The 72,089-nt window shown below is 43.5% G+C and overlaps 1 protein-coding gene across 1 annotated transcript; it reads left to right on the top strand.

The window, feature by feature from the left end:
* Positions 1-18,590: 18,590 nt before the first annotated feature.
* Positions 18,591-63,744, top strand: LOC123578564. The gene is made up of 8 exons (XM_045441493.1): positions 18,591-19,095; positions 24,209-24,454; positions 28,368-28,601; positions 39,293-39,363; positions 55,352-55,416; positions 56,384-56,484; positions 60,659-60,666; positions 61,079-63,744. Exons 1-8 carry the CDS (start codon positions 18,904-18,906, stop codon positions 61,809-61,811), a joined length of 1,650 nt encoding a protein of 549 aa, XP_045297449.1. The 5' UTR covers positions 18,591-18,903; the 3' UTR covers positions 61,812-63,744.
* Positions 63,745-72,089: the final 8,345 nt, after the last annotated feature.

Raw genomic sequence — 72,089 nt, 5'->3', positions numbered from 1 at the left:
CCTGCTGGTATTTTAATGAAATCTTGAGTTAGAGAACCTTCCCACCCTTTTCACCCCCTCACCCCAGAGGACTATGGAATATGGACATAGTCACGGGCCCTACCTGCCTAATATGGTGAAGACTCAGGTGCCCAGAATGGCAATATCAGGTGAACACCCCCTCTCGCTGAATACTCCTTTTTTTTTCCAGTTTATTTATTTTGAGGGAGAGAGAGAGAGAGAGAGAGAGAGAGAGAACATGCATGCACGAGCAGGCATGGGGCAGAAAGAGAGGTAGAGAGAGAATCCAAAGCAGGCTCCATGCTGTCAGCACAGAGCCCGACTCCGGGCTCAATCTCATGAACCATAAGATCATGACCTGAGCTGAAAACAAGTCAGAGGCTGAACCGACTGAGCCACCCAGGTGCCGCTTGCTGCAAACTCTTTCAACAAGACGTATTTCTATCCGGGAGTGTGACGCACTCTTGAGACCACCCTAAATGTAGCAAAGGTTTCCTCCTGCACCCCTTTCCTTGCGTTCCTTCCTAACCTCTTTAGAAAAAGAAAACAGATGGGGCGCCTGGGTGGCACAGTCGGTTAAGCGTCCGACTTCAGCCAGGTCACGATCTCGCGGTCCGTGAGTTCGAGCCCCGCGTCGGGCTCTGGGCGGATGGCTCAGAGCCTGGAGCCTGTTTCCGATTCTGTGTCTCCCTCTCTCTCTGCCCCTCCCCCGTTCATGCTCTGTCTCTCTCTGTCCCAAAAATAAATAAACGTTGAAAAAAAAATTTTTTTTAAGAAAAAGAAAAAGAAAACAGATGACGAAGGTATGCCCGGAAGGACCCAAAGGAAGAGAGAGGGTAGGCTACAATTCAGAAGAAAACAACACTAAGATTCCTCTGGGCGTCTCTGACTATGGGCTGGAGAGGGGCTTTGGGAAGGACGCAAGAAGGCTGCTGGGGAGACAAGGATCCCCAGATACAGATAAATGGGTGCATGACCTGACTGGCAGGGGGCAGAGGAAGGCTCTTTTCTCTTACCCCCACCGCCATCAGCGGGGGCTTTGTCTTTGGGAAAGGAGAGGAGTAAGAGTGGGGTTCAGGTGAAAGGGGTGTGAGTAGCTGAGCTGAGGCAGAACCTGATGGAAGGGAAGTAAAGGAAAACACACAATAAAAGGGAAAAGATAAAGAATTCACTCCCAGCTTGATGTGGTGGGTGTGTACACAAGTCAGTAAGAGCCAGGTGTGTGTGTGTGTGTGTGTGTGTGCGTGTACATACACCAAGGAATAGACTTTTAGTGTAATGGTTTCAGTGGAAACAGAGCACCTCCATTTCGCCTTCTTGTTTGCTTTCTAAGAAGACATTTCACAAAAAATTAAATTAAAAAAAAAAGAAAACATTTAAAAATTTTAAAAAGATGTAAAGGCTGTGTAAAATCTGGTGTTAGATGTGGTTACAAAAAGAGGCTTTGCCACTAATTAGCTGCATGACCTCAGTTAACTTGGTTAATTTACTTAACCTCTCTATTAATAGAAGTTTATTAATAGTAAATCACAGTAACACCCATGTAATAGAACTGCTCTGAGAAAGAAACAAGATAATGTATGTAAGGCAATTGATCGTGTATTGAGACCTGTTTTTTGGCAGCTCCTGTTGACATCTTTAATGTTTATTTATTTTTGAGAGAGACAGAGAGTGAGTAGGGGAGGGGCAGAGAGAGGGGGAGACACAGAATCTTTTTCAAAAAATTTTTTTAATGTTTATTTATTTATTTATTTTTGAGAGAGAGAGACAGAGTGTGAGAGGGGGAGGGGCAGAGAGAGAGAGGGAGACACAGAATCTGAAGCAGGCTCCAAGGCTCCGAGCTGTCAGTACAGAGCCTGATGCGGGGCCTGAACTCACAAGCTGTGAGATCACGACCTGAGCTGAAGTCAGACGCTTAACCAACTGAGCCACCCAGGCTCCCCTCCTGTTCACATCTTTCATACCTTGATGCATTTAAAGCTACCATTAATTATGGTGTTGATACCAAGATTTATACTTACCCCCTTTATTCTGTTTCCTTAGGATTTTTTTTAATGTTTATTTATTTTTGAGACAGAGAGAGACAGAGCATGAGCAGGGGAGGGACATAGAGAGAGGGAGACACAGAATCCGAAGCAGGCTCCAGGCTCTGAGCTATCAGCACAGAGCTAGACGCAGGGCTCGAACCCACGAACTGCGAGATGGTGACCGGAGCCAAAGTCGGACGCTCAACCGACTGAGCCCCTGTTTCCTTAGGAATTTTAATCATCTTCAGAGTTGACATGAATACCATGGATGTATTCTGTATGAATCGAGTGCATAAAGTCTGTAGTCCAAATTGAAATTAGTTACATTTCCTGTTTGAAGAACAACTTGGTTATGCTACATAAATGTTTGAGTAGATTTGCATGCCACACGGAAACATACATAAATGGGTCATATAATGTAATTATTTTTTATGGTCACCACAAATGTAGCCACCACTTGTCAGCATACAACACTGTTAGAATACCATTGACTGTATTCCCTATGCTACACAATGTAATTATTTTCAGAGAAATTTGTCAGGGGCGCCTGGGTTGCTCAGTTGGTTAAGCGTCCCATTCTCAGTTTTGGCTCAGGTCATGATCTCATAGTTCTGTGAGTTCAAGCCTCGCTTCCGGCTTTGCGCTGACAGTGTGGAGTCCGCTTGGGATTCTGTCTCCCTCTCTTTCTGCCTCTCTCCTGCTCTCTCTCTCTCTCTCTCTCAAAATAAATAAACATTAAAAAAGAAAAGAAAAGAAATGTTCCAAAAGGTGCAAGAAAATAAGTTTCATTATTTTATAATCTCCTTTCCTTTTCCCCTTCTTCCAAAAAAAAAAAAAAAAAGTAATACCTACCTAAATTGTTCACATCCCATTCCAATGATATTTGGTTATTTCTTAAAATAATCTCCTTCCTTAAACCTAAAAGTTTTTCCTGCCAGCATAGTCATTAAGAACATGATATGGGCAATAACAAAGAAGCAAAGGCAGACCCCAAGAGAATCTTTTGTACCCTAGAGCTCTGGCTCTTTCGGCCACAACCTTGAGGGTGGAGAGGACCACACTTACGTTTGGCACATGAGTTAAATCTGGCAAGGCCACTTCAAGGTTGCTCCTCATTCATATTCTTTGGTTTGCCTTCCATACCCAAATTGAATTCTCCAGTCCGCCTTCCCCAAAGGTTTACAATTCTCTTTGCTCTTTGTAGTTCTGTGTCGTTTTGTGGCAGGACCACACATGGTGACGGAAATTCCTCAGAAAGAGTTTCCTGGTTTGGTTTCCATAACCCAGCTCATCTACCTACTGTAGTATTTATTCTTGCATTTAGACCCTGGAAACATGTTTTTTGTTTTTTGTTTTTTGTTTTTTTTTTTTTTAGAAATAAGTATAAAGTATCATTATGGGTGGCTTGGGGGAGACACGGTACTGAATAGTACCATAGAGAGACAGCAGTACATTGTCTAGCCCAGAGCTGTATAAAAACAATATATTGTCTTATATTGTTGCATAATAAGAAAGCTCATGGGAGATTACTATCCGGACCCTAGGCTTTTCTCTTGTATCTTCGCCTTTGACACACTATCTTGCTTCTGCTGTTGTTTTCTCCCTTGTCCTATTTCTGAAGTGAATATTGGAACAAAATATATGCACATGCATGGTAGAGCCTAATTCAGAAACTGCATCCTATTCTATTTTAAGAGCCATTTGAGGAGTGCTTGGCTGGCTCAGTTGGTGGAGGGTGCGACTCTTGATCTTGGGGCTGTGAGTTTGAGCCCCAAGTTGGGTATAGAGATTATTTGTAAAATAAAATCTTTAGGGGCGCCTGGGTGGTTCAGTCAGTTAAGTGTCCAACTTTGGCTCATGTCATGATCTCACCACCCTGAGTTTGAGCCCCGCATCGGGCTCTGTGCTGACAGCTCAGAGCCCGGAGCCTGCTTTGGATTTTGTGTCTCCCTCTCTCTTTGCCCCTCTCCTGCTTGCTCTTTGTCTCTCTCTCAAATAAATAAATAAATAAATAAACATTAAAAAATAAAATCTCAAAAAAAAAACCAAAAACCTCACTATGGCCTAGCATTAGGGAAGCTCAGTAAATTCACCCACTGTCAAGATTAACATCATCACATGTAACCAGTGAGTGAGGAATGAGGATTGAGTTAATTTTCATCACAGATAATATAACTTCAAAATAAAACTTTACCCTATTCTCCATCTAGATTAAGAAAATATATAAAATATGAAACATGAACTCAACATTATGTGTAACATTTGTGAAACTACTGCTGGGTATTTTTCTTCTTCTTGCTTAGTCAACTGTCAGGTGAAGAATTTCTGTATTGGACACATAGCCATTGTTTGCCATCTGGGCATGACCAAAAAGCGAATTGTTTTGTTTCGTTTCGTTTTGTTTTATCTCTGTAGAAAGGTCAGTGTGCAATTTGTTTAATCATATTTACTTTCTGAACGTGATTATGTGACATACGTTACGTAACCCTTCTGTGCCTTTTCATGATGGGGATCAGACTCTACATCACACAAGTCACAGAAATTGAATAAGCTATCCAGTGTAAAGCTAAAAGTAACAAAAGTATGAGTCATGAGTTATCAGCTTTCTTTTTAACTCATGAGAGTCATACTCTAAAGTGAAATGAATATCCACTGCCCAGTACATGTTATCACATGGCCTAATGAGCAATATTCTCAGAGGGGTGGCCTGTTATCGTTTCTCGTTAAGACCTTTGGAGACAAGTTCAAGAGCTCACATATAATCAGCATGAACATCAAAATGGCCAATAACATGTTATTTTATTCATCTGTGTGTGTATTTTTTTAAGAATGCTTCACATCCAGCCCAACATGGGGCTTGAGCTCACAACCCTGGGCTCAAGACCTGAGCTGAGATTAAGAGTCGGGTGTTTAACCAGCTGAGCCACCCCGGTGCTCTCTGTTCATTCGTTTTCAATCATAAGCTACAGCCAACCCAAATGATTACTAAAGTATATTTCATACATATTTCCTAAAAAGTCCCACTGAATAAATGACAAAAGTTCAGATTCCAGGGTATGAGGCCAATCGCCCACGGAATGCAGTGGTGAGATGACTAATCTTTGGGGCAGATCTTTGGGGTACCAGGAAGTAGAATTAATTGTTCCTGAAAGCACCAGATAACAAAGCTGAGAGTGGCATTCACATCTTGAAATGTTTTCCTCAAAGCACCACATGAAACTCTAAACCCTTCCAGTGACTGATGAAACCTGAAATCTCTGAAAACCAAACCCAGAGATTAATTCTTGGGCTGCCTCATTATGATGTTAGTGGAAACTAGAAAACCAATTATCAGGATGCGCTTAGGACCTGGAGAATCCAGAACCCCCAAAATCTTCTGAAATATTCAGCCCTGCTTGCTTTTGCTGGGGAAGCTCATTTTGGTTGCTAGAGAAACCTTCCGACATCCTGCTGGAAGTCTCACTGTGGCCTGGCTGGTGGCCAGAATGCAAACTCAAATGTAGTGGAATATAGAACCAGAGTAGGGAAAACGAGAATGACGTTACAAAGAATGGCAGGAATTTGCTAACTCACGTCATCAAAAGTTTGGAGAATATTAGTGGAAATGGCTTTTGAAGGTGATCAGTTGAGGAGGTAATGTTTTCCGATACCATATATATATATATATATATATATATATATATATATATATATATATTTGTTTTAATTTTTTAATGTTTATTTCTTTTTGAGAGAGAGAGTGTGAGCGGGGGAGGGACAGAGAGAGAGGGAGACACAGAATCCGAAGCAGGCTCCAGGCTCTGAGCTGTCAGCATAGAACCCCATGTGCGGCTTGAACTCACGAACCGTGAGATCATGACCTGAGCTGCAGTCGGATGCTTAACCGACTGAGCCACCCAGGTGCCCCTCCGCTCCTCCCCCATAGTTTATATTTTGATGTAGGTGTTACCCTTCTTTGAACTGGCTCAGGAAATCAAATGTGACTCTGAAAATGTGCTGGCTGGACCAGCAGCTTCCAGCCTGCAACAAATGAATGTGTTAAACTCCATCAAAGGCAACATATTCCTTTACACGCGGCTGTGGAATGAATTCAGAGATTTCAGAGGACCTCCATGTTGGATTCGATATGAAAGCATCCCTCCAAAGTATCCTGTTACCACTGAAGACTTGAAGATTTTCGCCTCTGCCGTGATGGATCGGGGAGATCCATCGTGATGGTCGGAGAGAAGAGTGTCAGCCCCATTAAAGCATGTTTTAGTGGCTATCCTTAGTCAGCTGGGAAGGCTGGTAGGAAAAGCTGAGTGAAAATGAGCTCCCTAAGCTCAGTGAGGTCAGGAGGATCCCTAAAGACGGTGCCCTACAGAAAACGGTTCTGCTCATTGTAATAGCCACCACATGGCTCAGTCGGTTGAGCTTACGACTCGATGTCGGTTCAGGTCATGATCTCATGGTTCGTGGGTTTGAGGCTTACATCGGGTTCTGTGCTGCGAGCGCAGAGCCTGCTTCAGATTCTCTCTCTCTCTCTCTCTCTCTCTCTCTCTCTCTGTGCCCCTGCTCTGCTTGTGTGCGTGCTCTCTCAAAATAATTAAATTGGAAACAAAATTTACAAAAAAAAAAAAAAGTAAAAGAAAAAAAATAATAGCCACCAGTTTGTTGATCACACCTAAAGTAGTGTGTAATATGCACAGATTTCTGGTGTGGTTAATTCATGGGGTCCACAGGGGACCTGAGTCTGTTCCTACCCCTAGAATGTTTTGAGTAAGATGTTGGATAGCCTTAACAAGGTTCCTTTCCATGATCATATTCCTGGGACCTTGGCCATTAACCTTGGAAAAACATACACTTGGAGAAATCATTTTAGTTTTGAGGATTATTAAATGCTAGCAAGCTAACATTAATTCTGGGGACTCCAGACATCACTATGATTCATCACTCAGAGCAGGGGGTTATGGGACCAGGTAATATAGGATTTTGATTCAAGGGTGCCTCACTCTAAGCCCATTTGGGTCCAAGATACATTCCACAGTCATTTTCTCAGGTCCCGATTATAAGGTTGGTGAAGCAGTAACAGTTGATAACATTCCCAGGCTGGCTCATCCTCAGAGTAAGGAGTATTGGTGACATGGCAAGAAGCATCAGGTGGAAGTTATCAGAGCTCCTTTTCAATGTCGAAACACTAAATCAAAGCAATACCGCGGAAAACAGGGAAACCACGTATCATTCCTAGAGTTGTGCATAAATAGACATGACAACAATAGGATGAGACTATTGCTCAGGGACAGACCAGCATTCTTTTTTCTGTTTAATGTATTTTATATGGCAGTATAATCCAGAATAATTTGTAGTTTATAGGCTCATAGAGGGTGACCTTATCAAAAGATATTCTGACAAGGCTCTTCTCATTTAATACTGTGTTGTCTGCCTCATTCAGCAAGGCCTTGGCCAATGCTGCTTTCCAAGTGCCAACGTTAAGCTAAATGACATTGTTTTATTTTTAGTTCTTTATATAGAACTAATTATATAATATGATATAAAGGACATTGCATGTTGTAAGCCTCGCCAGTTAAGCACGATGCAAATGAACAAAGATTCTCTCCAATTGCTTCCTGCCCTAACCACCCATCTGGAACAGTTCCTTTGCATTTGTCAATGTAACTTTGTTTCCAACCATGATATTCCCCTGAATGAAAAAGATGCTCATATCTGATGAATGATAACCCAGTGAATATAGTTGTTTGAAAATGTCATGCTCTAGAATCCTAGTACTTTCCAGGAGTTAAAACAAGATTGCCATAAGTAACAATACAAAAGGAAAGAACTGGGCTCTGAATGGTGGGTGCTGTACATCCAAACACTTACCATTCTTATTCTCCATCCATCCATCCATCCATCCATCCATCCTTTAACACCTGTTACATACCTAATAACTGCAGCAAAGACAAGACAGTTCTCTGTATCGTGATGTGCTTTTTTAAAGAAGGAAATTATAATAACAATGAGGATGCTTGACTTCTTGGTATTTCAAACCAGTATTTCCCTACTCTGTGGGTCAGGAGCCAACCTGGAAATGTTATCAGTTGTTGCTCTAGCAACCCTATAATCAGGCACCTAGCACAGTGTCTAGAAAACAGAGGTTCTCATGCACAGGACGCCACCTTGCAGATTTCTCAGAAATGTTTGCTGTCTGCTCTCTACTGCCAGGCTGCTTTTAGCATCATCAGGATGTCTCTGAATACCTGAGTAAGTTGGCTTCAGTGAGGGGAGCATTTCCTCAACTTCAGGAAAAGTCAATCAATCAAATCTCTCTCTTTCTCAGTCAATCTCCCTCCCTCTCTCCCTCCCTCTCCCCTCCCCTTCCATGTTTGTCCCACAATATCTTCTTTATATTTTGTTTATTTATTCTGAAAGAGAGAGAGAGCAGGGGAGGGGCAGAGACAGAGAGACTCCCAAGCAGGCTCTGCACTATCAGAGCAGAGACCGACGCAGGGCTCGAACCCACGAACCGGGAGATGGTAACCTGAGCTAAAATCAAGAGTCAGACGCTCAACCGACTGAGCCGCCCAGACACCCTTGTCCCATAGTATCTTCTATATTCTACTCAGTCATTACTGACCAGTATCTTTTCACCTCCTACCGTATTGACTCATATCCTCTCCCATCCTAAACCCCTCCTAACGGGTGCTAGTGAGCCATCAGAGGACATACTATTTTATTTCTGATCGTCACCTTTTTTTCTGGGATACTGTAACGGTCTTTCAGTTGGTGATATTTTCATCTCCCTAATCCAGTCTTCATATGGCAACCAGATGTTCTTTTACAATACAACCCTCATGGCATTCTCTCATGCTTAAAACTTTTTCAACCATTCTGTGCTGCTCTGGGAAAAGGTCCAAATCTATTTTAAAAAAATTTTTAATATTTATTTTTGAGCGAGAGACAGAGACGCAGCACGAGTGGGGGAGGGGCAGAGAGAGAGGGAGACCCAGAATCTGAAGCAGGGTCCAGGCTCTGAGCTGTCAGCACAGGGCCCGAGGCGGGCTCGAACCCACCAACCGCCAGATCAGGACCTGAGCTGAAGCCAGCTGCTTAACCGACTGAGCCACCCAGGTGCTGCTGTCCAAACCTATTAACATGACTTTCCAGAAGCTTTGTGATCCATTCACTAAGCACTTTTCATCCTAATCTCCATTTTGTTATCCTGGTCCTTTACCAAAGTTTAGCTTAAATATTTCAGCTGTGCTGCTGCTGAAAATCCCCCATGAAAAAGGAACGATTTGGGTGGTTTGTGCCCGGGCAGAAATAATAGAAAGCCAGCAGCACCCCCTAGTGGCCAGGATGGTGTTGGTGGGACCGAATAAAAAGAGAAAGGGAAGACCCGAAACCGAAAGCCTAGTGTGTTCACAGCGCCACCTGCCCACTTAACAGGTAGGGCCTCTTCCCCGCTGCTTCCTGCATTTTGGAGAAGGCAAAATCGACGTTCTCAGGGAAGGTGGTGTGTTTGTTACCGTCTCCAACTTCATTTTTTAAAAACACGGTGACATTTTTCATGTGTACGTAAAATAATGGGGCGTCTGGGGGCTCAGTCGCTTCACTGTCCAACTTCGGCTCAGGTCATGATCAGTACATGATCAGTCAGTACATGAATTCGAGCCCGGCTTCGAGCTCTTTGCTGACAGCTCCGAGCCCGGAGCCTGCTTCGGATTCTGTGTCTCCCTCTCTCTCTTCCTCTCTCCAACACACACACACACTCTCTCTCTCTCTCTCTCTCTCTCTCAAAAATAAATAAAACACAGAGAGAGACAGAGACAGAGCATGTGCAGGGGAGGGACAGAGAGAGACGGAAACAGAGAATCTGAAGTGGGCTCCAGGCTCTGAGCTGTCAACACAGAGCCTGGCTGGGGGCTCGAACTCGTGAACCGTGAGATCATGACCTGAGCCAAAGTCGGATGCTTAACCAACTGAGCCACCCAGGCTCCCCAAAACATAAATAAATAAATAAATAAATAAATAAATAAATAAATAAATAAATAAATAAATATTGCACCTTAATATTATGCTCAAAACCTCAAATAGTAAGTCCACCATGTGTAGAAATTTATTTGGAGAGGGGAAAACAGTGCCTTCTGAACAGTGACAGTGGGGTGGAGTGGATCCCTGGCTTCCACAGAGTTCGTGTTTCCATTTCCACTGGTGAGTGGCTTCTGAATATCTGTCCTTTCCTTGAGACACACATGTGATTGCATGAACTTGCATGATTGGTCAACGTCAGGGTTGTTTCCCTGTGGTTTTGTCCTTTGCTCACTATCAAGTAGGCAGTCACACCCAGCAACTTTCTGAAGAGGTCACATCAATTTTTGAACTTCAAATTTAGCACCACTTTGGAAAAAGGATATGCCGCCATGAGTCCTGACAGACTCGGATACTCCCAAGGGTCTGAATATGTGTCCTTTGTGCATACCTGCGGCTATCTCTTCAAATAGATTAGGAACTGTGAAGAATAACGAGTCAGTGTGCCCATTTGACTTTTTCTTAAATAACAGAGATAGCAGATAAGCCTTTACCAGGGAGCCCTCTGTTGGGGCTGGGCAAAAAATGCGGGTATCCCTCACCTCCCGAATTCTCACTATCTGAAGACTGCGAACCGTTTTACTCCAAATTCACTCTAAATCAAAACTCACCTAACAGATCTGTAGGGATCTGTCACCCGAAATATGTATGTTAGCTTACACATCTGGAGGAGAGGATGCACAGTGGTCTGCAGACCCGGCTCAGAACCTTCCGGATATACGGTGTTTATGTTACGTTTATGTGGGCTATACATTATAGACATCATCTTCACATTATTCAGTGCTATAATCTGAATGTTTCTGTCTCCCCCTTTCAAAAAAAAATTCTTACCTTGGGGCGCCTGGGTGGCTCAGTCGGTTAAGCGTCAGACTTTGGCTCAGGTCATGATCTTATGGTTTGCGAGTTTGAGCCCCACGTCGGGCTCTGTGCTGACAGCTCAGAGCCTGGAGCCTGCTTGAGATTCTCTCTCTCTCTCTCTCTCTCTCTCTCTCTCTCTGCCCCCCCCACTCATGCTCTCTCTTTCTCTCAAAAATAAATAAATGTAAAAAAAAATTTTTTAAAACTCTTATGTTGAAATCCTAACCTCCAAAAGAGATGGTATTAGGAAATTGAAAATCTAACCTCCAAAAGTGATGGTATTAATGGAAATTGAAATCCTAACCTCTAAAAGTGGTGGTATTAGGAAGTCGGGGCTTTGGGAAATGATTAGATCATGAGGGGTGGAGTCAGCATGAATGACATTAGTACTCTCATAAAACAGACCCCACAGAGCTCCCTCCATTGCCCCTTCCACCTTGTTGAGGACAAAGTGAGAAATCATGGGCTATAAACAGGAAAAGGGCCTCCACCAGAAGGCAACTGTGCTGTATACTTGATCTTGGACTTCCCACCCTCCAGAACTGTGAGAAATAAATTTCTTGTATTTTGTGGTAGCAACCCAACGACTAAGACATTAAATAAGAAATGTCTTCTAGGAAACTGATCCTGCCATTTAGTTGGGGGAAGGGATCATCTCAAAGCAAAAAGTCACAGATGGGGGCACCTGGGCGGCTCAGTCGGTTAAACGTCTGACTTCGACTCAAGTCATGGTCTTACAGCTACTGGGTTCGAGCCCCATGTCGGGCTCTGTGCTGACAGCTCAGAGCCTGGAACCTGCTTCAGATTCTGTGTCTCCCTCTCTCTCTGCCTCTCCCCCACTCATGTTCTGTCTCTTTCTCTCTCAAAAATAAATAAACATTAAAAAAATTTTTTTAAAAAGTCACAGATGTTGCTAAGGTTATAGTCCTATGAATTCAAACATAAATGTAAATATAGACATGGCTATAATTACATAGGGAAAATGTTGAAGAACCTAAAGAGAAACCTGTTCACAGTGACGCTCACTGTTGCTCAGAAGAAGAGGAAGAAGAGTACATCTGAATACTCAATGCCAAGTGTTTAAAAGGTATTTTCGGTCATGCACAGGAAGTGATCGTTGGTATAAACAACAGCGATTATGACATGAGCAGAAGTATCACATTCAAAACTGCATTTCCAGGTGCCATTTTATTACTGGGCGCTATAGAGCAGCAAGGTAAGGGAATGCTCTTCGTTTTGAGGAGCTGTTACTTTATTTTTTTTTAATTTTTTTTTTAAAATTTTTTTTTCAACGTTTATTTATTTTTGGGACAGAGAGAGACAGAGCATGAACGGGGGAGGGGCAGAGAGAGAGGGAGACACAGAATCGGAAACAGGCTCCAGGCTCTGAGCCATCAGCCCAGAGCCCGACGCGGAGCTCAAACTCACGGACCACGAGATCGTGACCTGGCTGAAGTCGGACGCTTAACCGACTGCGCCACCCAGGCGCCCCGTTATTTTTTTTTTTTTAATTTTTAATGTTTATTTATTATTGAGAGACAGAGTGCAAGCATGGGAGGGGCAGAGAGAGAGAGGGAGACACAGAATCCAAGGCAGGCTCTGAGAGAGAGAGAGAAAGAGAGAGACAGGGAGACACAGAATCCAAGGCAGGCTCCAGGCTCTGAGCCGTCAGCATGGAGCCCAACACTGGGCTGGAACTCATGAACATGAGATTATAACCTGAGCCGAAGTCGGACACTGAGCCCCCTGGGGAGCTGTTTCATTGGCTGTTTTGGGTTTTGTCCTCTTGTTTCAAGTGGGGCTTCTCAGTCACTGACTGAGCCTTGATTGCCAAGTTGAGAAGAATGTCTATCCATTCCTTGATTTTAGACCTGGACAAATCTCCGGCAGGTCCTGCGTCAACTGACATTTCACTAGTTCATTCTTCCTCAAACCCCACCAGTTGCCAAACATCTACCAAGCCCACAGTCCTCCTCCCCTCCCACCCCACTCATCCTGGGGGCAATTAGAAAGTAACCATTTTTTAACTGCCTCTCTTTACCAAATTTTAGTTTCCTAAGTGTTATTATGTATCCTCAGCAGGGTATGGCCTTTATTTACCCTGCACAGCGTGTTCATTGCAGTGGAAAAAGAAACCATAATTCATATCTCATGGTGTATAGTCGGTCTCCTTGAGGCTGTGCAGAAACATACTGTTGGTGAGCTCAGGAAGTTGTCAAATAACTGAATGATAAGTATTTTAAATGCTTAAATCATGCACTAAAAAAATTGTTACAGGAGTCAAAGAGCAACGTTCATGACATTTGGGAAAATTGGCTGGATTTTTTGTAGGGATATAGAAAGCATGATTATTTTTCCCATTTAAAATACTAGCATGTAGACTACCTCTAAAAATACTAACAAAGAGTCTGTCTAACTCTAGCGCCTAAATTGTTACCCGTCGTGTTTTCGGGAATAGCTTAGACTTAGATAAAGAGGCATTGCAGCGAAGATGTTGACATTTCTGGTCCCCACCGCCTTGTGTCAGGGGCTGCCCAAACCATCTTGAGCTCTGCATGGGCAAATGCTTCGTTTCAGAGCTTCCCTGATCCGCATGTGATGCTGACACCATGCGGTCACAGCAGTGTCTCCCCACCCCCATTCCTGAGCCCCTCAGTATGAAACTGCTTTGATTCTATATTTACACTAATTTTAATCTGATTACTTAATCTGAATCTCCTACTGTAACATAAGGAAGTGAAAAGGCGACCCCATATCAATAAGGACTCATAAGGGGGTCCTGGGTGGCTCAGTCAACTAAGTTTCTACCTCTTGATCTCAGCTCAGGTCTTGATCTCAGGGTCTTGAGTTCAAGTTCTGCATTGGGGTCTGTGCTGGGCATGAATCCTGATTAAAAAAAAAAAAGACTCATAAGAAATATAACTTTAAACAAAATAGTGGTCTTTGGGTTTTTTTTTTTCAATATTTATTTCTTCATTTTGAGAGAGGGGAGAGAGAGAGAGAGAGAGAGAGAGAGAGAGAATGAGTGTGTGTGTGTGTGTGTGTGTGTGTGTGTGTGTGTGCTGAAGAGGAGCAGAGAGAGAAGGAGACAGAGAATCCCAAGTAAGCTCTTAGCTGTCAGCACAGAACTTGATGTGGGGCTTGATCCCACAAATTGTGAGATCATGACCTGAGCTGAAACCAAGTCTGAGGCTTAACCAACTGAGCCACCCAGACACCATACCCCCCAAAATAGTAGTCTTTTGAAGGAGAATTACAGAGTTTCTACTGCATTCTGAGCAGTTTCAAGTGTGCTATTTGGATCTTATATATTTCAATCCTCTCAGCCACCTTCAAAACAGGTATTATTATTTCCCTCTTATAGCTGAAGAAACTGGGCTTCAGAAAGGTTAAGTAACTTGTCCCACATTACACCATACTTCCTCCATTAGGAAGGGATTTAAGACTACCAAGGCTCAAAGACGGTTCGGGTCAAAATTTCCATTGCTGTGTTCACTACAAGCTGAGCAGATCACAGTTTATTTTTTCCTTGTTATATTTTGTAGTCTCTAGGAAGAGTGTGTACCTGACATAGAGATCATACCAATTGTGTATTTTATAAAGATATTTCACATATGCCTTCACTGATTCTTATAATAATTTTGAGAAATGAGGGGAAAACTCAAAATCTGGAACAAAATTAAATGGATATTTTCTAGATTATGAACACTCCAAGGGCAAGAATCTGGTTTTATTCATTTTCTGCTTTTATTTAGAGGGGTAGATTGATTGGCAAAAATAAACACAATTCTTCCCCATATACCCACTTCCCACTTTTGCTATTAATCTTTTCTTCTTTGATTGTGAAATATAATATACAGAAAAGTATATAAAATATATAAGTTTAACAAGGAATTATAAAATGCAAATACTAAAATAAAATGAAAATACAGGTCAGGGCTGCCTGGGTGACTCAGGTTAAGAGGCTGACTTTTTTATTTTTTTTAACGTTTATTTATTTTTGAGACAGAGAGAGACAGAGCATGAACGGGGGAGGGTCAGAGAGAGGGAGACACAGAATCGGAAACAGGCTCCAGGCTCTGAGCTGTCAGCACAGAGCCCGATGCAGGGCTCGAACTCACGGACCGCGAAATCATGACCTGAGTCGAAGTCGGCCGCTTAACCAACTGAGCCACCCAGGTGCCCCAGCGTCCGACTTTTGATTTCGGCTCAGATCATGATCTCAAGGTTGGTGAGATCAAGCCCGGAGTTGTGCTCTGAGCTGACAGCACAGAGTCTGCCTGGGATTCTCTGTCTCCCTCTCTCTCTGCCTCTCCCTTGCTCACTCTCTTTCTCTCAAAATAAATAAATAAACATTAGAAAAAGCCACCCCCTACATCAAGGAAAAGAGTATTGCCAGCACAGAGGAAGCCCCCCACCTTCCCCATCTAATGTTGCTTCCCACTTACCACCCCCTGACTATCCTGACATTTGAGATAATCATTCCCTTGATACCTTGGATAGCTTCACCATATATCAGGGAAAGCCATATCCTTCAGTCTTGACTATTGTCAGCCTTTATATTGCGTATGATTTTCTTTTAGCCTAGCTTATTTTGCATTATGTTTATAAGATCCCACCCCCATATCCCCATATTGTCCTAGGTAACTATAATCTGTTCACTTTTATTGTTACATAATGTCTCATCTTATGAATATACCCCAGATTAAGGATATTTGGAGTATTTCCAGTTTAGAACTATGACTAGGCTTTGATTTCATTCTTATATAAGTATCCTAGTATACTTGTGCGGGAATTTCTCTAAAGCAACTCTGGATCCCGAAATCTTACAATTTAAAAAGTAAATAAATTACATTTAATTAATTAATTTTTTAAATTTTAAATTTTAAATTACTGAGATCCAAGACACTTACAAATTCATATTGAATAGTTCATTTAAAATAACAATAAAAGGGGCACCTGGGTGGCTCAGTCGGTTAAGCATCAGGCTTCAGCTCAGGTCATGATCTCACAGTTTGTGAGTTCAAGCCCCATGTCCAGCTCTGTGCTGACAGCTCAGAGCCTGAGGCTTGCTTCTGATTCTGTGTCTCCCTCTTTCTCTGGCCCTCCCCCCCTCTCAAAAGTAAATAAACATTTTAAAAAGTAAGTAAAATAACAATAACAATAATAAACCCATTACATGTTCTATTTGTTTCCTGAGACCACCATGACAAGTTGCCACAAATGTGGTGGACTAAAACAATAGAAATTTGTTCTCTCAGAGTTGTGGAGGCCAGAAGTTCCTTCTGGAGGCTCCGAGGGAGAATGTTCCAGGCTTTTCTCCTAGCTGCTGGTGGCTGTGGGCGATCCTTGGCATCCTTAGCTTGTAGACATATCACTCCAATCTCTGCTTTTGACTTCACGTGACATCTTCCCTATATGTCTGTGTTTGTGTGTTTCTATGTACCTCTCTTTTCTTTTTTTTTTTTTTTTTTTTTTTTTTTCTTTTTCAACGTTTATTTATTTTTGGGACAGAGAGAGACAGAGCATGAACGGGGGAGGGGCAGAGAGAGAGGGAGACACAGAATCGGAAACAGGCTCCAGGCTCTGAGCCATCAGCCCAGAGCCCGACGCGGGGCTCGAACTCACGAACCGCGAGATCGTGACCTGGTTGAAGTCGGACGCTTAACCGACTGCGCCACCCAGGCGCCCCTGTACCTCTCTTTTCTAAGGACACCAGTCACTGGATTTAGGGACCAGCCTAGATCCAGGGTGATCTCAAGTCAAGATCCTTAACTTAATTACTTCTGCAAAAAACCCTATTTCCGAGTAAGGTCTCATTCACTGGGATGTGGAGTGAGGACTTGGACAAGTTTTTTGGGGGGACACAATTCAACCCACTATACATGTCAACATAACATTCTAAATGAAAAAGAGCTTTGTATTTATTTATATTATATATTTTATTTATATATATTAAATATGTAGTTATTTACATATAACTATATTTACATATTAGAAAATTTATATTTTCCAAATAAAAATTTAGTGATGAGTGACGTTGCTATACGTTTTTGTAAATCTCTTTAATATCTCGATTCATACAAGAAGCTGGGTGCTCATCTGCTTTTACATTTAATCCATTATTTGTTGTTTTGGTTGAAAAATATGATGATAAAAACCTCTTGCAGGTAATCTCAGACCCCCTGGGAGGGGTTGGGGGGTGGTTCTTTGGAGAACACTCTGAGAAGCACTGCTCTAAAGTATACATTGTAAAGTAGAAGCAAAGTGGAATTTCTAGGCATATGCATGTATCTTCTGCTTTATTAGATAACGCCACACTGTTTTTTAGCGGTTTGTATCATGTCACATGGTGTGTACTTGTGCGAACTCACGAGTCAGAAAATAGAACCCACCTTTCCTACTTTGAAATTCATTCCTCCTTCCACTCACAGACACAAATAAGCTTTCTGTTTCTGGCCCAGTTCTCAGGAAAGTGCAGTCTCCCCCAGATCTTATCTCCTTAGAGCTCCTTTCCCGCATGCGGAGGGTTTGGACCCCCAAAGGCCACAGGAGTTACTGCGTCCTCCCCTCACTCCTTAACAATATCCCTCACCCCTACCTGACCTCCGCACCCACCTCCCTCACTTCCCCGCCTGGCTCGTACCACCGAATCTGTATTTACTTCTCATCAAGCCCTCTACCACCCTCTGCTGATCATCTTAAAGTGCACGAGCCTCACCATGGTCATTTATTAAAAAATGGAATGATACCTAATTTGTGTTTTTATGCACAAGAAAATGTATAATTTAAGAAATCAACACCTGTTAGTTACCTACTATTTTTTTAAGCACTCCAACACAAACCAGTGTGTGATCATAGGTAAGTTACTCAACTTTTTAGATCTTCGATTTCCTTATCGGTAAAACAGGAGTCATAATACCTTCCTTTACGGGAGAAGGATCAAAAGACCTGGGTAATAGGCTTAGCATAGTGCCTACTGATAATGAAGCCTCAACTGATGTTTATTTTTATTTAACAAAAGCTTACTGAGTGCCTACTATATGATGATCATTCTCCTGGGTACTCTTTGCAAATATTAAGGTCTTGTAATAATCGTCTGGGTTAGGTAGTATTATCCTCATTTTACAGTTGCGAAGACTGAATTAGAGAGGTTAAGCAACTGGCCCAAGGTCACACAGCCAGTAAGTAGCAGAACAGGGATTAAAAGTCCTGTAGGGTAGTGGTCCCAGTATTCAAGCTCCTGGCTAAACTGCTTCCCCCAAATATTTGTTATTATTTATGAGAAAACTCTCAGCAAGTTGCAAAGTGCTCTACTACCAGTTATTAGCCCCGTAGGGTAAAATGAGCTCCTCATAACTCCTTCGGAGACCCCCCCACCCTCAGCGATCAGTTCTCACAGGAACAAGAAAAACTGTAGTTTATGCTCGCTGAGCTGTACCAGCCGCCCACAAGCCCTATCTAGACACCGGTTGGACACACCCTTTTTTCTGGGCCCGCCCTGCCACGCTCATTACGCTGGCCCCGCCCCTCGCCTCTGGCGCCGACGGAGACCACGCAGACGTCTCGCGAGCTTCCACGTACACACTCCAAGGCCTCTCCCCACTGCCCTGGCCGAGCACATCCGGGTTGCTGGAGCAGGTGCCTCAAGCCCCGCCCCCTTTTGCCAGGCGCTAGCCCCACTTCCGGCCATCTCAGGCCTTTTCCGCCAGTGCTGTGCCGGCTTTATCTCTGCTCTGTAGGTCGTTCCCGGCCCCAGGCCCCGGTCTCTCGCGCCCTTCCCTCGCTCCCAGCGGCTCGTCGCTCATCGCGAATCTCTCCGTGGCCCGGAGCGACTCCCGTGCGTCTTCGCGGGCGGCCCGGACTGAGGCCTGCCGCTCGTGGTGAGTCCGCGCAGACGTGACCCCGAGTCTCCCCGCAGCTCGGTTGAGGACGCCTCCGTCGCCTCGGGATGCCGGGGCCGGGGTCCGCACAGCGCTGGGCCGCCGCCGCGGGCCGTTGGAGCTGCAGGCTGCTCGCGCTGCTGCTGCTGGTGCCGGGGCCCGGCGGCGCCTCCGAGATCACCTTCGAGCTGCCGGACAATGCCAAGCAGTGTTTCTACGAGGACATCACGCAGGGCACCAAGTGCACCCTCGAGTTCCAGGTACGACGAGCTCTGAAAGTCCAGGGGCCCCAGCTCACGGTTCCAGGGTCGGGGCTGCATCCTGCTTGGTGACTCGTTCCTGTCTGGGTTTCTCCACTCTTGGGCTGAGTCAAGAATCACCTCTAGGTAGCCGATGCAGGGCATTTGCCTTTCTTGTTATACATTTTGGGCGAGAGCCATTTTAGACGAAATATGAAGATACAGGAGTTCCAGAAATGGTTCCTGTGACTTTTCCTTCTATGCTCCAAAATGTTCTTCGTTTTAAGGCCTATTGAACTTTCCCTCTTAAAGCACCTCTTTTAAAAAGAACTTCTTCCTGTTGTATAGTGCTCAGTGACCGGTCCCCTGCTCTCTGATTGACACCTCCACTTGAATCAGTTTTGAAGTCCTGCCAATATCTAATTCCGTTGTTTTTCAGTTTTTCCATTGATGGTAGGACTTTTGGTTAATGCTGTCCGTCACAGGAAGAGCTCCTTTCGAGGCTAGAAGACCATCTGCCAAAGGCATTGAACGAATAGCTGTGATAAATGAGAGGATCCTTTTCATCTTTGGGATTTTAATAGGAAAGAAACTTTATTTAACAGAATGTACTTTCTTAAGTTTGCTACAACAATATTTCTTTTTTTTTTTTTTTTTTTACTTTATTTATTTATTTTGACAGAGAGAGGGGGAGAAAGCAGATGTGTGGGGGGAGGGGCAGGGAGAGAGACTCCCAAGCAGGCTCCATGTGGTCAGCACAGAGCCCGATGTGGGGCTCAGTCCCACCAGCCATGAAATCATGACCTGAGCAGAAATCAAGGGTCGGACCTTAATCAACTGAGCTACCCAGGCACCCCAACAGTCTTTATTTCTGTTTTGTTGGTAGACTCATTTAGCTTATTTGAGCAGCTATTGAGTGCTAGGTGCTGGTGATAGGAAGTGGTACAAATAGATTGTTTCGCCGCCGTCATTCTCGATTCCTTCTGCATCCAACCCTTTTCTTAATTAGTACCTGCTCATTCATCAAAACTACCTTAAGAGCAGAAAATCTGGGTGTCTCAGTCGGTTGAGTGTCTGTCTGACTCTTGATCCCGGCTCCGGTCATGATCTTACGGTTCGTGAGTTCAAGCCCCCTTATCAGGCTCCTCGCTGACAGTGCAGGGCCTGCTGTGGATTCTGTGTCTCACTCTTTCTGCTTCTCTCCTGCTTCCTCTCTCAAAATAAAGAAATAATTTTTTTAAAAAGGCAGAAAATAGAGGATAAACTGTCTAATCTTTGGGATCTATGAGAGCTTCCTTTAGGAAGTGATTTTAGGCTGAACTGTAAAGGATTAGTTGTACACACTTTGGTAAGGGGAGTGGTGAGGGAATAGAATAGCCTTTGCAAAAGTGTTAAGAGTGGCTGGGAATTTGAGGTCTATCATGAGATCCAATGAACTTGGGAATAAGGAGCCAGAGGAAGAGAGGTCAGGGGTGAGACCATGTGCCTTGCTGGCCTAGTTAAGGATTTTAGTTTTTCCTCAGAGTATGGGAAAGCCATCAGAGCGTTGTGAGCAGTGCAGTGATATGATTCACGCAGTTTTGGTAACTGTATGTTCACTTGTGCAGGTAGAGAAAGTATTAGGGTGTTGGAGAGATGGCTGTAGGAGACTATTATAGTGGTCCAGGCTTCAAGGGTGGTAGCTGTAGAGGAGGAGACAAGTGAAAGGATTGGAGAGAAGCCAGTAGGTGAAATCAACAGGACTTGATGATGTTTTGGCTACCGCGAGTAAGGGAAGGGAGGCTAAGGATCACCCTTTGGTTTGTTTAACTTCATGGGTTAGAACGAGGGCACTGAAAAGAAGATAGCAGGAATCGTAATATAAAAATGTCTGTGTATTTCAGGTATCAGCGTCAGACACCGTGCTTGGTGCCGAGAATACCACCACTACTGTTACGGGCTGTTACGTCTGTTAGGTAGCAGACAGCACGCCAAGCATTTCAGGCGTGTTACTTAATTCTCAGGACACCTCCATAGGAAATGGGTAGAGTTCTTACTTCTTCCTTACTTAGGAAGCTAAGGCTTTGAAAGCTTTAAGCCCAAGGTCACAAAACGTGGCACATGGCAGAATGAGTATGCAGTTCCAGGTTAAGTTCTTAACTCCTATACACTACCTCCCAAAGGTCAGTGAGACTGACCTTGACCTCAGGGAGCTTACATGGATACATGCAGTCATACAGTGTTAAATGCAACAGTGAAGGTACACACTAGGTACAGTGCTGGGCAGAAGGAGAGGGCTCATCCAGGGAAATGTCACCGAGGGGCTGATGTTTGAATTGTGTCTAGGAGAAAGAGGAGCTACTCTACAAGATGGCATAGGGGAAAGGACATCCTAGGCAGGTAGATTGTGTTTGTGAGACTCAGTTCCTGAAATTAGCTTGAGCCCACACTGAAGTACAGTGAGTAATAGTGTTGCTTTGTAACTGTGGGTCCAAGGCCTTCAGGGGTGATTTGTCCCAGTTTGTCAGCATTGTTTGTTGGTAATAGTAAGATTGATGATTTGTACCTGGTCTTGGTGAGATATCCCCCAGCCCCCCAAAAGGCTGTGCTGTTGAGACTAGTAATATAGCAGGGATGTGCCTGTGTGACCAGTGACAGGCCTCTTTTTGGGACTCACTGGTTGCAAGGTGTTCCTTGCACACTTGTGTGGTCCCTAGTCGAGAGTCTTTGTTTGGCTACAGTCCTCACAGAGGGAGGACAAAGGAGCCCATGCCTCACCTCCCCGACCCCCTTCTGGTGGACACTTTGACTGTGATGTTTTATATTATGTTCTTCCCCTGTAATAAGCCATAGATCTGTAAGTATCGTCGTTTTGGGTCCTGTGATTGTTGAGCAAACAGGACCTGTTTAACTCACCACTGTTTGAGCAGATGTAAAACAAAGATCTGTTCAGAGAACTTCTGGCAGTCTGCTATTTTTGGAACACAGAGAAAGGGTTGTTGAGGCCACCTTGAGGAGACACAGAGGAGTGGTATGGCACTGTTAACAGGTTGGGATTTTTCTGAATTTATCACAAGGTTTTAAGCGAACAGGTGATGGGGAGGCCAGGAGACGTGGGAGGGGCGACTCTACTGGCGTCTGGTGAACGGAAACCAGAGATGGTTGTAAACATGCCACGGTGCCCCGGGCAACGCAACCCCCTGCCACAAACAATTATCCATCCCTAAACCAACTGAGACTGAGAACCCCTGGGTTTCATGGGAAGAGGGATTGGGTTACGGGAAGACCTTTTAGGAAGTTGTGGCTTCAGTCCTGTCTAGACTCTGGATTAGGAGTGGAAGAGGCCGGATGAATTTGAGGGAGGCAGCAACGTCAAGAAATTTGTGTGACTAACCGGACAAGTAGGGAGACTTCGTTTGGGATGATTCCCAGTTTCTACATTACGTGACCGGACAGATTCTAAAGGGGTATTTTTTATCTGAAATAAGATGATTTGTTTGGAGTTTTGCTGGAGGAAGAGTGGCATGGTGATCTCTTCTGGTCCTGTTCAGTTTTGTTATATTTGACCAATCACAGCACAACGGCCAAGTACGAATAATCAGGTACATAAAAATGAAGTCATGACTTTCACCTGGAGGAAAAGTTGTTGACATTGGAGAGGCAGTAAATGCCCAGTTGATAAGACACTTTTTAAGTTGAAACATCGTACCTGTATGTTAATATTTACATATTAACAGTTTCCTTAGCAGCTTCCTCAGTACATAGTTATATTTCATTTATTTGTCAAAGTGATCTTGTAACATAGTTATTCATCGTATTTCCTAAGTGACAAAAGGTCACATTAGCAGCTGATCCTTCTTTGAAGTGCAGGTTTGATCTCTGTTCTGCAGATCTAGAATGGCAACATCGTGCTCACCCTCACCGGGAGCGTTCACACTTGAAAGTACAGGCTTGTGCCACCTGCTCTCATGGGGGTTGGGAACCCTCAAACCCGCATCTCTTCTTCCTCACTTCTTTCCCATTCTTTCAGCCTGCACCCTTTGTTTCTTACATCTCCCCTCCCTCTTTCTTCCTACTTAATTCTTTGTCCTCTAAGGAGGCCTTTCTCCTCTTTAATCCTTTTCTCCTTTTCCTCTCTCATTATGCTTGTCTACTTACCTCAGGAAAAATCTCCCTCCCCTTCATTTGTACGACCCAAATGGGCCTTTAAATTGTAACTGATGAAGCACAAGCCCTTGAAAATAACTCCAAAGTCCTCTTCAGAACTTTTCATGTACCCCCCTGGCTTTCCTTTCAAATATGCGTGCCCTTTAATACAGGCTTCCAGATAAGCAAAAGATTTGTTTGCTTTTGTTTTGTTTTTGCTTTAATCACAAGTGTATAAACAGGATAGTTTAATCATTGATATTTCTCTGAGAAACAAATTTGTAAAATGAGGCTATACTGTTAGAATCAGTAGCCCACGGGTCTGTTCAGTCCATAATGCTGTTCAAAACAAAAGGTGTATCAAATTCCATATAACTGACATAGAGAAGCACTTAAGAAACAAACCTAAATTTGGCATTAAAATGAATTTAAGTTCTATAATAGATACATGCTTGGGGTGTTACGCTAAGGACTGGTCTACTTTCCTCCTGCACTACACTATCCGTGCGTGTGCTTGGATGGTGCACATAGGAAATGAGGGGAGAAAATTTAGGGAATACTACATGGCAGTGAGCTCAAGGGTCAAGAGTGTGACTTTGGGGTTCAGATTCTGTCTCTGCCTTTTACTAGATGAGCAATCTTGGGTAGGTTGCTTCTCTTAACTCAGTTTCTCAGTTTGTCAAATGGAGGGCAGAAACCCTCTCTTGTAGGTTTGTTGGGAGATTCAAGTGATTTAAGAGACCTGCGTTAATTAGAACGGTTATTTGGCTGGTTAGGTAGTTTCTCTCTCCCATCATGGGGAAATTTGTTCGGTGTCTGTAAAGCTTTGGTTGAACTGAAATCTGCCTCCCAAATTCCATCCACTGCTGGAAATTAAAAAATGTGAAATTGCCCTTGGTAGTAAAAGTCCACTGCCAGGAGTCTTATCCTTTTAACAGGAAGTCTGGTTGCTTTGTCAGACTTGTGAGTTGCAGTGATACCTTTCTTCCCTTTTTCTCTGTCTTCATAGGTGATTACTGGTGGACACTATGATGTAGACTGTCGATTAGAAGATCCTGATGGTAACGTGTTATACAAAGAGATGAAGAAACAGTATGATAGTTTTACCTTCACCGCCTCCAAAAACGGGACATACAAGTTTTGTTTCAGCAATGAATTTTCCACGTTCACACACAAAACCGTGTATTTTGATTTTCAAGTTGGAGAAGACCCGCCTTTGTTTCCTAGTGAGAACCGAGTCAGTGCTCTTACCCAGGTAAATGAAAAGCAGCAGAATGGTGTGTTGAGACGGAGGGAAAGCATAATTTCACACGCATTCACCCACTAGTGAACACAGAGTTTGAGACTTTCACACAGTCTTTCAGATCCATCTTAATTCTTATAGTAGATTAGACATTTCAGAGAACTTCAGACATTTTTGGTGGAGACCGCTGTGAAAGGATTCTATGAACTTTGAAGTGTAAGGAGGAGGATCCCTTCAGTGGGAAAGGAAATTTAGGAAGACTGGACAGTGCTCCAGCATTCGGAAGCATTTTTTGTGGTTCATGAGGAATATGGCTTCCATAACCCGGCAGGTTGGTATAACTGGAAACAAAATGATGCCTTCATTAATCTATAATCAATATGCCACCTGGTAGTGTTCTCCCAGTGTTTAGTGTTCATTCAGGCTGCTCTTAGAATGTTTGCTAGAACTTAGGGCAAAATATTAAAGATCAGTGGTAAGCCATCTAACAAAAATAGTTAAGGAAGGTAGGTTGGACTTTATGTTGAAGAAGAGCTTAACGAGAGAAAGAGAAGGAAAGAGATTTAAAGTCTGTGAACAGATGCGGCTCAGGTGGTGAGAAGGGCCATTTTCGTTCCAGCTTAAACAGAATGTGAGCTTAGATCTTATCTAAAAGGTACTCAATTAGGTATCCGAAGGAATTATTTGTTAATTCTACTTGTTAAGCCCTTAAAGGGGTATTTCATTGTTCCCAGGTTCTAGTTAGGTTGATGGCCCAAGTCATGTGGTGACAGAAGCCATTTTTATTTGTTACTTACTATTTTTTAAATTTTTTAAAATGTTTATTTATTTTTAATGTATATTTATTTTATCTTTATTTTTTAGTATAATTTATTGTGAAATTGGCTAACATACAGTGTGTAAAGAGTGCTCTTGGTTTTGGGGGTAGATTCCCGTGATTCCTCACTTACATACAACACCCAGTGCTCATGCCAACAAGTGCCCTCCTCAATAATAACGTACAGGAGCCTTAACTCATAATCCTACTGTGAGCATTAACAGGATGTATTCATACACTCTTACTTTTAGAAGTGTTCTCTTATTTTACCATGCCTTGTGAATGGCGCTTTGCTTTGTAAAAAGGTTTTTCTCTGGGGCCCTTGTTTGTAACATAAGCTTCATGAGTTCTAATTTGTATAAGGTAGCTTGCTCTACAAGCCAGATAGATAAATATAACACGCGAGTGGTAATAAAGCAGTTAATAGCTGTTAATCTCCTTTATTTGTATCACATTTTTTATCTTGATCTTATTTTTCTACTTTTGAAAAGCTAATGAGTCCCTCATACCTCCTACGGTTGGTGACACTCACAACGCAGTTGTTCACATCTTAGAATAGAAAAATGTACCAGCTGGTAAATGCAGAATAAGTTACCGAGTTGTAGTAAATCACCATTTTTCACCTATTAGTAAAACGATGGATCTGGAGTAGACAGTGTTACCAGTCACTGCTAAAGCCACTAGGTGGAAAGCTGTGGGGGAATTGTACCATGGCTAGATCACACTGATAGCACCAAATCTAATGGCCATTTCCAGATGGAGAGGTAACTGGGCATTGTGTGTCTTCTGATAATATGCGTTAATGAAGTGCACAACATTGGAAGTTAGAAGGAAGTTGGAAATGCTGCAGGACAGAGGACCCAGTTTCTTCCAGTGGGAAGGGAAGACAGGAAGAAGAACCAAAAGATTCAAGAACCCTTGAAGTTCACATCAGCCAGACGATTGGGGTCGAAGCTGTTTGGATTCTGATTTGGAAACAACTTTTGAGATATTTAGGGAAATTTGAATACCGAGTTTATATTGAAAACTCTAAGGAACTATTTTTCAATTGTTTTACGTGTGCTAATGTTACCAGGGTTGTAGCTTTTAGTGTAGTGTTGCCTTGCAGAAATGAATATAAAGTATAAAAGTATAGTTAAAATGATAACAGCTAAGGGATTTGCCTCAAATTAATTGGAGTGGGGAGAAAAATAGGCGAGGAATGCGTACATATTGGTGAAGCAAGATTAGCCACATGTTAATGATTGACCTGGGGGCTCACTGTACCACGTTCTTTGGAATATGAACTTTTTGAACATGGACTTAAATCTGAACACTTCTCCTTATTAGAAGAGGTAGGGAAAAAAGGGAAACCTCTCAAAAATTATACGAATCCGTGCAGTTAGTCCCTTTATTTCTGTGATGTTCTTTCATCCAGCGCTTCTTAACCCTTACTCCGTGTCAGACTTCCAGGAATCCTTAAACATTCTGAATTTGTATCAGATCCTCGCTTTTGTGCACGCTTCCCAGGATTAGCCTCCGTCCCGCTTTGAGAACGCCTGAGAAGGAGAGAGAGTCTAGAAGCGCCTCCGGAGCCTCCTACCACAGATCAGAACATGTGATTATTCATTTTAGCACCGTTTTGCTAATCTTTGATTCTTAGGGCCCTCGACAAAACAGGAACAGGAAAAACGTTTGAGTGTCCATCTAACAGGTACATGCAATTTGTGGACCACGTAATTTCTCGTACTTCGTGGACCACGTAATTTCTCGTACTTTGTAGAAGCACCTTTAATGGAATATTTTTATAAGTGATTTCTTTCTTCTTACTTTGGCAAAAACTTTATTAAATGTTTGAATTCTTTTCTAGTTCTCTATTCCTTCACAAAAAGTAAGACCGGAAAAAAGAAATCCCAGAATCTTTTGAGAGATTCTGTGGATTTATTAGTGAAAGGAGGGAAGAAGTTATACAAGTCGTAAACACTGTAGTAGAGAGGAGCCCAAATAACTTTGTGACATGGGGGTATTCTAGTGACTGAGTTAGCTTGACAGTTTTGGGGTCTAAAGGAGAGAGAGGAGCAGAAAGGAAAATGGGAAGGTTGCTAAGATAAACTTCATTTATTGGAGAACTTTCCAGAATACAGGAAAGTAGTAATGTTCGCCATCTTCCTCCCTCTGCTTCCCATACTCCGTGGCCCTCATCGCTGTCCTATTATCATAAAGATATTTTTCCTTTGTGTGGCTGTGCACAGTATATATCAACAGTTCCTTCCTTAGCGATAAGGGCGAGAAAACCCTCAGATTGTTTGTAACGTTCTTAATACATGGTTTGTGATGTACAATAAGTATAATAATAACGCAGGTATTTCATCACTAGGATTAAGTTTTCAGCAGTAGAAAAATATTAAACTCTGCTGTACAAACAAAAAATTTAGACACTTACCCTTTCTCAAAGCAGATAGTGTGATGAATGTATAGAAAGGTAAGGTGTCATCAGATGAAGGCTGGCAAATGGATTACACAGTGAAACTGAAACTTCCTCCCACTGAGAACGTATGTGTTGGTTGACTGGCAGGAGGGAGGACACATGTTTAGCAAATTGATAAATTAAAGAAAGACACTGACGCCCTGACCTATCACTTTCAGATTCAACTGCTTTTAAGATGGTTAACTTTGTCTGGTGCTTGGTTTATTTTTGTATCTATTTGGACTTTGTACTCATTATTGATCAAATTTTCTGCCCTGCCATTCTCTTCCTCCTAATTCATCCTCCTGGGGGAGCCTGAACTTGAAATTCTGTAACCACCCACTGTCACTGATAAGTATTTCTGCTGCTGTCAGCTTAGCATTCTGTCTAGCACATGGCAGGTACCACCGCTGTGACTTTCCAATTTGGGGCAAGCCGCTGCCTCACCGAATCTCCGGCCTCACCAGTTGTCCTAGTGGGGATGAAGGGAAGGGCCGGTTGCATTGCCGGAACCAGTGGCGTAAATGAGCGGGTGAATGAGTGAGTGCCAGTTCAGTGGTGTGTTAATCAGATGAGGAATTGAGATCTAACTGGAAGGTGAATATATTAGATGGTTAGGGCAGAAAGTGTCCCACCTACTAACTGCACCTATCTCTCTTTAGATGGAATCTGCCTGTGTTTCAATTCACGAAGCTCTAAAGTCTGTCATCGACTATCAGACTCATTTCCGCTTGAGAGAAGCCCAAGGCCGAAGCCGAGCAGAAGATCTAAATACGAGAGTGGCCTATTGGTCAGTAGGAGAAGCCCTCATTCTTCTAGTGGTTAGCATAGGGCAGGTATTTCTTCTGAAAAGCTTTTTCTCAGATAAAAGAACCACCACAACTCGTGTTGGATCGTAACTACGTTTTGAGAATTGCTGCACCATTGCCACCATTAATATTGCTGTCCTCTGGTTAATTTTAGGTACCGAAGAACTTACTATTGGCAACATTTTTAAACCTTACTCATACACTTGTTGGGGGGGATTTACAGCACATATCCCCAAACTGTGGAAAGGACACCTTTTTTAATTTGTAAAGGTAGACAAAACTTCGGAACTTATTTTGGGCTATTCATGTTCAATATTCAGCACCAATGATCTTTTCTTGGTTGTTTATATCTTCGCATACTAAACTTTGGTATTTTGATTCCTTTTAGCCATTTAAAAGTACTTTTCTTATAGGTAGTGGATATTTTAAAAACCTTCCATTTAATGTCTGTGTGTTGTGGAGGAAGAAAATTGCCTTTTAAGTGTTTATAGTAAAGTTTTGTTTTCCAGAAAACCAAATGTGATTCACTGTACCAGGCCCTAGTCTGCACTGTTTAATTTGAGCGTGGGGGGAGCCACCCTAGAAATGTTAGTTAATATTGATATAATTTTAAATCGATGGATCATGGTATAATTTATTTCTTACTAGCTTGGAAACTGTCAGTCTTTTGTTTTTTGTCTCCATTCTGTGATTTTTAAGCCGATACGTTCTTTTTTCCACGAAGACGTTCTCACCACAGAGAAAAAAGTAGGTTTCAGCAACGTAACAGCATTTATACAGGCCTTAAAAATCAGTCTGTTAAAACAAGTAGAATAATTACAGAATAACTTAAGATCCTACATCGGGAGGCAAATGAAATGAGAAAAGTTTTAGTGAGTTGTCTGCACATACTACATTTTCAGTGCTTTTACAGAGAAAAAAGTTCACCTGTTTTACTTTAACATTTTGATGGGCTGGTTCTTGCCCTAATGTGGCTTCACTGTCTGAGTCATTCCCGGCTTAAATTGACCGCTGTAATATTCACGTTGTAAAAGTGCCATATCCTGAGGGGGGTGCTGCACTGAGAAGTTGGTTTCTTTGGATTTTATCCTTTCTTTTTTGTGTGTGTTTTGGTTTTGGTTTGTTTTTTGTCTTGCACATGTAATTTGTACATTTCTGGTCAGTGACCTGAAGATGATCTAAAACTTCAGAATGCCGTGTGTTTCTTATTTGATAATCTTCATCAATTGTACTGCATTTAATGAATATTAAACAGCGCATATCCTGTACGCTATAGGGTTTAGACTGTGTTTGTATTTTATAACTTGTATAGATCGAGCTGATTGAAATAAGATTTTGTTCAGGTGTTCCAGAATAGAATACAAGACACATGCAAAACTCTGTAGGTGTTTCAAGCTTTTCTGCTGTTACAAAAAAAAAAAAAAGAATTGCAGCTGCTTTTTGCCATGCCTCCCACCCCCACCCCAGAGTGAGGAGTGCTGACCAAGACTGTCCCGTAGAATGCTAATGGGATGGCAGTTCTAGTCACTTAACCACTGTGGACTAGAAGTTAACTCAGTGCAAAGCTATCTTTAAATGTCTTCAAAAAGTAGAACCGGTTCTGCACGTAAGAGCAAAACAAATTCAAAGGTGTTGTGCTTGCTCATTTCAGATGCTACAGTGCAGTGAGGGATGAACACGTTTCCACCCCTTTCATTCTCAAATCCTCGAAGACCAAATAGCTACTCTTTAAGCTATTCAGCAGCAGACTAGGAACTGAAGTTGACCATTTTGCAGGTTTATCTCTGGGTTTTTGTATCGGGATTGTCCTGCAGCTTTTATAAGTGTCCCTGTATATTTAGATTTGAAACACTAGCGTTAACGTGATTGATCCGCACGGGTATACGTTATCTGTCCTTCTCCGCTTGCCTGTCTGCTCTGTTGTGTTCCGATACCTTCCACCGTAATTAATCCCCATCAGGCAGCATCAGTGCACTTGGTTTGGCTTAGGTAATGTGGTCATTCAGTCTGCGCCTCCCAGAACTACATGATACTAGACGATTACTACAAATAACTTCTGATGAAACTATCGAGCTGTCTTGAAATTTTTGAAGTCACCGTTGTTTCCTATTGTAGAAAATAGTACAGGCTTAGTCGACACTCTCTGTAACTGGTTCAAGTTTGACAGCTGTCTATTCCCAATTGGGTATGTGTATTGAAATCAGAAAATACCTATCTATCCAGACCTAAATGTTTAAGAACTTTTTTTTCTTCCTCCTGCTGTATAATTTGTAGCTCCTCTTGTTTCTTTAATCCTTTCGTAACTTGTTGGAAGAGTTTGAATTTCCCAAATATTTATGTTTAGACATGTGGCTCAGAATATATATTTAACATCCTTAGCTGTATATATTTTTAAAGTAAAATAAATAATGGAAAGGGCCTTGATATACAGGTTTATTACTAAAATATCAACTGTGTGAAGATCCATTTTAAGATACTACTTTGCTAATTAATCTAAACATGGTTTTTTCTATTAAAGACATAAACGGTTTGTGGTTCACAGCTCTCATCCTGGTTTGATGATAATCAACTTTGAAAATACAGTGGACCGAGGAGCGGTTTTGTTCTTTGGAAGGTTTCATTTAAATCTCTGTACATCCATTTTTGCTTCAGTTTGTGTAACATTTATAGTTCTATAGGACAAAGCAGACCCTATGACTATTGTTTTCAGAAGTTAATATATAAATAATTCAAAGGGGGTTTTCATTTACTTTTGAAAAGAAAAATTTCTCTAAACACATGTGGGTCCTGCAGGATTGCACCAATCAATTCTTGTAGAATAAAAAAAAATCTTTCAACAAACTGACTTCACTTGTTTCTGTCAGGATTTGTCTTTTTACAGCTTCTTAAAAACTTGCAGCTTGGAGTACAGTTTGTAGCGAGAGAGTGGTTTTTATTGGGTGTTTCATCTAGACATCTCAGGGACTGGCCAAGAAAGAATGATAAAGAAGAAGAATACCACCTCTAAACTACCTCATTTTAAACCGTTTTGCATTTTCTCACTGGAAGTTTTGGGTGAAAGGGAGTAAAGTCCTCAGTTCCCTAAAAAGCTCTTTGTTTTTAAGTAAATTAGCCTTAGGTTGTATAATGCCAAGTTTCCTCAATTGTTTTCTTACCCTTCATGATGTACTCACAGGGGACGTTTGGGTTCCGGGGCAAAATTCTACAAAAGTAGCAGAGACCTAGCAGTAAATACAGGTTGATATGTGCAGTCAGGGACCGCGCTAAGTATTTTACTTGCATGGACACCTTTCATCTTGGCGATAATCCTGTGCACTGAGGATATTCTTCCCATTTCACAGACAAGGAGATGAAGAAGGCATTGAGAGGTTAAGAAACCCCCCTGTATCTCAGTATCATTAGCACAGTCTGAGTGTGAAGCACGGCGCTCTGGCTCCCGAGGCCTCTCCCGCGACCACGGTGCAGTCAGTACTGCCTTACAGACACCAACCAAGGGGAGATCTCAGAAGGCTTAGCTCTCTTGGTTTCCCTATAGCTCAGCAGCAGTTCAGGGCTTTAGCTTTGGAGTCACCGCTAAGTGCAAATTATAGTTGTGTGCCCTCACACAAGTGATTGTGTTAACTTTATTTGTGTCTTCGCCTGTCGCTAAGGTAATAGCTGCTATAAAGAGAATAAAACGAGATGTTCACGAAACACTTAGGATCAGTAGCCACCCTATACAAGCCCTTAATAAATGCTGTATTTTCCTCATTGGTCCAGTTCTAGTCTCTTGATCTGTCTGGAGTTTCTGAAGTTTTTACCGCAGCCTGTATTCTTATGGCTCTTAAGTAAATACATAACACGAATATGAAAGTATTTATCATGTGCATGAATGATCTAGAATTCTGGTTTCAGAAATGAGTACGGTACTCTGACCACCAGGAACGTAACTTAGATGGGGAGACAGGATAATGTTGGGGAGCAGCTAATGTTACGTAAATAGTGAAGTGGAATGGACTCAGAGAGGCTTAAGACCTTTCAGGGTGCTAGAAGTAAAAGAATATGTAGATCAAAAGATTTACTCCCCGAGGAGTTTTAACTTTGTCTCCCCACAGGGGAAGCTCATGGTTGTCTAGGTAGGCCAGTGGTTAAGTGGATTAATCTCTAATTCAGAGATCGGTGGACTATTGGCCAGTCCCCATTGCTGAATATTGAGAAAAACACATTCTTTTACTTTGTTGATAATAGAAGCGATGTTTGGTCTGACTTCTCTGTCATGGTTGTTTCCGAATCCAGGAAGAAAATACAAGGATGTTATCCCTAACCACCAAATGTACTGTCTTTCATTCTACATTTCTCCATTTTATCCATAAGATATTATTAGAAATGATCCTATTACTCGCTGAAATCAAGATCTATTAGAAGTAACGCTGGTCTGGCACAATCTTTTTAATTAAAGAGAAAAGGCAGCACAAGAATTTGAGAAATAATAATTAGAAGAATAAAGTCCACTCATCCCACCGTCCACTTAGATGTATTTCAGTTGTGTGTGTGTGTGTGTGTGTGTTTAGATTTTATTTTTGAGAGAGGCACAGAGGGGGACAGAGGATCCAAAGGCGGCTTTGCACTGAGAGCAAACTGCAAGATTATGACCTGAGTCAAAGTTGGACGCTCAACCAACTGAACCACCCAGGTGTCCCTATATTTTAAGAACTGGTATTCTATCGTCTGTAACAAAATTTTAAACTTAAAATGGTAAATAAGAGTGGACATAATAGCAGAAGTTATTAAGGGCGCCTGGGTAGCACAGTAGGTTAAGTGTCTGACTCTTGATTTTGGCTCAGGTCATGATCTTGTAAATCATGGGGTCGAGCCCTGCATCGGGCTCAGTGCTGACAGTTCAGAGCCTGCTGGGAATTCTGTCTCTGCCTCTCTCTCCCCTCTCTCTCTCAAAATAAACAAACTTAAAAAAAAAAAAAGCCTGAAAAAAAGTTATTAGATGTATATAAAGAGGAATAATGTAACACATTCATATCACCAATGCTCAGGTTAAATGCCACCTTGCCAGCACCCTGGAAGGCTTTTGGGTATCCTTTCCTGATCAAATCCCTGAATTTCCCCACTAGAGATCAGCAATGTTCTGGTAATGAAAATAATTTCCGAAGCACCTGGGTGGCTCAGTCGGTTGAGTGTCCCGACTCGATTGCGGCTCAGGTCATCCCAAGGTCATGGGATCAAGCCCCACATTGGGCTCCACGCTGAGCCTGGAGCCTGCTTAAGCTTCTGCCCTTCTCCCTGACTCGTATTCTCTCTCTCTCTCATAAAAAGAAAAAATTCTTGATGTTAGATAAAGCATCTTTATAACCTTTTTCTCCAAGATTTGGGCTGTCATCTTTGTCATCTATGCTTTGCATTTAAAAAAAATTTTTTTTAATGTTTATTTTTTTTTTAACGTTTTTTTGTTTTTTGTTTTTTTTTTTTATTTATTTTTGAGACGGAGAGAGACAGAGCATGAACGGGGGAGGGTCAGAGAGAGAGGGAGACACAGAATCGTAAGCAGGCTCCAGGCTCTGAGCCATCAGCCCAGAGCCCGACGCGGGGCTCAAACTCACGGACCGCGAGATCGTGACCTGGCTGAAGTCGGACGCTTAACCGACTGTGCCACCCAGGCGCCCCAATGTTTATTTTTGAGAGAGAGAAAGAGCACGAGTGGGGGAGGGGCAGAGAGAGAGGGAGACAGAATCTGAAGCAGGGCCCAGGCTCCGAACTGTCAGCACAGAGCCCAACGTGGGTCACAAACCCACAGACCATGAGATCATGACCTGAGCCAAAGTCGGACCCTCAACCACCTGAGCCACACAGGCGCCCTCTCCTTTGCATTTTTGTATGAAGTTTTGAATTTGCCCAAGTTTCAACAAAACAAGTCTTAGGATTTTTGTTGGAATTATACTTAATTAATTAATCCTCTCTGTAATAGTGCATTTTCCATTGAATGAACATCTCTCCATTGATAAGGACTTCCTTAGATCTTTTGATAACAGTTTTGTGATTTTCTTCATAAAGCATTCCATAAATTTTGTTACATTAACAATTGTTTTCTTTATATTTTAGATGCTATTGTAAATGATGTCTTTAAGTTTTGTTTGTTGCTGGTGCACAGAAATTGAAAAAATTTCAATATGTATTTATTTTGAAAGAGAGAGTGAGCAGGGAAGGGGCAGGAGAGAATCCCAAGCAGGCTCCGCACCGTCAGTGCGGAGCCCGATGTGGGGCTCGAACCAATGAACCTTGAGATCATGACCTGAGCCGAAACCAAGAGTTGGACGCTTAACTGACTGAGCCGCTCAGGTGCCCCAGAAATAAAATTTTTAAACAGATTTTTCTGTTGGGTAACCTTGCTGCAATTCGCTTATCAATTCTAGTAATTTCTCTATAGATTTCATTTGAACTTTCTAAATATGCAAATACATCACCTACAAGTCAGAACGGATTTGCTTTTCTTTCCATTCCTCATAACTTTTGTGGTTTTCTTTCTTTTTCTTGTCTAATTACATTGGCAGACCCCCAGTACGCTGTTGAAGAGACGTGGTCATAATAGGCATGCTTGTTTTGGGAATGCACTCCAGGTGTTCTGTAAGCAGTTTATGGTATTTTTATTAAATTGAGAAATATCTATTCTTAGTTTGTGAAGAGGTTTTCATAATCACAGATGTTGCTGAATTTTATCAAAAGCTCTTTCTGGAGGCACCTGGGTGACTCAGGTCATGATCTCACAGTTCGTGAGTTCTAGCCCCACATCGGGCTCACCATTGTCAGTGCAGAGTCTGCTTCAGGTCCTCTGTCCCTGTCTCTGCTCCTCCCCTGCTTGTGCTCTCTCTGTTTCAAAAATAAATAAGGAAAAAATTTTTTTTTTAAAAAAGCTCTTTCTGTATTGCAAAAAATTGTTGTTTTTCTACCTTTAATCATTAACATGATTCGTTACATGGATTGGTTTCATATTGTTAAACCAACCTTCCTTTCCTGAAGTAAAACCAACCTGGCCATGATTTGATTGGTTTGTTTTTGATTTGGCTTATTTTAAGATTTTTGCTTAATATCACAATGATATAGCCTTGTAAAATGAGTTGGAGAGTGGCTTTCTTTCCCTGTTTCCTGGAGGAGTTTCTCTAAGATGTGCATTACTCCTGTCATAAATGTTTATTAGAAATCTTAGGTGAAGTATGTGTCGGGCCTGGCATCTTTGTGGGATACCGATTCAAATTTCTTTCTGTTTTTTTAAAATAGCTTTTTTTTTTTTTTTAAAGTTTATTTATTTGTCTTGAGAGAGAGTGAGAGCACATGAACAGGGGAGGAGCAGAGGGAGAGAGGGAAAGAGAGAAACCCAAGCAGGTTCCACTCTGTCAGCCCAGAGCCCCATGCGGGGCTGCATCCCACAAACCACGAGATCATGACCTGAGCCAGGTCATGGAGATCAGGAGTCAGACGCTTAACCGAGTGAGTCACCCAGGCACTGAAATTTTCTATTAATAAGAGTATTTCTTCATGTAGAATATTGGCAAATTGAATGTTCCCGAGAATTTGTCCACTTCATCTACATTTTCAAATTTATTAGCACAGTGTTATTCCTGCCCTCTTTTTAACATAGGCCAGATCGTAATGATGTTCCCCCCCCCCTTGTCATTCCTGATACTATTATTTGTGGCATACAAATTTATACTATTTCTTTCATCATCTTTCATTTTTACTTGCCCAGCCTTTTTTCAGAGGGGTGTCATCTGTATTATTTTTTTTCAAAGAACCAATATTTTGGTTTCTTGTTGTTGTCATTGTTTCATTGATTCCAGCTTTTTATGATTTCCTTTTTTCTAGGTTGAGTTTGTCACTTTTCTGTAGTACTGTAATGTATATTTAGCTCAAATGTTCACCTTTCTAGTCAACTATATATTTAAAACTGTAGATCTCCTTCTAAATGCTACTTCAGCTGTATGTTCATTTTCTATGCTCTGTGTCAAGTGACCACAAATTTTCCCATCTAAAACAGCATACCTTTGGGGCACCTGAGTGGCTCAGTCGATTCAGCCTCTGACTCTTGATTTTGGCTCAGGTCTTGAACTCAAAGTCGTGGGATCAAGCCCCACATCAGGCTCCATGCTGGGCGCGGAGCCTGCTTGGGATTCTCTCTCTCCCTCTCCCTCTGCCCCTCCCCTGCTCACGCACAAGCACAGATACGCACGCACTCTCAAAAAAATAAAAATAAAACAGCATACTTTTATTATCTCACAGTATCTATGGGCCAAGAGTCTACGCACAGCTTAGATGGGTCCTCTGTTCAGGGGTTCGCAAGGCTGCATCAGTTACTACCCTGGACTGTGTTCTCAGCTGGAGCTTGCGGTCCTCTTCCAAACTCATCAGATTGTTGACCACATTCAGTTCCTTGCAGCCCTCTGCCACTAGAGGCTGCCTCTCCAGACCATGTCTCCACTGTATGCTTCGTCAGGGCCAATAAGAGAGACTCTGCTACTTTGAGTCTCTTTCAGAAAAGGCCAGACGGGATTCACCAGGTTAGGTCAAAACTACCCAGAATAAGCTCCCTTTTGACTAACTCTGAGCCAACAGTATAAGAACATTAATTGCATCTCCAAAATCCTTTTACCTGTGCCCTATTCTGTTGGTAAGAAGCAAGTTATATGTTCTGCCCTCACAAGGGTATGGATCTGGGGATGGGCAAGGAATGTAGAGGCTGTTCTGGAGCTCTGCAAACCACAACCTCCATTCTCCAAGCGGAGATATCTAGTTTAGTTACTCGATAATTTCAAAGAATACTCTGCTCTCATTATTACTTATAATTTGACCCACAGATATTATTTGGAGCTATAGTTCTTCATGTTCAAACATAGCTATTTAAGTTATAATTGAACTGTTATTAGAGAATATGTTCTCTGTGTGATTTAAATTATTTGACATTGGATAACAATTGCCTCATGACTCCATTTACCTCCCTCTCAACTTATATGTTGTCATGTATTTTGTATCTCTTTAAAGACAAGTCTTTATTGTCTTGTATAGTCACCATTCATTTAGATTTACCTATATTTGCCATCATTTTTGCTCTCTGTTCCTTGCTTTGTCTTTGAACTACCATCTGGGATAATTTAGTGCAGTTCAGCTGGAGGCAGATTCACTTTTTTTTTTTTTTTTTTCCGAAATGTCTTTATGGGGCGCCTGGGTGGCTCAGTTGCTTAAGCGTTTGACTTTGGCTCGGGTCATGATCTTGTGTTCGTGAGTTTGAGCTTTGTGTCGAGCTCTGTGCTGACAGCTCAGAGCCTGGAGCCTGCTTCGGATTATGCGTCTCCCTCTGTCTCTCTCTCTCAGTCTCAAAAATAGATTACCCTTGAAAAAAATTGTTTTAGATATGTATTTATTTTGCCTTTATTTTAAAGGCGATCAATTTTTTCTGGACATAGAATTCTCTGTGGGTGATGATCTTGAAGATAACCTTCCTATTGTCTTCTGGCTTCCCTATCATTGCCATGAAGAAATCAACTGTTAGTCTCTTACTCCATTGAAACTAGTGGAGTCTTTTTCCTCCGGCTGTTTTCACGTTTTTTTTCTTTGTATTTGTTTTTCCGCAGTTTTATTATGCTGTGTCTAAGTGAGGATTTCATTTTATTTTTCTGCTTGGGTTTTGTTTGGTATCTTAGATTTGTGGATTGATACATCAGTTCTGGAAAATTCTCAATTATATTCTTTAGGTATTGCCTCTGCCCAGTATTCTCTGTCCTTGACTTCTGGGATTCTAAGTAAACACATGTTAGACCTTCTTGGTATGTTTCCTCTATCTTCATTTTTCTGTGTGTATTGTGTTTATTTTTTCTGTGTCATCCTAGATAGTTTCTTCTTATATAGCCTGTAAATCATGAAGTCACTTTTCAGCTATGTTTAGTTTGCCAGGAGACTCATTCACTGAGTTCATAATTTCTGTTTATATATATATTTTTTATTTTTTTAATGTTTATTTTTGAGAGAGAGAGAGAGAGAGAGAGAGCAAGCAGGGGAGGAGCAGAGAGAGAGGGAGACACAGAATCCAAAGCAGGCTGCAGGCTCCGAGCTATCAGCAGAGAGCCCGATGCGGGGCTCAAACTCAACGAACAGTGAGGTCATGACCTGAGCTGAAGTCAGACTCTCAACTGACTGAGCCACCCAGCTGCCCCTCTGTTTTTATATTTTTTAACTCTGTTTTTTTGGCAAGGTTCTTTTCCTTAATCTGCACTGGTATGCTATCTGGTTCCTTGCTGCATTTTTTAAATGAGGATTTTATTTCCATGGATTATCCTTTGTGTCTGTTAATTCCACTATCTACAGCCTGCTCCAGTCCTGTTCCTGTCATCTGTAGTTCATGTTGCTTGTAGTTCATGTTGTCTGGCATTATCTTTGAGGTTTGCTTGACAAACCTGGAAAAGAATACAGAAATAATTTAAGATCTGAGATGATTTCATCTTCCTTAAGAGGTTTTTGTTTCTTGCTGCCAAGTGCCTGAGGTCATTAGCAGTCTGGAACTTAGGGTTTAGATGTTCTGTTCTCCTCCACATGATCCACTGCACCATATATCCCCACTCCAGGTTACAGCCCTTGGGCTCCAGTCTTTGGGTGGATACCAAACGCAACCTTTGTCTCTCCAACTCTAATTGTTGATGAAAATACAACTCTGCCTGTCCACTGACTCCTCTAGATTGGCAATTCAGCACAAGGGCAAAAGCAGTGCTGGCACTATTTCCTGAACTCTAATCCTCCTTCCTTAGTTTGACCTGGTAGATTCCATCTTTTACATCTTCGAGAGGATGCTTATTGTGTTTCCTCAGTTTTATCTTCGGTGAGAACATTGATCCAAGTGACCTCTTTTCTGGGGCACCTGGGTGGCTCAGTCAGTTAAGTGTCTGACTTCGGCTCAGGTCATGATCTCATGGCTCGTGAGTTCAAGCCCCGCATCGGGTTCTCTGCTGTCAGTGCAGAGTCCTCTTCGGATCCTCTGTCTCCCTTTCTCTCTGCCCCTCCCCCATCTCCCTCTCTCAAAAACATACAAAAAGCCCCTTTTTAAAAAAAAATGACTTCTTTTCTCATCACCACCTCCAGAAACCCAAGGTTACATCTTGGTCATGAATAAAATGTGCAACACCTGTACTTTGGTTCTCCACCTCACCCCTGGGTCACTCAAGGAGTTTCAGATGACCCTAGATGATATCTTTTTATCCATGAATGACTCATTTATTCATTCAACCAGTATTTATTCAGTGCCAACTATGTTCTATGCTTTTTTTCTTAGAACTAGAGACTCAGTGGTAAACAAGAACTTACTGTTCTGTTCTAGGAGATAGACAAGTCAGTTTTCATATGAGAGGATTTTAACTTGGGGTAAACCCCTTAAAATTATTTGGAAGATTTTACATGTATCTTCAGTCTTTGGGAGGGTTTGTAGTTTTCTTCACATCCTCGAAAGAGTCTGTGACTCAAAGGGTTTTAAAGAATCGGTGCTCTATATGATATTACAGTAAGTTTAGCTTTCTCATATTAATAAAAAGATTTAAATTCTATGTCCCAATTTGTTATTTGTTCTACCTTGTAGGACTTGGAGGGTTGGAGGTTGATTAGCTTTAAATAAAATTCTACCACTCAATAGATGTCTGACTACATGTCTACTGTGTGCTAGGCAATGGAGGTACTGATATAAACATGATAATTTCAGTCCTCAAGGCATCTTGACACAGACACTATACGGAAAATTATAACCTCTTACCCGAAAGTCGTAGTTCTCAAACATTGGTGATATATAAGAATCAACGAATCTATTGTAAAGTCTTCCTCTTTCTCAGGTTCCTTCCCCTGACCCTGAGATTTTTATTCCATAGATCTGGAGTGAATCCTGGAAATCTCCCTAAGGATTCTGGCCAAGCGTTACACCCCATTTCAAGAAATAATAATGTAAACTCTTTTGTAATACTATACGCTTGCTCTTTTTTTTTTTTTTAATATAAATTTTTTTTTCAACGTTTTTTTTTTTTTTTATTTATTTTTGGGACAGAGAGAGACAGAGCATGAACGGGGGAGGGGCAGAGAGAGAGGGAGACACAGAATCGGAAACAGGCTCCAGGCTCTGAGCCATCAGCCCAGAGCCTGACGCGGGGCTCGAACTCACAGACCGCGAGATCGTGACCTGGCTGAAGTCGGACGCTTAACCGACTGCGCCACCCAGGCGCCCCTATACCCTTGCTCTTCTATGTTCTATATTTATGCTACCGAATCTACTTACTCCTCTTAATACTTTTTTGTCCCATCATATAGATGAAGAAACCAAAGCACAGAACAGTTAAGTTGACTTGCCAACAGTCACATGGTGCTAGAACCAGGGTTCAAACGCAAAATATCTACAGGGGCAGGCTGTGTCTCCCCTGTGTATACATATATGTAGCCTCCTAGTCAGGCAGAGATATGTGAAGAGCTTATCTTGAGCCACCGAAGGTCTCCCTGTTAACTTTCTGGCTAGTCCACTGATCTGCTGCTTACCTCATATGAGAGCACAAACTTCAGGCTCACAGAGCTATGGGCTTTCCCCATTTATTTCCTCCCAGGTTTGCAATTTTTACTGCCAGCACTGTTAGGTATGGCCTTTATGTCATCCACTCCAACTCAAGTTAGCTCCCTCTAGCAGTGGAGCTCCTGGCTTTGAATGTTGACCTCACCCTGATAGCAATGCTGCACCAACCCATTTGGGGAGTCTGCTTCTGGCAAGAATGCCACAGACTCCCACTACTCTGGCCCGAAATTCGCAGGGTTTGAAAAAATGAACAAATGATTCGCAATTTGTTTGCCTTCGGTCAATTTCCAGAGCCCTCAAATGAATATTTTGACAATTTTTTCCAGATTACTTTTTTGCGGCAGGGATAGAGTGTGGATTTGATATCTTTACCATCACTAGAATCCTACCTAAGTGCCATCTACACAGTTTGTCAGGTCTTGGGCTTGATTTTACCCCACTTACAATCTACTCAATTAACCTGTTTCACGGATGCTGGCAGAAAACACAAAACTCCTGGAACAGAGACAAAGGACTTTGTTACCCAATGGCACAGCAACAAGCGCTACTGTCAGCATATTTGCAGGGGTTCTTCTGGCTCACAAGTCCCACGGGGGGTGACACGAAGAGGCTTAGGTAGATGCTACACATGCAGTGGGTTTATGTCATGTCTGAGGAACACTGAACTTGAGGAATCCACCACTTTTATAGCAAGCAGTAAGCAAGCCTGTTCTTTTTCCTGGAGGGAGGCATCACCTCATATCTCAAGGTTACTCACTTGAGATAAACAGGTTAAACGCCAGCCTGGGAAATGGCTCAGGGAAAGAGTAGGCACTGTCTTGCATTTTTGGCATACCCATCAAGTATTGGAGGAACACAAGAGACACATGACCAATGTCTCTTTCCAGCTCATTTTACCTAGTTTGTTGGAAGGAAGTTACCAATAATACCTTTCATCTTTTAGATTTCTTGTGACCTGTAGCAATGTTTCCTTTTTACCTCTAGTATTATTTGTGGCTTCTATCCTATTTTTCCAGAGTAGTTTTACCAGTTTATTAATTTTATTAGTCTTTTTGAAGAACCATCGTTTGCTTTTGTTCATCCTCACTTTTTTCTATTTTTCTGGCTTTGTTTTGTGATGTATACTTTTTTTTTTTTTTTGAAAGAGAGACAGACAGACAGAGCCTGAGTGGGGGAGGGGCAGGGAGAGAGGGAAACACAGAATCCAAAGCAGGTTTCAGGCTCTGAGCTGTCAGGACAGAGCCCAACACAGGGCTTGAACTTGTGAACCATGAGATCATGACCTGAGCCAAAGGTGGACTCTTAACCGACTGAGCCACCCAGGTACCCCTCTAATATGTAGTTTTAAGACTAGAAATTCCCCTCTAGTTATGTTTTTAGTTATGTCCCACAAGTTTTGATATATAGTATTTTTAGTAACAGATCAAAATATTTTATGATTTCTGTTTGTTTTTTGACCCATGGGTTATTTTGAAATGTTTTTTAATTTCCAAATATAGGGGTTTTTCTAGTTATCTTTTTATTTTGTTTTTCACACTAATACCTAGGTTAGAGAACATAGTCTGTATTTCACTCTTGATTTTTTTAATTTTTCTTTATTGAAATGTGCTCTATGGCCAAAAATATGGTCTAATTTTGTTCATGTCTAATTTTGTTAATGTTCCATGTGTACTTGATGTCTATGTATGTCGATCAGGTCAGGTTCATTAATCATGTTCATCATTTATATCCTTACTGAGTTATGTGAGTGTGTCTGGGCATATGTTAGTTATCCAGGAAAGTTGTAGAGCAAACTAAAAAGGTCAGAGGCCCAAGACCTTGAACATACCAGTATTTAATGCCAAGCGTTTCAGGGGTGTTAAGCCACAGGAAAATATTTTACATGTTGGAAAAGCCATCTCTTCTCTGACTTAATTAGCACTCTTCCCCACTTTGCTTATTTCATTCATTCATCACCAATGAATATTCTTTAAAAAAATTTTTTTTAATGTTTATCTTTGATAGAGAGAGCAAGCAAGTGGGGGAGGGACAGAGAGAAAGGAAGACACAGAACCTGAAGCAGGCTCCAGGCTCTGAGCTGTCAGCACAGAGCCCAACGCAGGGCTGGAACCCAGGAACAGTGAGTGAGCTCATGACCTGAGTAGAAGTCACAGGCTTAACTCACTGAGCCACCCAGGAGCCCCAACAATGAATATTCCTAGTTGTCTTGCTTGTTTACATATCTGTTGTCTGTCTTTTGGACTAGACTACAAAATCTCCATGAGGACAGGGACCATGTGTCTTCTTGACAGTATATCCCTCGTGCCTGTACATACATGATACTAAATATTTGTAGCATAAATGGTGCACTTTCTTGAAATGTAACTTTAGATAATTTGGAGAGAAATTTCAAATTATTAAACTCGTGACCAATTAAAAATGTTTTCTTACTACACCACGTGAATATTCGTGAAGAAGAATGCAAAATTTGGAGCAATTTAAAATATAAAATGGGAACAATTCAAGTAAGTTTGCCTTTGACATTGGTGACTCTGGGCTGATTTATGCATGCCACGTGGATGGTGAATGGGGGAAATCAATGTTTATCTCACTTGTCATCGGTGTTTTTTCGATGAAAACATTAAAAAGCAGGGATTGGAAGGGTTGTCAGACGAAGCACAGACAGGAAACTTTGGGCAGGGAATAGGAATTGACTGAGAATTAAAAGAAATGGAGGTGGAGAGAATTTCTGAACTGGGTTGATAGGGTTATGACTAGGATTGGGAGCTTGAGGAGGACAGAGTGGGATTAGGCATTTGGCTGTATAAGGCTTTTTATGCTTCTTCTTGTTTGCTTTTTTTCTTTTCATATTCAGCGTTGTTTCAGTCTGTTTCCGTTGTGGCCAAGGGACCGTAGGGAGGAAACTTTGTCAGGATAGCTTCTTCGGGGAGGGGGTGATGCACCGCGCACGGATAGAGCTGACAACAGCACTAGTCAGTGAAAGGACCCTAAAGGCAAAGGAGAAGCCAGGGGGACCGCGGGAACGGCTGGATATCGGCAAGGTCTAGGGTTGGGGTAAGCCCAGGGTTTCCTTCCTTCTGAGTTTAGGGGCTCCTCCTGGCTGGGAGGCGTGGAGGCAGCGGCTGCGCCCCTCATCCCAGCACCCAGGTCTGTACGGAGCAAACACAACAGCGTCACCCGCACCTAAGCCTCCAAGCCCGGGCGTCCGGGGACATTACAAAGCAGCGCAGAGAACGTGCCCGTTCGCCTCGGTGACATTCCCCCCGCGCCACTGCCGGTCCTCTGCCCGGCTCTTCCCTCTGCGCAGAGACCCAGGAACGTTCCCGGGACTTGTTCCCGCGGGGCTGACCTCTAGGGACTAGCATCCCAGCGCCTCTGGGGAGAGAAGCTGGCGCGCCGGACACGGACACCTCCCCTTCCCGGAGGCAAGCGGGAACGGTGGGCGTGGGCTCGCGAGGGGCGGAGCCTGCGCGCCTGGCCGGGCACCCTCCCTCCGCGGCGAGTGGGGCCGGTGGGCGGGGACACGCGAGGGGCGGGGCCTGCGCTCCTGGCCGCACACCCTCCTCCCTGCGGCGCGTGGGGAAGTCGCCGCCGGCGGGGTCGCCTAGAGGGAGAGGAAGACTAGGGAGTCGCGGGGCCCCGCGCGGGTCGCTCCCCCATCCAGGCGAGTAGCGGGCGTCCGGGCGGGAGCGGCATCGGGGCGCGGGGCGAGCTTGGGGCTGGCCGGCGCGGCGCCGTCCCTTCGGTGGGTGCTTGCCTCCCCTTGCAGGGAGAATCCGCGCAGCCTTCTGCCTTGCTTATAGGTTTCCCTTTGACCAGAAAACCTGTTTCTGGGAAAAACCTCAGAATATAACCAAGTGGCTGAGAGGTTCTCCGTGAGCCTCAACTGGACACACACGGAACCAGTGCTGAAGCTTTCGGTTTTGGTTTTCGTATTTGGCTAAAAGCTAATTTGGATAAAAGTAATTTGGGCTGGCAACTGTGATCTAGTTTTTAGGCAGTAAACTAAAAAAATATATATATTTTTTACATATATTTTTAAAGAGATATATTTGTTTATATATATAAATATATATTTACAGATCTGATACATTTTAACACTTGAAGTAGTGTGTTGATTCTAAAGCTCTCCAACTCCATATATCTCATTTAAATCGGAAAGTAGATGAGCAGGTATAGAAAACCACCTTATCTCCTTTTGAAACACAGTAAATGTCACTCATGTGTCCAGCTATATGGAACTTGAAGTATAAACTGCGTTTAGACTGTTGAATCATTGGCACCTCCTGTCTTGTCATTTGTTCCTCGTGGTGTTATTTATTTATTTAACAAACATCTGCAGATAAATCTCGTCCTTAACACCCCCTAGACCGAACATCCCCATTCTAGGTCCTACCCATTTCTCTGCTCCCCTTTTTTAAAGAACAAAACAAAAAACCAGCTTTTTGAATGAAAGACTTGCTTCCCAAGTTTCTAGGTCCACTCTTGTTTTCCTCCAACCCCCTCTTATCTCAGTCAGGCTGTCTCCCCACCCCTCCTCGGGAAATCTAGGGTCTGTGCCAGTTTTCACCTTATACGGCACAGTTGATTGCTCCCTTCTCCACGTTTTTCCTTCCATTGACTTCCAGGTCACCACATTTTCCTGCATTTCCTCGCGTCTCACTGGCCACTCCTTCTGTGTCTCTAGGTTTCTTTTTCCCAACCACTGAGTGTTCAGAGTGCTACAGCACTCAGTACTGGCCATATTCTCTTTCTAGGCATACTTTCTCCCAAGGCAGTTTCTTTCTTTTTATTTAAAAAAAATTTTTTTTTAATCTTTATTTATTTTTTGAGAGAGAGAGACAGAGCACGAACCAGGGAGGGGCAGAGAGAGACGGAGACACAGAATCTGAAGCAGGCTCCAGGCTCTGAGCTGTTATGACAGTACAGAGCCCGGTGCAGGGTTCAAACCCACCGACCGTGAGATCATGACCTGAGCTGCAGCCCCAGGCTTAACCCACTGAACCACCCAGGCACCCCTCCCAAGGGGCAGTCCATGGCTATAAATAACATCTCTAAGCTGACAAGTTCCAAATGTTTATCTTTAACTTTTCTGTCCTGAGTTCCAGATGCTTATCTCCAACTGTTTACTCAGCATCTCCACTTGGAAGTCTGATGGGCATTTAAATGTTGTGTGTCCAGGGGTGTCTGAGTGGCTGAATCGGTTAAGGGTCTGACTTCAGCTCAGGTCATGATCTTCTGGTTCATGAGTTCGAGCCCTGTGTCTGGATCTGTGCTGACAATTCAGAGCCTGGAGCCCGCTTCGGATTCTGTGTTTCCCTCTCTCTCTGCCCGTCTCCTGCTTGTTCTCTCTCTCTCTTTAAATAAAACGTTAAAAAAAAATAAATGTAGTGTGTCCAAACAGAATTCGTAAAACCGCACCCACCGAGCCCTCCCTTTAGTTTTTCCCTCATTTACCTTCCTCATCACGGTAAATGTTACTGTCTTTCATCTAGGCTAAAACTCTAGGAATCGTCCTGGACTCATCCTTTTAGTTCTGACCCAACATCCAAGCATCCAGCACATTCTGTCAACTCTACCTTGAAAAGATATCTCAAGTCTGACCACGTATCCCGCCCTCTCTAACAAAAACTACAGTGCCTTCTTGCTTAGATGACTGTAAGTCTCTGATTTGGTCTTCCTGGTTCTGCCCTGGCTCCCCTACAGCCTTTCTCCCAACAGCAGTGATTACAGAAAACCAAAAAACATGTAATCAGAACTTTCACTTCCCTTCAAAACCTGGTAGCTTCTCATCAAAAGCAGAAAAACCGAACTCTTACGATGGCTTCAGCGCCCTATGTGATCTAACCTCTCTCTCTCACCTTTTCCCTCTCACCTTTTCCCTTGCTGATCTCTCTCACCTTTTCCCTTGCTTACTCCGCTAGTGACACTGATCACGCTGCTGTTTTTGCCTGTGGTCGGCCTTGGCTTGACCCTCACAAGCTGTTGCACCTTCACCTTCTCTCGCCTCCCTGTTGAAATACTGTCCCAGGGGTTACTGCCTTTTTTTTGCTTTTTGAACAGCCCTTTGCTCCTGACCTTTTGTGTGGGTTGCTGTTGGACACTGAATGTTATTCTCCACAATTCCACAAAGCCTGTGGTGGCTCTTAAATCATTGCTGGTTTCGAGGCTCTCTAATATTAAAAACGCACCCCGTGCTTGCCTTGAGCCTCATTTTGATAAGATGTGCAGTTTGCTGTTTTTACATTCAGCAGTTTTAGAAAACGTTCTTCCTGGTTTGGAGAAGATTTGCCTGCTAAGGCCAGTTCTCATTTTTAAATATAGAAAATGAAAGAAAAATAGTCCACGTATCAAAAAGAATGTGCAGTAATTTTTTTTTTTTTTTTTTTTTTTTTTGGGAACGTCCCTGGTTATCATTAGGAAACAACAGTCCCTCACTTGGAGAGTTTTTGAATGGTACCAGGAATAGGTAGTTTTAATGGGAAGAAGAAATGTGTGGGAGCAGGTTCAGAGAATATTACACAAGTTTTTAAGTTGTGTGGTGAGTAAACCACTATCAGAATGTCAAGATTTTATAGCAACATTCTGTTCACTTTTTACAATAGGTGGGGATGGGAGTGAAAAATAATATTTTTATCTTTATGAAAAGCTGTTGGATAAAAGACTGTTTATAATGTTTATTTCTCATTTTTATCCCAAGAAACTAGTTCTGTGATGTTATCAGTAACATGTGTACTTATTACCTTCCCCTCTTTCAAAAGAGAAGGAAAAAAATGTTCCATTTCAGCATTGGGGTTTCAGATGCGTGAATAAATACGTACAGTAGACGATGAAATAACATTTTAAAATGAGGGCGTTTGGAATAAGGAACAAGGAGAAGATGAGAGTAGGTGAGTTAAGGAGAAGCCAAGAGTGAAGAGGTTAAAACCAGAACACCTGGGGCACCTGGGTGGCTCAGTCGGTTAAGCATCCAGGTCATGGTCGAGGGGTTCACGAGTTCGAGCCCTGCGTCGGGCTCTGTGCTGACAGCTGGGAGCCTGGAGCCTGCTTTGGATTCTATGTGTCTCTCTCTCTGCTCCTCCCCCGCTCCCATTCTGTCTCTCTCTCTCTCTGTCAGTCTGTGTCTCCCATAAATAGACATTAAAAAAAAAAAGACTCCCAATGTAAAGAAGTCAAAGAAAAGTACATATGTTCCTCACCTGGCTGGCATAGATCTGTTCTTTTGTATGACGGAGCCTGATGGAGCTTGGCACCCCCGTGTTGTAGTTCAGGGAATTGCTGTAGTTCGGCCAGTTTTTTCCGGAAAGGGCCAGACAGTAAATATCATAGGTTCTACAGGCCATACAGTTTCTGTTGGGACTACTCAACTCTGCCTCTCTAGCATGCAGTTAGCCAGAGACATCACATCAGTGAATGTGCATGGCTTTCTTTCAATAAAACTTTATTTACAAAAACAGGCGGCCGGTTGTGTTTTGCTGCTTACCTCTGCAGTAGCGCTTGGTCGTGAATGTGGATGTCGTGTCCCTCCCAGTTTAGTTGCCCAGAACACAACTTCGGCTGGTTGAAGCAGAAAGGCGTGCATTGGAGGCCGTTACAGGATTTACAGTATTGTTGGGAAAGTTGAAGAACTAGACTGTAGGTTGAGTTTCTAGGAACCCCTCATAGCACCGCTGAGCAGAGCTGGTCTGGTGGAACTGGGCTCCTGCCAAGTCAGCTGGCTGCCAGCTCCTGAATCACAGCAGCTCTGCCGGAGCCTTAAGCAGCAAAACAGCCGCCTTGTGCTCTGCCTCTGCCTAGTTCCCTCCGACGCGTAAGTGCATCTGATCGGCAGAACTTAAGTTACGCCTGGAATCTTACCTTGAAGGGAGTCTAGGACATACAGCTTTTAGCCCTTGTGGTACAGGAAGTACGGAAGGTCCACTAAAAGGAGGTGGGAGGAAATGTTGGATGCGCCTATCTGCAGAGTCTGCTACGGAACACCCCTCTGGCTGCTTATCATCCACACTCTCTGCTGTGTTTCCACACTTGAGCTTCCAGACAGCACTAGCAAAAGCGGCCCGCTGCCTCCAGTGCAATGCAGCTACCCCCTCATGGGAACAAAAGGGCACTTGCTTTGTCCCCACAGGTTCTGTAAGTCACGACATCTTCTGCAGTGTTCATCACGGATGCTGTGCTGGGACCTAGCAGACTCAGGCGTTGGGTGGCCTCTCTCCTTTCCTAGAGCAGGAGGGGGTAGGTAGGCGAGGTCAAGCTGCCCAGTGACCAAGAGGCTAACAGGAAGCTCACACCCCTGTTTTTCACCTTTTGTCTCTCTACTAGCACATTCCCTCTATTTGTAAGCGTTCCAAGTTTTCTTTATTAAGAGATCTCATTAGAAATCCCCTCTGGACCCTGCGTTCCCTTGTAACTCCTGGCCCCTCCTCTCCTTCTTGGCCAGGCTTGCCCTCACGTCCCGTATACTCTCGTCTCCTTTGGTGATGCCACCGTGCGTCTGTAATTGCCCCAGTGGACCTCGAGGTGCTAGATGCTGTGGACACTGACCGGATGGTCCCACTCCTGGCACCATCACATGTCTGATTTTCCCGTTCTTCCATTGCCATTTTCCCCCCTCCTTTTTTTTTTTTTTTTAAGTTTATTTATTTTGAAGGAGAGTGAGCATGCGAATGGGGGAGGGGCAGAGCAAGAATCCCAAGCAGGCTCCGTGCTGTCAGCACAGAGCCCAGTGCGAGGCTCAGTCCCATGAAGCGTGAGATCATGACCTGAGCCAGAATCAGGAGGCTTAACCATCCGAGCCAGCCAGGCGGCCCTCCTCGAGCTCTGTTACGGCCCCTCCTCCTCCGGATGCCCCTCCCGGCACTGGGTGTGTCTTCAGCTCTCTGCTCTCCTCTTTCTAGCTGTTCTCAGACGCTCAAGATTTGATCTCCTGAGCCTCCTACACGTGTGAGTGCCTGATGGCCAGCTGCTCTTCCAGGTCCTGGGACAAGCTCCCTGTGTCCCAGACTAGATGAACAGGTCATACCCCACCCTCTCCCCCGCCCTGTTCACGACAGCAAATGGCAGCATGACCCACCCAGTTCCATAGGGCACCCGCTTGGGGGGCATACCTGGTTCTTTCTCTGTGAGCCCCCGTGACTCCCTGCATATCTTCGCGTCCCCTGTCACTTCCTTGGTACAGGGCTCTGCTCCCTCACCTAGGTTACGGCAGCAGCCTCTCAGCTCATCCTTCTCCCAGTCTAGAGCCTTACACATCCCAGCCTGATCTCCATACCTGCAGCCGTTTTAACCTGTCCTGCACAAGTCAGATCATGTCTCTCCTACTTACCACCTTCCAAGGGCTCTCTGTCTGCCAACACGATCGCATTCAAAGTCCGGAACAGAATATATTAGGTAGCTCCCTCATTAATCCTGTGTATCTCCATCCCTACCTCTTGCTGGTACTGCTCCCCCCGCCTCCTCCTACTCATACTCGAGGCATATAAACACCTAGTGCGAAATGATCCTAATGTACTTGGCTCTGTGTTTTTGCACATGCTGTTCCCCCTGCCTGGTAAGTGTCCACGTCCCTCAGCCTTACTCATGCAAGTGTCGTCCGATGCAGGTGTCTCTCCTGAACGCTTTCGTAGCACCTGGTGTCCTGGACAAAGCAGCGGTGCAGTGATTGTCTACTTATCGTCTACTCATCCCAGCTTCACATCCTGAAAACCCAGTAGGTCTTGGTACAGAGTAAGTTTTCCACAATACTTATTTGTTAATACCGATGAAATGTAGTAATTGAACCAGGGAAGACACTGTTGATTTTATGCGTATTTGCCACAAGATGGTGCTGTTCAGATAGGGAAAACCTTCAGGGCTGAAGGAGTCAAGCACTAGGGGCCTTAATCTTAAATGTATTACATTTCAGGGGCAGTAATCTCAGTAACAAGCTTTTTCTGGGGTAAATACACGGACACCCTGAAAACTGTATATGTTCTCGTATTTTATCAAATTATTGCTGATCATTATTTCACTTATTGCTGTTTTGGGACCCTCTTCCCAGGTGGTCAAACATGGGGGGAAAAATAGTTACAAACAGAGAGGGAGGGAGGCAAACCGTAAGAGATTCTTAAGTACAGAGAACAAACTGGGGGGGGGGTGGGGGAGAGGGGAACGTGGGTGATGGGCATTGAGGAGGGCACTTGTTGGGATGAGCACTGGGTGTTGTATGTAAATGATGAATCACGGGGATCTACCCCTAAAACCAAGAGCACACTTTACACCCTGTATGTTAGCCAGTTTGACAATAAATTATATTTAAAAAATAAATAAAAATAAAAAAGGAAAAAAATGCAAAGATGAACTCCTAACTCTAGGGCAACACACCTTTAAGGAAGGTTATGGTAGGGTTCTCTAGAGAAGAAGGACCGGTAGGTTGTATAGAGGGCGGAGGGTGGGGGGCAGGGTGCATTTATTTTAAAGAATTGGCTTGCGTGGTTGTGGGGCTCCAGGGCCTGAAGTCTGCAGCGCTGGAAACCCAGGCAAGAGCTGGTGTTGCATCTTGAGTCCAAGGCTGGAAACTCAGGCACAATTTCTGCGTCGCCACCTGGAGGCAGAACTCCTTCTTGGTGGAACCTGAGTCCACATCTTCCCAGACTGAACGATCTCGCGTTGCATCCTGATGAACCGATCGTCAGTTGAACGTCTCCTAAGTCAAAAGTGCATTTAATACACCCCACGTACCGAACATCGCAGCTTAGCACGGCCACCCTCTGCATGCTGAGAACACGTACATCAGCCTACAGTTGTGAAAAATCAACTCACACGAAGCCTGTTTCTTTCTTTTTTTTTCTAATTTTTTTTTTAATGTTTATCTTTATTTTTGACACAGAGAGAGATAGAGCATGAGCGGGGGAGAGGCAGAGAGAGAGGGAGACACAGAATCAGAAGCAGGCTCCAGGCTCTGAGCTGTCAGCACAGAGTCTGACACGGGGCTCGGACTCACAAACTGTGAGATCGTGACATGAGCTGAAGTCAGATGCTCACCCGACTGAGCCACTCAGGCACCCCTCTTTTTTTTTTTGTTTTTAATTTCTTTTTTAAGCTTATGCATTTATTTTGAGAGAGAGAGAGCACCTGCAAGCGGGAAAGGGGCAGGGAGAGAGAGAATCCCAAGCAGGCTCTGCCCTGTCAGCGCAGAGCCCGATGCGGAGCTCGAACTCATGAACCGCGAGATCGTGACCTGAGCCAATATCAAGATTCTTAACCGACATTGGATGCCACCCCCGCCTCGCCTACATGGGTCTTCCCTCATTTTTTTCCCTCCTTCCCTCCGGCATCACCAAACTGTACCTCCGCTAGCTCGCTCTCTGGAGCAGTCATCTTTGTAGCAAATCCTCTTAGGGCTCCAGGCCCCCTCCCCCCAGCTCTTACTCCCTTTTCTCCTTTATGGCAGAACTCTTCCACGTCACGCTCTATACTCAGCCTCGAACTTCTTTTCTTTTGTTTTGAGCCCTGTCCAGTGAGGCTTCCCCTCCCTCATGTTTGACACAAGCCCACCGAAGCCGCTCTTACCGAATCAGTAGGTCCTGCATCCGTGGCTCCTCCGGCAGCCTGTCCCATCTTGCCTTTGGAGGTGCTGGAAGACAGCTGCACGCTGTCTTTCCTTGAACCGCTTCCTCCCCTTAGCTTCTGAGTTAGCGCCACACTCTCCTAGGACTCCTCTGGCCTTCCTAACTGCTCAGTTTCTGTCTTTGCTGGTCCTTTCTGTTCTTGACCTTACATTGTTGGAGTGCCCTAGGGCTCGGCCCTTGGACCGTTTCCTTTTTCTATCTCTACTCCTTCCCTTAACCATCTCCTACAGTCTTTAGGTTTTTTTTTTTTTTTTTTTAATGTTTTTTAACGTTTATTTATTATTGAGAGACAGAGCATGAGCGGGGGAGGGGCAGAGAGAGAGAGGGAAGCACTGAATCTGAAGCAGGCTCCAGGCTCCCAGCTGTCAGCACAGCATCACCCAAGGCTCAAACACATGAACCAAGAGATCATGACCTGAGCCAAAGTCAGATGCTTAACTGACTCAGCCACCCAGGCGCCTCTCTTCCATTCTTGTTAATGTTTAATTATTTTTTAGAGAAAGAGACAGAGCACAAGTGGGGGAGGCAGAGAGAGAGGGAGACACAGGATCCGAAGCAGGCTCCAGGCTCCATGCTGTCAGCACAGAGCCCAACACGGGGCTCGAACTCACAAACCGAGAGATCCTGACCTGAGCCGAAGTCGGATGCTTAACCGACAGAGCCACCCAGGTGCCCCTACAGTCTTTCGGTTTTAAAAACAGTCTGTATACATTGGGGCGCCTGGCTGGCTCCGTCGGTTAAGCGTCCGACTTGATTTCATCCCAGGTCATGATCTCATGGTTTGTGAGTTCAAGCCCCACATCGGGCTCTGCACTGACAGCATGGAGCCTGCTTGGGATTCTCTCTCCTCCTCTCCCTGCCCCTCCCCAGCTTGTGCTCTCTGTGTCTCTCTCAAATAAATAAATGTACAAACTTCAGATACAGTCAATACACTGATAAAAGCCAAATACACAACTCCTGCCTGGGCCTGTCCCCCAAACTCCTAACTCTGTATTCTCTGCCCACTCAGCATCGTGAGCAAACCCTGCCAGTTCTGCAAAATATACCCCAGATCCAGCGCCTGCCCACCACTTCCACTGTGCGCTGGTCCCAACCACCACCGTTTTCCTCCTGGGTCCTGCAACAGCTTCCGAACAAGTGGTCTTGCTTCTCTCCGTTCTGTTCTCAGAGCAGCAGAGCCGCCCTACAAACACCAAAGTCCGGCCGTGGCATCCCTCTGCTCAAAACCCTCCTCTGGCATCCTCTCCCCATTATCTCCTCCTTCTCTACGCTGCGCTCTCGAGCCCCACTGTACCCCACCTCCCGTTGCTCATCAGTCATTAGGCACCCTCTGGCCTCAGGGCCAGGATGCTCTTCCTCCACGTACCTGCATGGCTTACTTCCCTCACTGGTGTCTTTATTTATTTATTATTATTTTTAAAATATTTATTTATTTATTTTGAGAAAGAGAGCACACACGCATGAGGTGGAGGGACAGAGAGAGAGGGAGACACAGAATCGGAAGCAGGCTCCAGGCTCTGAGCTGTCAGCACAGAGCCTGACGCGGGGCTCGAACTCACGGACTGTGAGATCATGACCTGAGCCGAAGTCGGAGGCTCAACCGACTGAGCCACCCAGGCGCCCCTGTTTGTGTTGTTTAGATTCTGCCTCAGCGTATCCTCAAATTATAAATCCTTACTCCACGGTCGTGAGAGGATGGACCCAGTCTAGTGAGAGGGCAGCCTGACTTGTAACTCATAACTATCTAGAACAGAGCTGTATAAGTGCTGTGGATTTTTGAAAACAGAGGGCAAAGCATTTCTCAAGAATGCCATGTGGGACAAGGACTAAATACTATAGGGAAGAGAAGTGTCAAAGCTCCCTCTCTCCTAAGCAGGTCTGAAAGGAACGTTCTCTGTCTCTATAGATCAATTTGAATTCTCTCGATTTTGATATAAATGGAATAAAAATCTGTACTTGTGTTTGGTCTGGCTTCCTTCATACAGCATAATTAGTCTGGGATTCATCCGCATCCGTGCGTTTATCAGTAGTTCTTCCCTACATGTTGCTGACTGGTATTCTGTGATAATGGGAATGAAACAATTTTTTCTTCATTCCCCTCTTGGTGGACATTTTTCACATCCTCCTTATTTCTGTAAACTGGTAATTATATCCAAAGACTTGGCTAGAGTCGGGCTAAACGTTTTTGGCAAGACTGCTTCATGCATTATGCTGTGTACATCATATCGAATTACATCGGAAGGCACATAATGTCTGATTGGGCTCAGTAAGGCTGAGCGTTTGATTGAGGCTGGTGAATCTGTTACATCTTCGAATTTTGTGTTGACATTCATCGAATTTTCTATTTCAGATGCATTGGTTTTCATTCCATTTGCTTTTTTTTTTTTTTCTTTTTCAAATCTCCATAGCTATATCTTTTTTCCTATTGCTTTACTGTCAATGGTCTTTTTTCCATTCTGCATTCTCGGATTTTTTTTTTTTCTTCACACCTTTCCACCACGTTTAACTGATTTGGTTTTGATCCTGTTTATTCCATTTGCTGCCTTTTTTCTGTTTTTTTTGTAATGGTGTCAGACCCTTGATTTGTCTGCAGTCTCTCTTTTCAGGGAATTCTGTTCTCTCAGCTTCAATACTTTTGTTTCATTGGTTACCCTTCTCTTTAGCGCCTCCTGGGGCAGCACTATTCAGAACGCTGGTCTCGTAATAGAAGAAGCAGCAGGCACTGAAGGTAAACCGTGTGGCTCTCTGCATTGAAAATGTCTTGCTATGAAAAAATGTTAGCTGAACTGAAAAGCATACCTACCTGATGTAGTTGATTTACATCCTGGCACGGTGTCCCCATCTTGTCATGGACTGGCACCAGACATTTCAGAGACGGCCAGCTTGTCCATGGACTGCTCTTGGAGTAGCCCTGCCCCAGAGCGTAAGCCCTGGTTGTGTAAATGAAATGTTCCTTCAGCTTCTTTGTTATGTATGTCATAACCATAATGGCCACTAACACGTAAGGAGTGCTGTGCTCAGCCATTGTGATCTTCATAGAAACCCTAAAGGTGGGTACTATGATTATCACCGCTCTGCACATGATGAAATTAAAGCACAGAGTTATCAAGTAACTTGTACTAAAGTCACATGGCTTTTTTTATAGCAGGGTGTTGGGATTTACATTTAGGCAGATTCAAGAGCACATAGTCTTTTTGTTTTTAGTTTATTTATTTATTTTGAGAGAGAGAGAGAGGAGGGGGGAGGGGCAGAGAGAGAGAGGGAGGGAGAGAGAGAGAATCCCAAGCAGGCTCCATACTGTCAGTGCAGAGCCCGATGCAGGGCTTGAACCCATGAACCATGAGATCATGACTTGAGCCAAAATTGGATGCTTAACCAACTGAGCCACCTAGGCGCCCGTCCAGAGCACCTTGTCTTCATGAAAATGGAATTTTTTGCCTTTTAATGTTTATTTATTTTTGAGAGAGAGACAGAGCGTGAGAGGCGGAAGGGCAGAGAGTGAAGGAGTCACAGTATCCGAAGCAGGCTCCAGGCTCTGAGCTGTCAGCACAGAGCCCGATGTGGGGCTCGAACTCACGGACTGTGAGGTCATGACCTGAGCTGAAGTCAGAGGCTTAACTGACTGAGCCACCCAGGCGCCCTGGAATTTTTTGTCTTTTGCCTGCTGTCTTTATATTCTTTTTCACTTTCTGTAGATCTGTATGCCTACTTGCCAAGAATGCATATTCGTCATTTTGTCCTTTTCACTGTACTCCTGTTTAATGTGGAAGATCCTTTTGGGACCCTCTTTTGCTGGGTACGAGGTGGGTATACTCTGGACCCTCCTTCCTTCTTATCTAGGACCCCCTGATCTCCCCTTCAGAACCTCAGCTTCCCTTCCATTCTGAAGGGTTGAGTTTTTCCACGTAATTGGTGCCCTGAGGGGATGTAATGAGCCCAGTTGGGCTGTTGTCAATGGTAACTGTAGCTTTGATCTTGGATCTTTCATGGGACTAGGGGTGGGGGTAGGGAAGTCATTCTATCAGGTTAAAAGCAGACACACAGAAGTTTCCATCTTAGAGTAATTCGGCCAAACCTATCCTTATTACAAATGCATTTGTCCTTTGACAGAGAAATCCCATTTGGGGAAATGATTCTGCAGATGAACTTGCACACATTATGAAATGGCTTTTATTCAGAGCTGTTCTCTGCAGCATTGTCCATAATAGGAGCCAACTGGAAACAACTCGCGTATCCAAGAACAGAGAACGATTATGGTATATACACGTGGTCGAAAATTTTGTTGTAAACAAGAGTGAGAAATTATGTGCTACGTGTCTCTGCTGCTGTTTTTCAGTGTGTGTGTGTGTGTGTGTGTGTGTGTGTGTGTGTGTGTGTTATATACATACATATGCATAAGTGATGACACTTTTTTGTGAAAAGGAAAGAAAAAGATATATATTCATAGAGAAATAATGTGGGAATGCAAACTGGTGCAGCCACTCTGGAAAACAGGATGGAGGTTCCTCAAAAAACTAAAAATAGAACTACTGTACGACCCAGCAATTGTACTAGTAGGTATTTATCCAAGGGATACAGGTGTGCTGTTTCGAAGGGACATGTGCACCCCCATGTTTAGAGCAGCACTATCCACAATAGCCAAAGTATGGAAAGAGCCCAAATGTCCATTGATGGATGAATGGATAAAGAAGATGTGGTATATACATGCAATGGAGTATTACTTGGCAATCAAAAAGAAGGAGATCTTGCCATTTGCAACTACGTGACTGGAACTGGAGGGTATGATGCTAAGTGAAATTAGTCAATCAGAGAAAGACAAAAATCATATGACTTCACTCAGATGAGGACTTTAAGAGACAAAACAGATGAACATAAGGGAAGGGAAACAAAAATAATATAAAAACAGGGAGGGGGACAAAACAGAAGAGACTCATAAATATGAAGAACAAACTGAGGGTTACTGGAAGGGTTGTGGGGGGGGGTGGGCTAACTGGGTAAGGGGCACAAAGGAATCTACTCCTGAAATCATTATTGCAGTATATGCTAACTAACTTGGGTGTAAATTTTAAAAAGTAAAATTAAAAACAACAACAACAACAATAACAACAAAGAAACAATGGAAGGGTACAGGAGAAACTAATAAAAGTGGTCACCAGTAGGAGGCCATGGGGGTAACAGGATGGATGGGGAAGACAAGGATGAAAGTGAGACTTTTCACTATAAAAACGTCCTCAGAGTCGTCACGTATTTCAGCTACTACCTTTTCTTTAAAAAAGCACAAATGAAAAAATGTACACACGGGCATTTTTATTCCTGTGACTGGTGATTTCGTGTGCTTCTCCCCCACGGCTGCCTTCATTCGCCTTCCGTTTCACTGAGGGGAAGAAAATGTTTTCACCCTGTATCTGTCTGTAGCCGATAGGAAGGGGACCTACAAAGGCTTCCCCGGGTTCTTTATCCCACACCTGCCTTGTGTTGTGGGAAAGCCCTCTTATAGGTGGAGTTTGTTGGCTTGGCAAGAGCACAGTCGTGTTCCTTCCTTCTTCCTTGAGAACCACAGTCCTGGATGGAGACCATTTGCCTGTCTAGGAATCACTGGGTGGTGGGAAAGGCAGATCTCCCATCTCTCCTCCTGGGCTTTCTCCTTACACCCACCCTCCAGATTAGAAGGTCCCAGTGAAGTTTTCCAGACAGTGTCCCTCACTTTCTTCTCTCTGGGCTGCTTAGGGTGGGGCTGGGTAGGAGGGCTTGGATGTTGAAACAGCGCCATCATAGATTTCTGGAGGCTTTCCTCTTTTCTGCTGACCAATGTTTAAGAAAACTAAGATATAAAGTCACAATTCTTTTGTTACTTACTTTTGTTTATGCCAAGAGATTTTTTTGACTCTGGCTTGACATACCATTTTACCCTAGTTATTTTAGAAGCCTTTTATGAATATCTCTTCTGTTCCTCCAAGTGCACTTCTCTGCAGCCACTAGTGATTAAGATAACGGTGTTAAGTTGGTTTCACAAACTTATCTCAGTGAATGTAAGTGAAGCTCATTTTAATTGACACAATAAGTGGATTCTTCTAAATGGTTAACAGTTTTTTGAAATTGTAGTGTAATGGGGCACCTGGGTGGCAGTTAAGCATCTGACTCTTGGTTTCGGTCAGGTCGTGATCTCACAGTTCTTGAGTTCAAGCCCCGTGTCTGGCTCTGTGCTGACAGTGCAGACCCTCCTTGGGATTCTCTCTCTCCCTCTCCCTCTGCCTCTCCCGAGAGCTTGATCTCTCTCTGAATGAAATTGCAGTGTAGTTAACATACAGTCTTGTGTCAGTTTCAGTCAGTTTCAGACTATATTGATGATATATATACTCAGTATAGCAATTCAACAATTATGCACATCACTCAACAATTATTTTTTTTATACAGGAGAAGCTTTTTGCTGCAACTTTGCAGGGGAACACCTTTTGTTTTTCATTACACAACAACAAAGTCAGCAGTTAATTCTAACCAGCGAAGAGATTCCAAATTCATGTGGTTTTGCTATTTGGGATGGATGCGTGTAGCGTTTTGGAGTTATGCCGTAGAGTACCTCTTGGTAGCTGCCATAACATACTGCCGAGTAGAAGCTGAAGTGTAGACAAAATAAAGGAGAAGCTGTAGCTAGCAATTCCCTCAATTCCCTCACTATTCAGACTATTCAGAGACAGTAGCAAACCCTTTCTCTCTTTAAGTACATGAAAAATTTTTGTTTTCCCTTATCTTTTCTTCCCAGAACAGTTTTCCACCATTTTTGCTGAATGTTTTTTTTCTAAACCTAAATTATCTTGGTATATGTTATTTATGTCATTATAATTATAAACCTAATTGCTTTCTTGATTTGAACTCCGGTCTTTGTTCATGAACAATACATTGAAAAGCTTTGGAATAGAGGGGCACCTGGGTGGCTCACTCGGTTAAGCGGCCGACTCTTGATTTCGTCTCAGGTCACGATCTCATGGTTGCTGACATCAAGCCCCACGTCAGGCTCTGTGCTGACAGTACAGAGCCTGCTTGGGTTGGTCTCTCTCTCTCAAAATAAATACACTTAAAAATGTATATTATTTCTTTTTAACGTTTATTTATTTTTGAGACAGAGAGAGACAGAGCATGAACAGGGGAGGGGCAGAGAGAGAGGGAGACACAGAATCTGAAACAGGCTCCAGGCTCTGAGCAGCCAGCACAGAGCCCGACGCGGGGCTCGAACTCACGGACTGTGAGATCATGACCTGAGCCGAAGTCGGACGCTTAACCGACTGAGCCACCCAGGCGCCCCTAAAAATATATATTTAAAAAAACCTCTGTAATAGAGCCTCTGGGCCCCTATTTGAAAATATGGAACCTCTATTTATCTGTTGTAAATATTCTATCTTTTGATAAAAGAATCCTTGAAACTGCCTGTTTGGGAGTCCTGTTCACCACATTGCCAATGTTATCGGAAGATTTGTTTAAACTAGACTCACGTGAAGTACTTTTCTTTTCACAGCTGATCTAATTCTTCCACTCTGAATTTAGAATTTTTAAAACAACAGAATGAGGATGAGACTGTAATGATTCTTTGTTGATTTCACTGGAGAAAATCACTAGGCTTTGGTTCCATATCCCACGCCAAACTGAGATGTTAATTTTTCCCTAGATGAACACTGAGTTTTCAAAGTATTCCCAGGATTAGCTAGAAAAAGGTATTCCTTACTTTTCACAACCTTACTGCAATTTCCCCGCCGGCCCAACACCAATGCCTGACCCCAGACAGAAAAGTTCCCAGCCGGTGAACCTTAGACATCACTTCATTTGACGTTTCAGATCTTCTCTTTGTGCCGAGTTAGAGCTGCTGGCTAGTGATCTTTGGGAAATTTGCGTTCTGTTTTGTATTTGTATTTGATGCCAAAATAAGCTTTATATTTAATATTTGAGTATTCTGTTGCTTTCCACTTCTCTGTTTCTAGTTTACACAGTAAGTGGATAATGAAGAAGTTGGATTTAAACTCCATATGGGTAGAGTGGTATGGTACCATCTCAGTAAAACACCAAAGCCATTGACTTTATTCTGGAGGTTTACAGTGCAAACATAAAACCGTTTAAGATTTCCAAATGTCTCCTGTTACATAAACTGACTATTGAACTTGCCCTTGGCTTAACCTGTGGCGGCCCTTGTGATGCTCATCAAAGACAGGGGATCTCCTTGCCCCAAGAGCTGATTGGCATTTCTTTCTCAGGGTCCATGTGTTGTGATCTTTTTCAGGTTTTCTGGTAGAATGAAGAACATAGTTTCCATTTTTTGTGTTTTGATCACCTTTACAACCTTTCGTCTGCTTTGTTGTTTCTTCTCTCTTTAGATGAAAAGAGATGTTGAGGAAGAAGTGAAGCCCTCCTCTCCTGACCTGGATGTTGATAATGGGTGTCGGGAAGTCTAAAATAGACCCCTGCCCTCTCTCTCTGTCCTGGGGTAAAAGTCCCAGTATGGATATGAGTCAGAGACCTCATGAGGCAGATTCCAAGAAATCCGACGACATCTCCCTGCATGACATTGCCGAGCGTAGCCACGGTGCCCTGACGCCCTCTGGAGAGCGGGAGGGCACTGAGGCCACAGAAGAGGTGCCCGAAGAGGATGAAGAGGAGGTGTTCCTCAAGTTTGTGATACTGCACGCAGAAGATGACACAGACGAGGCCCTCAGAGTCCAGAATCTGCTACAAAATGACTTTGGCATCAAACCCGGAATAATCTTCGCCGAGATGCCGTGCGGCAGACAGCACCTGCAGAACCTAGACGACGCCGTAAACGGGTCTGCCTGGACCATCTTACTGTTGACCGAAAACTTTTTAAGAGACACCTGGTGTAAATTCCAGTTCTACACGTCCCTCATGAACTCTGTGAACAGGCAGCACAAGTACAACTCTGTCATACCCCTGCGGCCCCTGAATAATCCCCTGCCCCGAGAAAGGACTCCCTTTGCTCTGCGAACCATCAATGCCCTAGAGGAAGAAAGCCGTGGCTTTCCTACACAAGTGGAAAGAATTTTCCAGGAGTCTGTGTATAAGATACAACAATCTATATGGAAAGAGACCAGAACTACCCTGCAGAGGCAATCGATCGCCTGAGATGGAGCTCCCCACCCACGGCTGGCTCTTGTTTTCTAGAGCAAATGATTAGCCTTCCCTTGAGAAAGCACATTCCTGGCAAGAATTTAAATAAAAGAGAACCTGGCTCTTCCAGAAACCTAGGAGCACCAAGAAAGCCAAGTTTCTGCGGGACCCTGTGCAGACTTGAGGTCCTTTGCAATGTTGTTTCGATAAACCAGAGATTGTCAGAGTTTTAAGAACATTCCCGTCGCAGTTCTCCTAGTTCATGAACATCACAGAGGATTATCCTTAATTCACATTCCTTGCAGCAACCCTTGAACCCAAACTTACAGGGTAGACACTGTAAAAATACGGTAACGCCTGCATTTTGTTCTCCAAGGACACGCAGAAGAAGACGTCCCCGGGAGATGTGAGCACCCTCACTCTTGAGGCACCTCTCCGAAATGTTGCAGCCCAGCCTTACTGGTATCGCCACCCAGAAGGATAGAGAGCCCCTCGAGAACATTTAGAATGTTGAGTTGTGATAAATAGGAAATTAAAAGCAGATATGAGAACGGTGGGGCTTTTTAAAAGAATCCAATCGAATGTATTTTTTCTTTCTGCTGGAATTTGTGTATTTGGACACAGTGCCTACCACTGACTAGTAACGCCATTCAGTGGCATCCTGGTTGGGGACTCCAGGGAGCCGTGTCTCTATGTCACCTGGAGTGTCTTCTGCCAGATGTTCTCCTTAATCTCTCTTAAGGCAGCCTTTAAAAATTCCTGTTGGGGAGCCTGGGTGGCTCAGTCGGTTGAACGTCCGACTTCGGCTCAGGTCATGATCTCATGGTTTGTGGGTTGAGCTCATAGCACAGAGCCTACTTCGGATACTCTGTCTGTCTCTCTCTCTCTCTCTCTGCCCTTCCCCTGCTCGTGCTGTCTCTCTCTCAAAAATAAATAAACATTAAAAATAATTAAAAAAGAAGTTCCTATCACAGTGCTCTACCCAGGAAGTATTTCTCAGCTGGGTGTTCAGAGTAGCCATCTGAACAAGAGCCATCGTGTACAGACTGGGGACAGGGTGGAGTGCGAATCACGTCATGTCGTAACGGGGAAGGCACCCCACCTGATTCTAGTCCAGTCTCTGCCACTGAGGCCGAATGTGACCTTACCCTCCTTTATCTGTGAAATGAAAGCGTTGAATTGATGGCTCTCTAAAGGCCTTTGTCCTCTCCCAGAATGTGAACAACTAGGAACCAGAAAAGCGAACAAGCAAAAAAAAAAAACAAAAAAAACACAAAAAACTAACGACACAATTTTGTAATGCAATGTGTAATAATTTGCAGGAGGCTTTAGATACACTTACAGTGAAAGGCTATTCTGATGTGTTGACAGCATAATTGATTTCTAATGCTATCTGTTAACACTTTTATGGTCGCCAAAGAATGACAATCCACGCTTGCTCAGATTCTTTTAAAATACATTTTTTATGGGGACCGTTGAGCAAAGACATTCTGCTCGATTTTTCTTTCTCCTTATCCTCACTTCCCTGTATCTCTTATGAGTACAAGGGGTCTGCCCACATCTTTCTGTTTCCGCCTCTTCATAGCCATGACTGAATGTTCCATGAGGAGCTTTTCCCATAATCCTGCAAGGAAGTCAAACCTGCTTTGCTAGTACTTATTGAAGAACAGATTGTCTTCATTGCACGGTGATGTTTTCTTTACTTGAGGCCCCTTTCTTTCATAGTAGCTTGCTTACTCACTTTCTCAGTTTAATAATATATATATATATATATATATATATATATATATATATATATATACATATATGGATTTTTAACCATGCAGCCTCGTGTATCACCGATTTCATCCACTAAAAAAACATTAACCACCCACCCTTCATGCTTATTACCAAAGTTGGAGCTCCTGATGCTGGATGGCGTTTTTTAAATAAATGCTTTTATTTTTTACCCATGACTACACTTGATTATTTCCAACTCCAGGGAGGACTGTGGAAAAGTGTTTTGAAAAGAGCCATCAATCTGTGCTCCTCCTCAGAGCACCAGCTACCATGTCTCATTCAGTTTGGAGTTACATATATTTTTTATGATGAAGGAGAATGTTAAGTACTGAATAACTGTTTGTTGAAATTAACAGCTGTAAAAAGAATTACTGGGCACCTGGCTGGCTCAGTCAGTTAGGCACCCAACTCTTGATTTTGACTCAGGTCATGATCTCGCAGTTGTGGGATCAAGTCCCGTGCACACAGCTTGCTTGGGAGTCTCTCCCTCTAACTCTGCCCCTCCCCCACTGGCATGGGAGCGCACACTCTCAAAATAAACTTAAAAAAAAAGTCATCGAAATAGCTAAAGGGAGAATGAAAAAAATGAAAGGTGTGCCCTTAATTGTACATTCATACGTGTGTGTATGTAAATATAGGTTAGATTTACGCACATGCACGCACGTGCAAAAATTCCGTAACATTTTGCCACATGCTGGAGAGCTTCTGTTTGAGGACTCTCTGGGTCTCATTGCCCACCCTGGAGCTTCACAGAAGAACCTGAGTTGTACCTTATAGGCCAATTAGAATTGTTTCAGCTGTAAGAACAGAAAACCCAGTGCTCGTGACCTATACCGTAAGGTAAACTTCTTGAACTTAAGAAAGTCCCTTAAGGTACGGTGTCTCCAAGGTGTCTTTAAAAACCCAAGTTCTTGAGTACAATGGAATATTACTCCACCTTAAAAAATTCTGAGGTGCCTGGGTGGCTCAGTTGGTTAAGTGTCCGGCTCTTGATTTAGGCTCGGGTCATGATCCCAGGGTCATGGGATCTAGCCCTGCATCAGGCTCTGTGCTGAGTGTGAAGCCTGCTTAGGATTCTCTCCTTCCACCCCCCACCTTGCCCCTCCCCTGCTTGTGCTCTCTCTCAAAATAAGTAAATAAACATTTTTTTTAACTTAAAAAAAAAAGCCATCCGACTTCTAGTTGGTTTTATTATATTTTAAAGTTTCTCCTTACCTGCACTCGGGTGGATGCCGTCCCCGCGTCCCCTCCTTCAAGCTGTGGAGTCAGACCACTTGGATGTGAACCCCACCCCTGCCCTGTATATATTATGATTTTAAGCAAGACCCCTAACCTTCCTGGATCTCCGTGTTCTCATCCAAAAATTAAGATAGTAATATCTCCCTGGTAAGATCATTGTGAGGATTAAATGAAATAAAGCCCTTGAAGCCCACAGGAAGTACCTCCCACATAACTGCACTACGACAGCTTTGTTGTTGCTACACGTGTTTAGTCTGTAACATGAAAGGGGAGAGAGGGCAAAATGCCATTAGCCACAACCCGACTTTTGGGACCCTTGCAACTTGTAGGGAACAGGTTTTAAAGAGAAAGAAAGAAAGTGAGTCTTGTCTCCCTGTACAGTACGGTTCCCATCCAGGCACTGGAAACTGAGGACAGCCGCTGATGGGAAAGGAGTGTGAGCTGTTCATGGCCGTGGTGGCTGTGGACCAGCTGGTACGGGTTCTGGCAACTTGGGGGGAATAGGGCCATCAATGAGGAGAGCAGGAAAGCGGAGTCTGGGAGTGCCAGTCCTGAAGCCAGTTCAGGGGAATGGATGGCCCAGGGGATGCCAGCCTCTAGCAGAAGAGGGGGATCAATTCCTACACTCCTCTGCCTTGCTACTTCCTGTCCTGACACTATTTCTACCCTGAATTTAAGGCTGCTGGCTGGGCTTACTCCCTTCCAGTGCCAATCAGAGCCATTTCCCACTTCAGTCCTTCATTTTCACAGATCCTAAAGCACTGGGTGAGCCTTGGAAGGCACCCCAACCTCTCATCAAGCACCCCCCTCCCCCACTTCATGTATAGGGAAGGGATCCGTACAACTAGCTAACAGGAGTTTCGGAAACCTTCCTTGCGTCTTCTCATGAGCTGAAGCCCGCTCCTAACCCCCGAGGCTGGTTGCTGAGGGTGGGCATGGTTCCAGAGCCTGAACAAGCCCAGTCACTTCATCTTCAAGTAGTAAATGCTAAATTCACATGCAGAGGACATTTTGCCAAGCTATCTCCCCAGCGGAAGACCCCACAAGAGAGGGGTCAAAGTGCTTTTCACAGACTCGTGGAGAAATGGGAGCTGGGATCCGAGGTGTCGAGGATGTAGGGTGGGTCCATATAAACATCCAGTTCAGTGGCATCGTCGTGGTGCAGGTGAAGAAACCACTGGTCACAGTTCACTGTTGAGTCTGGCTGTTTCTGACTTTAGGCAAAGTCTGTTGACCCACAACTGGGGTGGGGCTGGCCCACGTCGTGTGAGCAGGGTGTGCGCTGAGGGCAAGGTGGGGTTTAGTGTTGTTGTCCCTGGGCGGCCAGTGCTGCGTCTGTGTCCTTCCTCCTCAGCACAGTCTTGCGTAGCCTGGTCTTACGCCACCTGCTGCTGGGCTGTCCCAGCATGTGACCGTGCCTCTGAATTTGCAGGAAGGTCGGAAGGTCATGGAGGAAATTTCAGAAAGCTGCGGCGCACTTGACAAAATGAAACCATAGCATCTGAAAATCGACATCCTTAAGCCAGACTAACAGGAATGAACTAACACAAGAGAATCACAGACGTTGCCCTTGAACCTGACGTCCCTGAATCTTGAGCCTTGAATCTTCTTGCAAGATTTCAAGCAGAAAAGAGCTTTTGATTTTGAGCTTTCGGCGGCTGGATGAGAACAATTTTCTTCTATAAATTTGTACTCCAAGTCGTTGTTAATACGTGAAGTTTGAGTTGGAGTAAATAGTTCTTGAAAGTGCCATTAATTAAAAACTCAGAGCACAGAAAAGTATTTGATCAAAAGGTCAAGTGAAGCTGTAAGGGGGAAATAAAAGATGGTTGCTCTCTTCTCTGCCAGTGCACCGGCTGTCACAACTATTTACTCCAAATTCCATACTCGATTCACACCTCCTTCCCTTTCTGGCAGGAGCAAGAATTGTTCTGGCAGGAAGGTGGGAAATAACTCCTTCATTTGATACAGCACTCCTCCCCTTGTCTTCAAATAGAGTTAGTTCTGAGTCACTTTACTCGAGGTGAATAAATAGGAATGCTTTTTTTAGCAAATAACAGGAAGCTGCATTTAAAGATTTTTTTTTTCCTCCCCATAATCTAATTAGGAATGTTCCTTCCAGCTACCTCCTCAAACAGGTTTAAAACAAGGAAATCCGTACCGACCAGTCCCTCCCAAGGGATTCTTGTGGCTACATTGGCCAGGACACATAACCAGCTTTACAGATTTCTTAACTATATTTATAAATAAAAACACTGTCCCATGAATCTAAAATTATATTGTGGTGACGGTTGCACAGTTGTGCAAATATACTAAAGCTGTTGGGTTGTACGCTTTAAATGGGTAGGTTCTACGGTGTGTAAGGTCTAGCTCAATGAAGAAACGAAAAGCAAACCAAGAAACCCCACAAGCTGCAGCAATCAAATGCTATAGCGATCTGGAACACAACTTGGTAATAGCTAGTGATGATGAAAATGGAGCTATCTCATGAACCTGGCAATTTTTCCCCTGGGGCTGTGAGTTGTACCCTAGGGAAACTGTCCCACAGGTATGCAAAGAAGCACCTGTAAGGAGGATGTCTATGGCAGTATTCTCTGCAATGGTGAAAGGCTGGAAACAATGTAAATGTCCAACAGCGGCAGAATCCAGAAATCCATTATGGTAGGTTCCTACAATTGAATACTACAGAGCATTTGAAACAACTAACAAAGCCACGTATATCAGCATGTGTAAATCCCCAAAACAGTGCTGGGGAGGGTGCAGCAATCTATAGGATAATATAGGCAAGGGGCATCTGGGTGGGTCAGGCCGTTAAGCATCTGACTCTTGACTTGGCTCAGGTCATGATCTCATGGTTGTGAGACAGAACCCCACAACGGGCTCTGCGCTGAGCATGGAGACTCCTTAAGATTCTCTCTCTCTCCCTCTGCTCCTCTCCCCTACTCACGCGCGCTCTCTCTAAAGTAAATAAATAAACATTAAAAAAGAGAATAATATAGACAACCTGATACCATTTATGTAAAATTTTAAAACACACAAGATGGCACTCTTTGTTAATAGATACATCGGTGATGGTATGTTATTTCCATGCTTTTCTGTATTTTTAAAACATTTTTATTTATTTATTTTGAGAGAGTGTGTGTGTGAGTGCAGGAGAGGGGCAGAGAGAGAGGGAGACAGAGAATCCCAAGCAGGCTCCAAGCTGCCAGTGCAGAGCCCAATGTGGGGCTCAAAATCAGGAACCATGAGATCATGACCTAAGCAGAAACCAAAAGTCTCATGCTTAACCCACTGAGCCACCCAAGCACCCCAAGGCATTTCTGTATGTTTGAGATAATGATCATTTCTTTGAGATAGCACACACCGTAATTGTGTTAAGCGCTGTGGAATTTCCCTAACACATACAATGATTTGAGGAATGAAAAAAGGAGAGGAAGACTCAACAGATAAACTAGAAAAAAAAATACGCTGGTAATAATAGGTTTCATTTTTTATCACCTGTGTCAGGCACTTAACGTACATTATGTGCACTATTCCCTAGATTCTATTTGGTTAGCCCGATCATGTCCTATATGAGTCCCAGGAAACTGAAGCTGGAGACGTTTAAGTCATAAGCCCCAGAAGCATAGGCTGGAAGATGGTGGCATTAGGATGTCACATGGCCTGGCTCCAAAGCCTTGTGGTTCTTAGGTTCCATAATACTGTTCTCACAATGGATCTGCCTGCTTTCTCATAGCAGAGAATCTTAGGAGAGGTCAGTAGTGCAAAGAAAAAACCATAGTAATTTCTAGGTTGAAACCCTGTGTCTATGCCCCTGAGGTTGCCCTATTTTTAGCCTTCTTTGCCTACTGTGAATAACTCATGACTGGGAGTCGGGAAATACGTGTCCTGACTCCGCGAATCTGTTGTCTCCTGAACTTTTTCAGTCTTCTGTCTTCATCAGACTGAAGTTTTGCCCTACGTTTTGCTCAGGGCTCCTGTTTTATTTTGCTTTGTTGTATTTGCTTCCTCCGCACATGCTAGATGTTATCAATGGTAAATGAAACAGATTTAGAGAGAGGAAGATAAATGAAAGGAACAGGATAAGTGGAAATCGTGTTCATTTCAGGAAAATTAGTGTTGCAATGCTCCTGGAGCCGTACAACTGCGTGGGTGGTTTCTGTGTATCTTTAGAAGAAAAAGGTGGTTTCACAGTGTTACCAAACATTGATTAAGGGAACAAATACAGGCAGTTCAGTGCACTGTCATCTGTGAGTTTCAGGAGGGGCTAGTTCTAACATAAACGCTTGTCTCTCGTGCGTAGATCTTACTATAGATCCAATTACTCTGACGTAGAATGCCATACGTTTTGGTGACAGTACAGATGCTGCCGCGTTACCTAGGGTCACGTGTAGCTCCACCATCTACTCCTTTGGTGACTGTGGGCAAATGAATTAAACCTTCCGCGCTTCAGACGCCTCATCTGTACGATGGGTATCATTGTCACGAATACCTCTTAGAGTTGCTGTGAAAAGGAAATGAGTTAACACAGGCAAAGTGCTTAAGACAGGGTGGGTAAGGCGGTTTAGGAAGTCCCTTTCATCTTGACCTAGCCCATTATTCATGGCTGACTGCTAAGTGATTAGCTAAGCAGTTAGATCCAGATCTTGGTAGTTGCCCTATTTTTTTCCCTTCCAGACCATATGGGTTCACTTTGCTCTGCAAAGTTTGCCAAAAGCCAAGGAACAATCCATCTGCCGCTTAAACAAGAACAGATTTATTGCTTTTAACTTAAAAAAAAAAAAAAAAGATGTCTGTCAAGATGTGCTCCCCCTTATGGTGGGGGCCTCATCTATGCTACCATGTCTGGGTGGCTGGTGCAGTTGGACATCCAGTCATTGGAGCAGAGCCAAGGGACTCCAATACTTTCTTTGTTTCCCTGGATTTTGTATTTGCTAAAGTCCTGGAAGGCTCCCGGCCATTCATGCATGGGTCAGGCTAAGTGTGTGCTATAGTGGCTTCTCCAGTGCCAGCAAGCAAAGGAGAGGAATGCCAAGGCAGCCCCACGCCTCATTTCAGCTGCCAGGGACCTCCAGGCATTGGTCAGTGCTGGGCTGTGTGCTTGGCACAGGGAGGAGAGAACTCACACTACCCGACAGTTGGGAACTGAGGGGAACTTTTGGGGCACCTGGATGGCTCAGTTGGTTGAGAATCCCCTTCTGCCTCTGTTATGGTCTCACAGTTCTCGAGTTCAAGCCCCGCATCAGGCCTGGAGCCCATTTCGGATCCTGTCTCCCTCTCTCTGTGTACCTCCCTCACTCATGCTCTCTCTCTCTCAAAAATAAATAAACATTTTTTAAAAAGGCACATGTACATATCTACATATATTGTGGAGGTATCTATCCATACCTATCAATCAATCTATCTCAGAGGTCATCTCCTATCAATACATGAAGAGCTTCCTCATTCTTTTCTTTTTTATTGACTGTCTAATATTTCATTGTGTCAATGTATCAGCATTTATTTTAGACAGGCCTTATTTTGGGGATTAAAAAAAGCATTTTTTTTAATGTTTATTTATTTTTGAGAGAGAGAGACAGAGCATGAACAGGGGAGGAGCAGAGAGATAAGGAGACAAAGAATCAGAAGCAAGCTCCAGGCTCTGAGCTGTCAGCCCAGAGCCCGAAATGGGGCTCGAATTCACAAACTGTGAGATCATGACCTGAGTTGAAGTCGGACACTTAACCGACTGAGCCACCCAGGCGCCCCAGCTTTTATTTTTTTTAAGTTTATTTATTTTGAGAGAGGGAGAGAGAGTGTGAGTGGGGGAGGGGCAGAGAGAGAGAGAGAGAGAGAGAGAGAGAGAGGATCCCAGGCACTGTCAGCGCAGAGCCCGACTCGGGTCGAACCCACGAACTGTGGGCTTTTATATTATTTCTAGTCTTTTGCTATTATCATGTCCCTGTAACAACCTTATATGTATAAATTTTGCACATGTATGAAGGACTATATCAGTAAGACAAAGGCCTAATAGTAGACTTGCTGAGTTAATGGGCTTGTGCGTGTGATATTTGTATAGATGATGCCAAAGTGCTCTTCACAAAGACTGCATCAATTTATACTCCAACCAACATTATATGAGAAGGTCTGTTTTTCCAGCTCCTTCTGAGAATGTCCACAAACTTGGATCTTTGCCAATCCAATAGGTAAAAAACAAAACAAAAACAAAAACAAAAAGACTCTTGTCAAAGTGTTAATTGTTTTTTTTTTTATTTAAATGTTTTCACTTATTTATTTTGAGAGAGAGAGAGAGAGAACAGGCTTGGTAGGAGCAGAGAGAGAGAATCCCAAGCAGGCTCTGCACAGTCAATGCAGAACCCCACGTGGAGCTCAAACTCATGAACCGTGAGATGATGACATGTGCCGAAATCAAGAGTCAGACGTTTAGCTGAGTCACTCAGGTGCCCCGTTTTGGTATTTAAAAAAAAAAAATTTGGTTGGGGACACCTGGGTGGCTCAGTCGGTTAAACATCTGGCTCTTGACTTCGGCTCAGGTCATGATCTCACAGTTCGTGGGACTGAGCCCCTCATTGGGGTTCTTTCTCCCTCTCTCTCTGCCTCTCCACCCCCACACTCTCAAAATTAAAAAAAATACAAAAAAATAACTTTAAGAAAGTGTGGCTGATCATCTTTTCATGTTTAAGAGTCTTTGGTATTCCCTTTTCTGTGGACTACCTGTGTAGACCCTCTGCCCAAGTTTCTACCGGATTCTTGGTCTTTCATACAGATTTGTAGAAGCCCTTCATGTGTTGGCTAAATTAGCACTTGCCTGTGATTTAAGTTGAAAATATTTTTCCCCATGTTGGGGCGCCTGGGTGGCTCAGTCGGTTAAGCATTCGACTTTGACTCAGGTCATGATCTCTCAGTCCATGGGTTTGAGCCCCATGTCGGGCTCTGTGCTGACAGCTCAGAGCCTGGACCCTGCTTCGGATTCCGTTTCCCTCTCTCCCTCTGCCCCTTCCCTGCTCACACTGTGTCTCTCTCTCTCAAAAATAAATAAACATTAAAAAGAATTTAAAAAAAAGAAAATATTTTCCCCATGTAAACATTTTTTATTTGTTACTAATAGAATTTATCAATTTTTTTCTTTTATCTGAGTTTTTTTTCTTCCTAAGTTTTTAATTTTATTTTTTCATTCTTAGGAAGAACTTACCCATGTGAAGATTATTAAAATTATCTTTTTAACCCACTGTCCTTTGTGGGTATCTGCCTGGCTGGCTCCCTCAGTAGAATGTA

This window comes from Leopardus geoffroyi, chromosome A1 (genome assembly GCF_018350155.1).
Source record: "Leopardus geoffroyi isolate Oge1 chromosome A1, O.geoffroyi_Oge1_pat1.0, whole genome shotgun sequence".
NCBI lineage: Eukaryota > Metazoa > Chordata > Mammalia > Carnivora > Felidae > Leopardus > Leopardus geoffroyi.
This window is presented reverse-complemented; position numbering and strand designations above follow the sequence as displayed.

Coding starts and splice junctions, on each gene's coding strand:
- LOC123578564 (XM_045441493.1), top strand. CDS start 18,904: ATGCCGGGGCCGGGGTCCGCACAGCGCTGGGCCGCCGCCGCGGGCCGT. Junction 24,455..28,367: donor GAGTCAGTGCTCTTACCCAG/GTAAATGAAAAG, acceptor ATCTCTCTTTAG/ATGGAATCTGCCTGTGTTTC. Junction 39,364..55,351: donor TTTCCTCAGTTTTATCTTCG/GTGAGAACATTG, acceptor CCTTCTCTTTAG/CGCCTCCTGGGGCAGCACTA.